The sequence below is a fragment of the Lactuca virosa genome, chromosome 3 (assembly GCF_052849685.1).
Source record: "Lactuca virosa cultivar CGN04683 chromosome 3, Lactuca_virosa_CGN04683_v6, whole genome shotgun sequence".
Lineage (NCBI taxonomy): Eukaryota > Viridiplantae > Streptophyta > Magnoliopsida > Asterales > Asteraceae > Lactuca > Lactuca virosa.
Genome location: NC_136428.1, coordinates 86,856,544 through 86,928,632, shown reverse-complemented (window position 1 = coordinate 86,928,632; position 72,089 = coordinate 86,856,544). Strand labels below are relative to the sequence as shown.

Sequence of the window (72,089 nt, the reverse complement as noted above, 5' to 3'; positions counted from 1 at the left end):
TGATCAGGTGGTATTGATTGGTGCTATTTAATTCTGTTATGGTTCCATGTGAAAACTAGTTTATAATTCATATCTTTAGTTTTCAAAAGCATCAAAGAAGTTTTCTAGCACACTAATCAATTACATTTGGATCTTTCTCGGGACGAGAAAGAGATAAGTTGGGGAGGTTTGATCGGTGTATTTTACATCACGCTTAATATACTATAATTTATGTAAAATAACCGATTTTATCTAAGAATGGTGCTACTTTGACATGTATTTGAATTATGTTTGTAGGTGGTAAATATGATGAAAATGGTACAAAAAGATGCAAAAAGAAGTTCAAAGAATTACACGAAGAGAAATCAAGATTGAAAACAAAAGAATTGAAGATGTTCGGGTTTGGAAAGACGAGAAAACAAAATAAAAAAATGAAAAATTGTATTTTTAAAATAATTATAATTTAATTAAAATGATTTATTTAGGAAATAATAATTTTATTATTTTCTAAATAATTTAATTTAATTAAATGTATTTTTAATAAAATCAAATTAAAAATAATATATAAAAATCATGTTTTTTTTTAATAAAAATAAAAAGAATTTAAATTAATTAATGAGGTTTAATTAAAATAAATTATTGGGAATTAATTATTTAATTTCTAAATAATTTATATTAATTAAATTAATTTAATTTAATTTAAATTGAAAAAAAAAAGAAAAAAAAAATAAATATAAAAGACAAAAATCGGAGCAGAAGCCCAAACCCGGAGCCCAGGTTCAATTGTCGCGATCCGTATCCGGAAAACCCGAACCGAATCCGACCCGTCCGCCCCGCAACCGTTTTCCCTCACAGACAGATCCGAAATTACCGATCCATACCCGGCTCCGACCCGGGTTGGATCCGCGCTTTTATCCGCTTATGACGTCATCCGTGACGTCGTCGCACCCGATCCGCACCGTATCCGATCCGCTCCGACCCGCGATCCCGACTCGTATCGTCTCACAGAAGATCCGCGCTTCGACCCAGCTCCGACCCGGATTCCGACCCGATCTGGATCCGCGAAAAATAGACCTAAACGACGTCGTTTTGATGCCAGCTCCAAGTACTTGTGCCATGTGCTGAACCTACGGGTTTTCCTATCTTTTAAACACTTTCCAACCAATTTTAACCACTTTTTCACCACTTTTCCTATTTTAAACCCAAATTATTCCCAACAAAACCAAATAATTCCATCTTTTTAATACTTTTGAATTCTTTTTCATGAGATTTAGATTGGATCTTAGATCCAATCTAAAAGCTTAATATTCCTAGCTTTATTTCATTCTTTTTGATATTTAATTTTCCAAAAATTCACTATAAATACCACCCCAAAATCACCATTTCAACACACCCTCTTACACTCTAAAAACCCTCTTACACTCTAAAAACCCTCTTACATTCTTACACACCTCATATACCTCTTATACCAACCTACTTTCATACCACCACCTTCTTTAGGAAATTTCTATATTTTTTTGGAAGCATTTTAGTCTTCCAAATTCCTATCTTTTTCAAAGAATTCAAGCCATCAAAGATTCAAGACTTTTCAAGATTCAAGATCAAGACATCAAGAATTCAAGAATACAAATATGAGTTTGTATAAGTCTACAATGCGCGGCTAAATCCTCCCGTGATCGCAACCGGGAGTAGGTTTTAATTCTTACTTATTGTATTATTTTTGGGTGTGAACATTTGAATTTGTTGAATATTATTTGTGGATTTTGTTTATGTTTTTAACATTATAAAATCGTTACACTTATTTTATTCATTTATCAATTAATTATTCCAAGTTTAAAATAATTTTAAGTGATCTCCCCACCGTGCCAAATCATCCAATAGCGGTGTGTAGGACGGAGGGTGCGGTTACACTTATTTTCTATTTTGGACTTAGACTTTAATTAAATCGACTATGAAAAATTAATAACACTCATTTCTAATTCATATAATTATTAATTCTGAAACCGGAAGCGATCATTGTTTTTAATTGAATTAAAATCATATATTTATTTGTTTATCATCATATTTATCTCAAATTAATCATTATTTCTTTATCGTTAAATCAAAATAGTAACTAAACTATTAACCATAAACTCCTCTGGATCCGACCCTTACTTACCACTCGCTAGATTAGTGGAAATAAGGTTTATTTTTGACGCGACAACGACCGCTCGTCAGTGATAAATAAAAGTGTTTATTTATATTCATAGGGTTTGATACCATATTTGATTCATTTATTCTTGTGTTTCACTTTGCATGTTTTGACTTCCAGAATAACTAAGTCGCTCTTCCTGAATGATTAAGTTATTCAAACCATCCACAGTCGGTCATATGTTGGAAGTAGATATGAATCAAGACTGTCATGGGTTGGTTTGTAGAGGTCCAAGTTGGTGGACAAAGTGGTGCTACAACACTCATGAGTGCTCATAAGTTCTGAGTATTGGATTCAACCCGCGCTCATTTGAATCACTTCATGGATTTTATCACGAGTGATCATGAGACGATAATATCTTATATTCTTCAAACCTAGAGATATGAGTTGTTACTATGAGTTGGTTATACATTGATTGCATGAAAACGCATTGGTAACTCGATGTTATAAAGCGTGCCTTTGTGTATGATTCAACAAGTAGTAGAACAAGCCATATGAGTCAAAGTTTATCCATTCCTTTTACCTTCGGGATAAAAGCGATATCTGTGGGCCCCTCGATGATTTAAAGATGATACATGTGAGTGCTTGGCCAAGCCAGGACTGATTTGATTTGTTCAATCAGTCAATCATCATGAATCGGAAATCGGGAAACAACAAATGGACAGAGAGAATGATTGATAATCCATGTCTCAGTCCATATGATATCTAGAATGGAGGAATATATGATCCCTTATCTAATGGACAAGTCATTGACAAAGGTCAGAGTTCATCGAAAAGGTCAGAGTTCGACAGAAGCTTTTGAGAGCTACGATTGCTGATCGGTTCCTGAAGTCATACGCAATAATAGTTTTAGACTTATCCAAGTGGGAGACTGTTGGATTAATGTCTAAGTCCATAACTATAATTGGTAAGACTTGACCCGACCCGGCATGGTCCATTTGGGTTGCATGGCATCATGCATTTGGATAGACTATAATGAGAGAAATAACACTTAAGGTTGGTTAATATATTATAAGTTCTAATATATTAATAAGGTTATTTAATTAGTATTGATCAAGAATTAATTTGGAATTAATTAAGTGATCAAAAGGAGACTAATTAAATATATGGGTTGATTGTGTAAATCATTCATTCTTATATATGTGGGCTTGTGATCCAAGATTCCTTATGTTGGACTAAGTCCATGGGGTGACCCATGGATACTCCATTGAGGTTAAAATCCATGGAGCATAAGGAATGGGTAAAGTTATGAGTTACATGGTGTAACCCTAATAGCCACCATATAAAAGAATCCCATGGCTCAAGAAATCGTGCACTAATGTGTGAGTGTGAGGGCTAGACGATTTCAAGGAGTGTTCAAGTTTCTCTCAAGTTATTCCAAGTGTATTTGGTGTTGTGTGAACCATTTGAGGTGTCACACTTGGGGCACTAGGCACTCAAGCTTCATGGAGACAAGCTACATCAAACAAAGGTATGTATTCTATCCATTTGATTACCCAAGTATCAAGTATTGTATGCTAGATAGGGTAATACCTTGGAAAGTTCATAATTGCATGTATAATAGAGAAAACATAGATCCAAGGTATTTAGGGTTGCATGTACACTTAGGAGTGTTAGAATGCGCAAAACCCATCACACACTATATTGTTCCGTATTTTCACGATTACTTTGATGTTTTATGACATAGATTGTAGCACCCAATTCCTGGTATGTATTTTTATCTAAGTAATCTTGCATTTTGGTCTGGGACTCAGCGAGTTGAGGTCCAACTCGCCGAGTAGGAGCATCTTGGACGCGGGAGTTTAATGAGCTACTCGGCGAGTCGGCGACCGGACTCGGCGAGTAGGTACTGTCCGGACAAAAACCCTAATTTGAGGGTTTGCACCCTATTTAGACGACTCTATTGCGGCCACAACGTCCCCTATGCTCCCAGAAAAGCTCCCTTTGAAACCCTAGCCGTTGTTGAAGCAATCTAAGTCATTTTGGTGGATTTTGGTGTTGGTAGTCTTAAGAAAGAAGGAAAAGAGCTGGAGGAAACAAGAGGAGAACAGAGGGGTTCGAATTTGTGCTTCATTTTCAGTCCTCAGAAGGTATAAAGTTGCTAACTTGCTTGTTCATTTGCTAGAACCCATTTTGTGGAGATTTAGGGCTTTTATAAGCCATTTTAGGTAGCCAACCATGAATGCAAGCATGGTTGGGGACAAGGCTTCAGATCTAGGTCCTTAAAGGGGTCACAAGGCAGAAAGTGAGTGCTTTTACACCCAAGAAAGACTCCATGCAACCCAAGAGCTTGTTTTAGGACCTTTTTGGGCTCAAAATCCCATGCATGCACGTAAAGTTTGTAACTTTACGTGCTAGAACGATTGTAGGAGCCTAGATCTATCTTTTGGTCATGAGTTGTATGCTGGAAATCAGGAAATAAGACTTGGACAAACTCGACTCGGTGAGTCGCTCTCAGGACTCAGCGAGTCCGAGGCGTGACTGCCCTTTTCTGTTAGGGTTCGAAGGAACCCAGCTGAGTGTTAGAAGGGTTTTAGAGGGTCCTAGGGAAGTGACCCAACGTATGGGACTTAGCGGTGAACCTGGAGTTCATAGGACTCGACGAGCTGTTCTTGAGACTCGGCGAGTCCAAGGCAATCTTCAAAGAACTCAACGAGTTGTTCATACAACTCGGCGAGTCGGGACTGGACCTTCTTAGGATGACGGCGAGCTCGACGAGTTGTTCAACAACCCGGCGAGTCGCTGCCTAGCAGTTCATCTGATGAAGGCGAACTCGACGAGTCGTTCATACGGCTCGGCGAGCCGGTTGAAGGACCATTTAGTGTTCATGTAGAAGGAGAACTCGTCGATTCATTGCTAAACTCGACGAGTAGTGACGCGGATCAGGATAAAGGAAGGGATAGGGACTCGACGAGTTGGTGGCCCAACTCGGCGAGTCAGGACAGCTGGAAGAGGACTTTGACCTTGACTTTGACCAGGGGTAAAATAGTCATTTTGCCCAAAGATTAGTTAGTGGTGTCTGATTGAGTGTTTTATGGAAATGAAGTCGGGGAGTTACCGGAATAGGCAGACAGTTGCCGAGCAGCTTTCCAGCAGTCAGTCTTACGAGGTGAGTCTCCTTCCAATAGGAACGGGTCTAAGGCACCAAGGCCGGCCAGTATAGATGATACGTTAGTATTGGAGTGTGGGCAGAGCCCGTATCTCATAATTGAGTTTGATTATGATATATGCTTGTATGATAGAATTGTTTATACTCGTTGTCTGTGTGATACTTGTATGTTATGATTTAGTAGCTGAGTGTGGGCGAGGCCCGTATCTCAGAGATAGTGGGGTGTGGGCGAGGCCCGTATCTCCCAGCTAGCGGAGTGTGGGCGAGGCCCGTATCTCCATGAGTGTGGGTGAGGCCCGTATCTCCTAGCTGTTCATTATATGTGTATGGTATGTGGTATTATGGGGGAACTCACTAAGCTTCGTGCTTACAGTTTTCAGTGTTGTTTCAGGTACCTCTTCAGCGAAGGGGAAGGAGCAGGCACGGTAGTTGCACATCATACACACGCCTCAGTTCCGCATTAGGAGATTTTCCTTGGGATTGTACTCTGACATTATCACGGTTTTATGAGTTTGGTTTTAAGTTATGAGACAATGTTTTATGAGATGTTATGAATTAACAATATTTTCTTACAAAGGTTTCTGTTAAAACTATTATCTAAAAGAAATTTTTAGACGTGAAATTTGGGACGTTACATAGATGATACATTTTGATTTACCATGGTTATTGATGATGTTTGGATAGTAATTTTATTTATTTAAAAATTAAAATGTTTGGCCTATATTTTTGGGACGTTACACTTTATGACTTGGGATATTATGCTGGGCATAGTAGCTGAGTACGTCGGACGTACTCAGCCTGAGTTGACTTGGTTGACTTTTTTACCTTTGACCTTGACTAGGATTTTGACCAAGTTTGACCTAAGGGTATTTTGGGTATTTTGAGTTGAGTTTTGAGAATTGTTCACTATTTGTTGCATATATGACCTGTAGAGTTGGTATTTGGAGCAGCGTGTTGTTAAACTATTTGTCAGTCTGTGAGGTGAGTTTTCCTCACTGTACTTGTGGGTCGAAGACACCAATGCGGGGCCACTAGGTTATGTATCCTAGTATATAGGATGATGTTATGCTATAGTGATCTGTTAGATCTGTATCCTGATATATATGATGTTATTCAGCTGTAGATTTGTTAGATCTGTATCCTGGTATATATGATGTTGCTATGTGGTAATGATCAGTATGTCTGTTTGCCTATTGATTAGTTATATGTTTATTTGTTGCATATGTCGACATAGTATGATTTTGGGTTGAGACTTTAATGCTATGTGCGTGAGTCAACATGCCGGGGGTAATCTAGCCCGATGGCTGTAGACCCGAGGGTATACCAGGCTAATGACTAATTGGACCTATTGTATATTGGCATTCCATTCTGATGACTAAGTGGGCCGAGGCATTCCAGTCTGATGACCAATTGGGCTACATTCTAAAACTAAAGGGTACTTTGACAAAATTGATCGTCCTGGCTTCCCGTTTACTAAAAAGTTGGTTATTGATGTCTTTTTTTTACTCTGTGACTAGTGCTTACAAGCAGTTCAGTACGAACTACTACACGAATGGTTTTGAGTAGAGTATTATGGAGCTTCATGGGATGTTAGAGACAGCTACAGAAAACATTCCAATTACCTACAGGCGTGAAGAAGTAAAGTGGAATGGTGATTCGCTTTGATTGCACATCTGTTATGCTCAACAAAAGAAAAGATCAAATAAAATCTAACAGATGCGAACAAAAGTTGTCTAAGGGTACAACACAACAAGCAGTAGGTCCATAAAAATCTGATTAAAAACACAAAAAAGTAAAAATGAAATTACCTTTCTTTGATGTGGTTGAGCAGTGATGAAGTAGAAAATCGGATACAACGTCTATGTCGTTGGTTCAAACCGAGACAGACACAGAAGGAATTGCTTCTTGCAGGACCAATCGAGTGAGTATTGAATGCCGATTGTTGTGGATTTTTTCATCGATGGCGGTCCTGGTGAGAAACCCTCATCAGCGAAGGTACAATAAAATCAAACTCTAAGCTACTTCAAATCCAAAATTAGGGGTGAGATACCTGGAATTCGCAACTCGGCCTTAAAGCCCCTTTCAAATTCGATGAAACCTACATAAGAATGAAATGAAATTAGACCCAGCCAGCCGATGCAAAACTGGAACGAAGCAGAGTGATGTAAGGGACGATAGGTAGGCGGTGGAGCGGTGGGGGTTATATCAAGTAGATCCTGGCCGGAACATTTTGCCCAAGAAATCCATGATAGAAGGGATGGCGATGAGTTTATACAACCAAATCAATAATCAAGAAATTGTGTAGAACAACAGGAAAAGTAATTGAACAATAACCAATATGATTTGTACCTTTGGAACCGACCCAGGTTGAATTTTGTTAATGACGTTGCAAAGAAGCGATGCAACTACGGGAAGTGAAGGATTCCGCGGATGAAGGAGCGCTTCACGATTGCAGGGATGGTTCGACAGTGATCGAATAAGGCAAGGGAGGTCTGGTACGGGAGGTAACAGAGCAGCCAACAGACGTTAAATTGTGGTTGACTCCTCAGAACGGCTTCAATAGGAGCACTATATCCCACCTACAGAAGCACAACAGTTTTAAAATCCACCAAAGCAAGAGATAATGTTCAATTTAGGGCAAAATAGATGAGCAATAGATATTGGCATACAGAAGGAGGTTATCTAGCGTTGTCTAAGAGGAGGTGAAGCAGCAGAGCGAAGAAGAAAGGAGAGCAGGGTTATCGACTGATATCTAAGAATGGTAGCTTTCAGAATGAGAATAGATCTAATCACATGAGAAAGATAATGAATGATGTCCATGGCGGTGCAACATCTGATTGGGTCGAAGAGGCGGTGGTGGGAAAAGTGGGATAAGAAGGAAGAGAAGAATACGATTTATTGTGGCGTTTGAACGAGAAGAAGAAGTTCGTTGGCAAAAGATAGAAAAAAGTTTCCTGTTCAGCTGTTCCTCACAAATTTAACAATTAATAGTATATATAATAGTTATGAGAATTGAGACCAATATAAAAAAATGAATGGCATTTGACCATTTGCCCGAGGATCTCCGCAAATGCAATTCTCATTTTTTTTTATATTTCGTTGGAAATGTGTCGGAAACTTCCAACGAAATACCGACTATTGTTTTTTTTTAAATCCAACTTTTACTTCTTTTCTCACTAACCTAACCATTTCTGACTTCGACGAAAAAAAAGCGCCCAAATATCTACCGCCTAATTTTCGTGAAATTATTGAAAAATTGAGCCTTTTCTATACGCCTTCTATCTTCTCTCCCTTTTCTCTCCGTCAGACAGAAAATGTAGAGAAAGCCCTAAACCATCGTCTCTGCTTAAGACCACCACCACCGGAGCAAAATCACCGCCGTTCTCTTTCACGTCACACCTGCACTTAGCTTTTTGTCTCTCAAGTTGCTCCTATGCCTCCTCCACCATCGCGATCGTCGTCTCCGATCGCCATTAACTATTACTCATCTCAATCGCTCACACCTCCACGTCATCGCTCACATCTCCGGTGTCGCTCCTATCAGTCGCTCACACCTCCGGCGTCGCTCATATCAATCGCTCACACCTCCGGCGTCGCTTCCCTCTGACGCTCACACCTCCGGTCGATCCTTTCAGTCGATCCTTTCAGGTAATGTAATCAATCACCTGGTTATTTCTTGTAAGTTGTCTGCGATTTCATATTTTTATTTTGATTCTTGTAATTTGTCTGTGAATCAATGATTCATTTGTTTGTGTGATTCCGATTGTGAATCTGTGAGTTCGATACATGTTGTTTTTATGAGTTTGTTACTTTACAGATTTTTTGAGTTTGATACGTTTGTTACAGATTTGTGATTTGGCCCTTAATTGTGTTCCGAAATTAGATTGGGAACTTATTTTGGTGTTTCAATTTGTTCATAGTGTTATCCCAAGTACCCAACTTAGGGTTAAGTGTTGGATTTTAATATTTTGCCTGAATCCCAGGTCATATAGTCACCAAGATTTCCAAAAGACGTTGAACTTATTACTTTTGTCTAATTAAATATGTTAAGTTATTGTTGAATTGGCTGAGCTTCAAGATAAAGAAGTAGTAGATTGTACTAATATATAGGTACTGAGCTTTAAGATAAAGTAGTAGATTGCACTAATATATAGTTACTGAAGGTATGGTTCCCTAGTTCGTACATCGTTGTTTTGGAAAATGTATTAGAATCTTGATGGAAAATACTTATTAATCTATTGTTTTGTTAACATTTCAGAGAGCAAATGATCTTGTTAAAAACAAGATTCACCCCTCATCTGTGATAAGTGGATACAAAGTAAGTGTTGCAATCTTTGCTGAAATTGCAGTCAAGTCTAAAATTTTAATGGTATTAGATTAACTGCAAGATTGAAAATAGGGTCTATGTCTTAGATTCATGTGCAAATCCAATTTTTAATCTAAAACACCTGTGTGTTTATGTGTTTGTGCAGATCTAATGGTGGTGGTCATTTTTCTTCTTCAATTCTAGGCAAGTAATGGGCTATTGAATTTGTTTTTAATAGGTAAATGTATAGGATTTTATTTAGAGTATGTAAATGTATTAGATTTGTATTTTTATAGGTTAATGTATTGGATTTGTATTATTATAAGTATAATGTATTGGTTTTGTATTCTTATAGCTTAATATATTGGATTTGTATTTTGTTAAGTATAATTTATGGTATTTATGTTTTTATAGGTTAATATCTTTGATTTGTTGTATTGGAAAAAAACCTGGATTATTTTAAAAAAGATTTTTTTTTAAAATTAAATTGAAAATTTTCGTTGGAATTTTGTTGGAAATATTCCGTTGGAAATAGATTGGAACATGATATGTTGGTATTCCGTTGGAAATATTGTGTTAGGAAGCCTTGTTGGAATTTTGTTGGAAATTTCTACGAAATATTCCGTCGGAAATTTGTTAGAAATTTCGTTGGAATTTTTTAGGTACCCTATTTCCCACGGCCCTTTTCCCAACAAACCGGTTTTGTCGGAACTTTGTAGGTAAATCTTGTTTCCTACTAAATACCAACACAATTGCTTGTAGGTATTCCTCCATTTTTCTAGTAGTGTTTGTAAATTTGACATCAGTCTAGCTAATCATAAGATTTAACTTTTATCACTTAATAACTCCATCTGATACATTTTCTCCTAATAAGTTTATGCCAATCTCTATATGTTTCTTTCTTTTTTTGGAGACTCAGATTTGGATCCATCTATATTGCACAATTGTTATCGTAACCTATGTATCCCACATGTGTACTTAAATGACAAAGTCATCAAACCCCTACAAACTTTGCACATGCTAGTTGATCTTTTCTAGTATGTCTAATCAAAGCTCCACTAACCGTGGTTTCATGCACACCACACAATCACGATATTAACTTAATTGTAATATATAGGCCCGGAACATAAATTTTGTATGACATACTAGAAACCAAGCACATCAAGTTTTATACATCATACTTTTTGGGTTGTAAATATATAGTAGTAGTTGTTGGAAAACCAATTTCTGTTTTAATCATTTACTATATCAAATAAGATCTCATAACCTTATAGATGAGATCATATAACTAAGGGCTAATGTCATAAAAACCCTCAAGTTTTCAGGGTTTTGTCGGTTTTGCTCAAAATTGAATTTTATGTCCGTTTTTACCCTAACATTTTCGAAAAAATGTTCGGTTTTACCCTTTTACCGGTGATAACAGGTTACCACTATATTAACTTCGCGAAAAACCCTTAAGTTTACAGTTTTTTTACGTTTTTACCCTTAAGTTTATAATTTTTTTTTACACTTTTACCCTATGTATTTTTTTTTCATATTATACATATTCAAGCAGAAAAATCATATGAATATATATATTATGAAAAAAAATATACTTAGGGTAAAAGTGTAAAAAAAATTATAAACTTAAGGCTAAAAACGCAAAAAAATGATAAACTTAAGGGTTTTTTTGCGAATTTAATATACTGGTTACCTGGAAAACCTGTTATCACCGGTAAAAGGGTAAAACCGAACATTTTTTCGAAAATGTTTGGGTAAAAACGGACATAAATTTCAACTTTGGGCAAAACCGACAAAACCCTAAAAACTTGATGGTTTTTATGACATTAACCCTGTAACTAACTATTCAAAATATATGCATAGCATATCAAGTGGTGCTAAATAAACCCTTATCCCACTTGAATCTTAAATGAACCTAATCCCCCACAAACACACATGTTCCATCAATGATGGTTTATTTAAGATGACACTTTGAAACCTGTCTTCGCCCTATCCATCACGATTGTGATATTCTTTGTTTGGTTTTCTGAGCCAATTTATATAATGACAATGATTATGTTATTATTGTGTGTGGAAAGTGAAAATTGTGGCCGATTATTATAGATTTCAAGTAAATACAACAATGATTTTTTCTATGATTTGGTTTGATGATCCATTCATGATTGATATCATTAATTTTATTATAACGGATGATTTGGGATCTTTTGCACCATATCTTTACAAAGAGACGTAACATACTTGAAAAAGAAATAATTACTACAAGAAATCATAACATATTTTCTTAAAGAAAATCATGGTTCATGAAAAATGTGGTCGTACCTCTATATCCATTCTTTTGATGTGCCAAACAACACCGTATAGCGGGAAAAAAAATAACAAAACGATGACCACCTATTTGCTTTTACTGTTTATAGAAAAATAAAGCACTCCATAGAAACAACCGGATTGTCCAGCGATTCACTTGTCTCTAGCTCCGATGGAACACCGACCATCACCACCGTCACATTTCTTTCAATATCATCGGATTTCACTCTTATCTGATCACCGGAGTTTTTTACAGGTGCAGGGCTTCCCTCTCTCATATTCAGACGTAGTCCCCTAATCGCGGGCGACCTTGATCGTTCGCCGGGAAGGCGGAGACCTCGTCGGACAACATCCAATGGTCCAACATACCCGTGGCGGTGGGTTGTCGGCATTGTATTGGACGGGAACCAATTTCTCTTCTTTCGTGGAGGAGCTACTAACCTTCTAGGTGGTGGCCTGATACATCCGTCCTTCTCCTTGGATATCTCGCCGGTGAACTTCTCCGGCCGTTTCCTGGGAACCTTTTTGGGTGGTGGAGACGTAATGATTTTCTGTGTGACTTGCCCATCATCTTCGATTTCAACTACATCCCTTTCAGTATCTGTCATCGCCGCCTTGGACGTGGTGGCAGCAGATAAGCTCTCATTGTAACTACACATCTCCGACATCTCCGACATCTCAGTAACATTTTCTTGATTTTCTAGGTTTGATTTCTTGCCGGCGTCATTTTCATGAAGAATCTGTGTGGTCGTTTGGATGATTGGTATTGATATTGAGATGGGAGTTTCGGAGAGGACTTCTTTGACTGACTCTTTTTCAAATGGTGGCGACGGAGTAGCATGAGTAGCTGGTTCTTCGATTCTACTTTTGGAATCATCCAGACGGCGGTGGGTTGTTTTATTGGTGGTTGCGGGGGTGGTCAAACAACAACCCATTTGGGTCTGTTTTAGCGTGTGTGTGTGTAGCGGAGGGGCTTTTGAGAGGGATAAAAGTTAAAAGCGATGCGTGTAAGAAATATGCCTGCATTGCTTTTGCTTGTTCAACCATGCTTGCTTACCAACAGGATTCGATTACAGAAACAAAATCTCTTTGAAATATGAGAATTTTATGTTATATTTTAGTCCTTTGGTTTGTCAAAGATTGCATAGTATGTCCTATATTTCTTTTGCGTACTTATGATTTTAAGGGGTGTTTGAGATTAAAGCCTAAAATTTCTTTTTTTTAAAGTTTTTTTAGGAAACAAAAGCTAAAAGTTGTTTTTAAAAAGTTTTTGGATAATATTTTTTGACTTTTGAGTGTGATTTAGCTTTAAAAGTCCAAAAATTACAAAAAATCACATTTTCTTAACTTTTGAAAATTCATTCTTTTATTCTTTACAAAAAATTATTTTGAAAAGAACTTTTGCATTTTCCAAACATCTTTACAACTTTTTAGAAAAGTTAAAAGGCAAAAGTGATTTTAAAAGTGATTTTAAAAGTATTCCCAAACACCCTCTAATTTTCTATTTGGTTGGTCTCTATAGTTTGTTTTTAGGAAAAATCCAACAAAGTTTTCAAAACCGTTAAAAAAAACCTCAATTATGTTTTGTATGTTTAAAAAAACTCAACGAATTTATATTTTGTCTAAAAAACTCAACTAACTTACACGTTTGTTCAATTCTCATTAAGGTCAACCGGCTAATGAAAGTCACTGAATGACATGGCTTATGACGTGTAATTAAATATTAGGAAAATGAATTGTAAGACCAATGAAGTTTCGAAACTGTTCAAAAAATATCAATCATGTTTTGTTTGTTAAAAAAAACTCAACGAACTTACGCTTTTGTTAAATTCTCATTATAGGATATTCATTAGGTATACAATTAGTTAGCAAATGACATGTCATTATATTTAATGACATGGAATAAACATATTAGAATTGTCCTTTATATCGATTTAGGGCTTGGAGAACAGAAAAACAAACGGCGTCTGTGTTCGATATTTTTGTAATGGCTACTTCTTCTTCTTCTTCTTCCTCTCAATCGTTTATGTCCAACTCAAGATCCACAAAGAATATATTTGATGATGCAAACTCTTGTAGATATGGACGCCCTTCTCGGATTTGTATACATGATCACAATGATTTTTGTGTTAATTAAAATATTTTTTTTCTAATTTTTATGGTTTATAACAATAAAAATTATAGTTTATGCTTAAGAAGTTAAAATTGATTTCATTATTGATGTTTAATCAACATCAAATTAAGAGGCCATATAGAATTTTAAGAGGCGGAAAATTGGATTAACGGTAGCAAACTAGGCTATTATCAACTTCTCTGTAACATAAGGCATGTGAAATCATTTATTCAAGATAGATGAAGGTGGATTGGTTAGGATGAAACACCATCTCCATATGAATATCCAAAATTCCCATAAAAATAGTTTGAGAACTAGTTATTTTATTTTGTTGTACTAATGTTTAACGAAATGTCACTCCAAGATTGGATCTTGCGGGATTTAAACATAGATCAATTCTATTTAAAAGTGTTTCATACCAAACAATTACAAATATGTCACCTTGATGGTGGTTTTATATCTTTTACTTAATGTAACACTTCGTTTCATAATCTTGAACTTGAACAGTAAATATTTTGCAAAATTTTCATTCCACAAATATTACATATTTAGTATTTTTCTAAACATTTGTTTTTATGTCCTACAAACTACAATAAAATATCTATACGGTTCTTACAAAATTTATGTCTTATGCCTACTATATTTCATAGCGGCCTTATGAGAAATACTATTTATGGTCAAGCCTTGACCACAACTCAAGTACTTCAAAAAATATTCAAAATATGATTCTTCACCTTTTAAAGTACGATAGATGTTTTTGTTTCACTCTTGTCTTTTGCATTTAAAAATAATATCAAATTTAAAAAATACATATGAATTACATTAGATCATATGTAATTTAGCAATGAAACATTAAAAACCAAATTAGCTTATTCATTTATCATTTAACACCAAAACATTGTTATATAAATTATTTCAATTTGGAAGGAAAATAAAATATGATGAATAGAAACATTTAAGATATTTAGCTTAAAAACGATGACATTTAGAATGTTAGAGTCGTAATATTAAAACAACAAAGTGAATAGAAAAGCATATGATTACCTACAAAATATATGTCTTACGCTTCATAGCAGCCTAATGAACAATACTATCTATGGTCAATAGACCTGACAATGGAGCGGGTTTTGACCTTGATCCGCTCCAAACTCGTGCAAAATTAATGGGGTTGGATCATATTTTATGATTTGTTTACCCGTTAACCCTTTTATTAAAAGGGTTGGGTATGGATCACTATCGATCCGATCCGTTTATGACCCGCCCCATCTAAAATTTTCAAATAAATTAATTATTTATAATAAATAATACATTCATCAATCTTCACATATAGGAGTCAAGGAGTTAGACTGTTAGACGTTCTACTTCAACTTCTCAGTTCAGTTCCTAATCCAAATTGTCGATTGCAGTCGACTCCCAATATAATCGACTCTATAATCTTTTGAAATTGATATTCCACAATCAAGACTCAAGAGCAAGAAGAAAAAGGGTTTCAATCAAGATTCAAGAAGAAGAAAAGGCTGCAATCGAGTGATCGACATTCCACAATCATAATACATTGGAAAAGTTATTTATATAACTATAATTGATGTTTGTTTTGGAGTGAAATTTTTTTGGTTTTAGTGATCATGTTATATGTGTTTTAATGAATAATTATAGCCTAAACTTAATATTGTAAATGAGTCGGATAAAAGTGTTGAAATCCGTTGATCCGGTGGATAAGGGTATGAGTTTAATTATTTAAAACCCTATGGGTTACGGGTCGGGTTTGGATCATCATTTGAAAATTGTTAAACGGGTTTGGATCAAGGCCGATCCGCTCCAAACCCGCTCCATTGTCAGGCCTAATGGTCAAGCCCCAGCCACAACTTAAGTACTTCAAAAAATAATAATAATACAAACACATTCCATCATTTATTTAATTTATTTGTTTCTTATTTTATCTAATACTATAAGGTAGTTCCTTTTTTTTCACGGTAGGTCTTAAAAAATTTCCTATATAAATACTAAATAGAATTAAAAATTTAGATAGGTCCCGAAAAACACATTGTTACAAGCTAGCTCCCCATGACAACAACAATGTTAGTTTGAACTAAAACATCAAATTAATCTTATCAAATTTGAACATGCACACATCTTTTGATCGGGCTCAATTCAATTTAAACGGCCCGATAGGTTTAATTGAACTTAGACAATTGATTTCATGTTCCAAACCATGTTCCGATTTCATATTTTCTCAAACTTACTCACCGAGTCATGAAGAAATAAATTTTCCAACTTGCTTTTGTTCGACTCGTTTATTTGGCCGTCAATACCCACTTGCATTAAGAACTTATTTAGTATGCAAAATGCAATTTGGACCAAAATTGAAATCAAGAAATATTCATAAAAATTGGCAACAAAAATGATTATTACTTTCGTAATCGATCAAGTTGTGAATTACAAAACTGCATCCAAATAAACCCCAAAAACTTTTTAAAAAGTTATTGAGCAAGTTTATGGACTGAACTTGCAGTATGAGCAAGTTCAGGGATTTAATTTGTAACTTGTTCAAAATTTGACTACCTATTGATTGAAGATGTTACGAGTCAAACCGAGTGGAGCACCGAAATAGGCAAAGGCCGCTATATTAACCATACGAATGACGCCTTTTCAAGCTCTCTCACCCGCCAAAAACCTTCCCATTTTCTTTCCTATGAATTATCTTCCTACCAAATCAAACAAGCTTCGATCTTATTCAATTACCCATTAATTTTTTCAACTAATTTCAAAACAACATTGCAAGGAATCACAAATTGTTGCATCGTTTTCTGATTTTCATCCAATGGGTAGTCGTAACGATCCCAATGAGGTAATCCAATTTCATTATCTAATTTATTTCTCATATTAACATTTTGTTTTATGATATCCCATAAGGTGAGATTTTTGTTTATTGCATTCATGGGTTTTAGGAGTCTTGTTCTTGATTGCTATGATGCTATGCTATCCATTCGTGATTCGGTTTTGTTATTCTGGTTTTCGGGTATTAAAACTTGAGATAATTAATGGTATAACATAAATAGAATCGTTGCTTTTTGTGTCATTTGTTTCTTTGAATATGCTTTTCTGTTATTACATTGTATTTTCAAAAACCCATGCGAGGTTTCTTATCTTTTTATGTTTGCATACATATCTTGAATATCTATTAATTTATGGAAATCATCAGAATCCTACTGCAACCTCAAATCCAATCTCACTTCCCGCAGAAGGTACAACTGTTGATATCCCTATTAATAACGCCAAGGTAAGATATTTACTCATATGCCCCCACATTGTCCTTTAGGCTTAATTATGGCTTTTTCTCAAATGTTTTCCTTTTATCTTGCATTTAGGATTTGAAAGCTATAGAAAAGGAACTCCAGGATAAAGAAGCTGAACTGAAAAGGAGGGAAGAGGTGCATGTTCTTTAACTTAATTAGGAACTTCAAATCACATATACATATATATATATATATATATATATATATATATATATATATATATATATATATATATACCATTTAGACTTTAGACTTTAGAATATTATTATTTATATTCATTTTCAACTGTGATTATGCCATTGTTTTTTATGAACACATGTTCATATGCAGGAGCTAAAGAAGAGGGAGGAGGCAATTGCAAAATGTAATGCAATTAGTTATTGAATTTTTTTTTTTTTTCTTATGTAATGTGAGAGTGATGCACATAAATCTTGTTAACATTTATCTGTTTTGCAGCTGGAGTTGTTATAGAGGAAAACAATTGGCCACCTTTTTACCCTATAATCCATCATAACATTAAATCTGAAATTCCTATCCATTTACAGAAAGTACAATATGTTGCATTTGGTTCATGGTTAGGTATGTAAATGTAATTATCTTCAAGTTCTACAATATTTTTATTTTAAAAATTCTTTTCTTTAATTTTTTCTTGTTCATTTATACTTTCATCATTTGTAACATTTGTAGGTATCATAGTATGCCTTGTATGGAATCTTATAGCAGTGTCTGTTGCCTGGTACGAAGGAGAAGGTATATACCCTTTCTCTATTAAGTCATTCTTTCTGCATTAAGTCAAAAAGAAACACTTGTGTAACATTAATGAAATAATTATCTTTTTTGTTCTTTTCTTTTTTCTTTTTCTTTTCCTTTTCATGTATATATTAATTAACAGGTGTTACAATCTGGCTATGTGCTGTTATCTACATCATATTAGGAATTCCAGGGTCATACTTTTTATGGTATCGTCCTTTGTATCGAGCCACTAGGTATAACTCCAATCTTACTAGTCAAATTAACACATTTATTCGTGATATAAGTTGTAATATTTTTCTTTATTATTTTCTTTATTCACAGGAGCGATAGCGCTGTAAAGTTTAGCTTCTTTCTCATAACATACAGCGTAAGCTCCATGTCATCTTTATTATTATTATTGTTATTATTTTTGCTTTACTTCTTTGTGACAAAAGTTTGCATGTGAAACATTTCTATTGGTGTAGTTTCACGTCTTCTTTTGTGCTTTTGCTTCACTTGCTCCTCCTATATTCATCCAAGGGAAATCAATCGCGTAAGTTACATTTCGTAATGATTATTTTTATTATTTTTCTTCACATTTTTCTGTAAATGATAAGATATGAGAATTACAGAGGGATTTTGCCAGCTTTTAATCTTCTAGTAGGAAATGCTATGCTTGGGGTACGTAGTAATATTTAAAAGAAAACACTTATTCAACATTATATGTTCATCATCCGGCTTCATTTTCAGGGTATCTACCTCATTGGATTTGGACTTTTTTTCATTGAAACAGCAATCAGCATCTGGGTTATTCAGGTTTGAAATATTGATCTTCATCTTCTGATCAGATTATGATCTTCCCCTTTTTTCTTTAATTTCAATTTTTGTGGTTTGTTATGGATATGTAGCAAGTTTATTCATACTTCCGTGGTAGTGGAAAAGCTGCAGAGATGAAACGTGAAGCTACAAGGTCAACTATGATGGCAGCATTATGACATGCATAATCAAAGACAGTCACTTTTCAAAAACTACACATGTGTATATATAGTTAATTAGATGCTAAGTTAGTTTCATTTTTTAATTTATTTGTTGCAAAGATTTAATATTTTGATGGTAATTTTGGGTCATGTTAGAAATCTTAGAACTTGTATTCTACCACATGTTTATATAGTTAAATGTAGAGCTCTTTGTAATTATTGAAACCCAAGGTAAAGTCTTGTAAAATGTAAAGTTGTCACGAGAAAAAGGAAATAGAGAAACTTAGGTGCAAAAAATGAAAAGTTGTAATAATTCAAGGGTTTTTATGAAATTATTTTAAATAAAACAAATAGCAGTGGAGAAACTGAAGGCTTCTCGTAGAAGAACGAAGGCTGGAACCTGCAAGCCGGAAAAAGCCGCCATAATGCTTCAAACTTGCAGTTACAGAGAAGTAAGCCGGGAGAATTTGCACAGACCATATAATTTACAAGCTGTTTCTTCGCCATGTAAGCTTCAGACCTTTAACCCTTGGTTCAATTTGATTTCTGTTCAAAGGTTTTATGGAAAACCTGATAAATTCCCCAATAGGGTTTATCTGGGTTTCAACTTCAAGCTTCAAATTCGTTCAAAAACCGAGTGTTCAACCACGAGTACTATTAGTACCATCAGAAATACTGTAGGTAATTACAGTTCTAACCATAAGAAGAATAAGAAGAGATATGGAGGTCTATTGCCTTCGATTTTAAAGTCTTTGGATTCGGACTCCGAAGACGATGTTGATAAAACCCTAAATTTATATTACGGGAAACTAAATCCTAAAGAACAGACGGTGATTCTCAAAGAGCAAAGGAGCTGGGAAAGGGTTATTAGAGTTTTCGAGTGGATGAAATCGCAGCCGGAGTATTCACCTAATGTGATTCACTACAACGTTGTTCTTCGTGCCCTAGGTCGTGCCAGGAAATGGGATGAATTAAGACGTTGCTGGATTGACATGGCTAATAAGGGTGTTTTCCCAACTAATAACACATACGGAATGCTCGTTGATGTGTATGGAAAAGCAGGTCTTGTGAAAGAAGCTCTTTTGTGGATTAAACACATGAAGCTTAGAGGTATCTTTCCCGATGAAGTCACCATGAACACAGTGGTTCGAGTATTGAAAGATGGAGGTGAGTATGATCGAGCAGATCGATTTTACAAAGAGTGGTGTGTTGGTATTGTTGAATTAAACGATTTGGAATTTGATTCATGTTCAGAACCCATTAGTTTGACTCAGTTCTTGTTGACCGAGCTTTTTAGAACTGGTGGGAGAAATCATACAAAGAGTATGATTACAGAAAACTCTGTTCAAAAGCCTCGTTTAACAGCCACTTACAACACTTTGATTGATTTATATGGTAAAGCAGGGAGATTAAAAGATGCAGGTGATGTGTTCGCTGAAATGCTTCAGTCAGGAATCGCTATGGATACAATCACCTTCAACACAATGATCTTTACTTGTGGAAGTCATGGGAATTTATCAGAAGCTGAATCTTTGTTGTATAAAATGGAAGAAAGAGGAATATCACCCGATACAAAAACATACAACATCTTTTTATCTCTATATGCTGCCATGGGAGACATAGATGAAGCTCTTGAATGCTACAGAAAGATCCGTGAAGTGGGTCTTTTTCCAGATGTTGTTACTCATAGAGCTGTTCTTCAAATTCTATGTGAAAGAAGAATGATCCATGAAGTCGAAAATGTAATTAAAGATATCGAAAAATCCGGTTTATATATCGATAACCACTCTGTTCCAATTCTCATTAAAATGTATGTGGAAGAAGGGCTAATCAATCGTGCAAAGTTTATATTTGAAAAGTGTTATAAAAAAGGCGGATTATCTTCTAAAACTTATGCTGCAATTATAGACACGTATGCTGAAAAGGGACTTTGGACAGAAGCTGAATATGTTTTTAATTGTGAACGAGATTTAATCGATATAATCGAATATAATGTCATGATTAAAGCATATGGAATCGCGAAATTACACGATCAAGCTTTTTCATTATTTAAAGGGATGAAAAGTCATGGGATTTGGCCCGATGAGTGCACTTACAACTCCTTGATTCAAATGTTCGCCGGGGGCGATTTGGTAAATGAAGCACGCGATCTTTTACACGAAATGCAAGAATCCGGTTTTAAACCCTCGTGTTTGACTTTTTCCGGGATCATTTCAAGTTATTCTCGTTTAACCATGGTTAACGAATTAGACGAGATTTACCACGAAATGGTTAAATCCGGGGTTAAACCGAATGAAATTGTATTCGGTTCTTTAATAAACGGATTTGCAGAAACCGGGAATCTTGAAGACGCGCTTCGGTATTACAAAATCATGCAAGAATCCGGTTTTTCACCAAATCAAGTAATTTTAACTTCTTTAATCAAAGCGTATAGTAAAACCGGAATTGTTGAAGGAGCAAGAACAATTTACAAGAAAATGAAGGAATTACCGGGTGGGCCCGATGTGGTGGCATCCAATAGCATGATCAATCTTTATGCTGATTTTGGCATGGTATCAGAAGCCATTTTGATATTCGATGATTTGAAAAAAACAAATAAAGCAGACGCTGTTTCTTTTTCTACCATGATTTATGTTTACAAAAACATGGGTATGCTTGATGAAGCCATTGAAGTTGTAGAAAAGATGAAAGATTCCGGTTTGTTAACCGATTGTGCTTCGTTCAATAAAGCCATGGCATGTTACGCCACCACTGGCCGCCTCCGTGAGGGCGGTGAAATGTTGCGGGAGATGGTGGTGACACGGAAGCTCCTCCCCACCGCCGGAACTTTTAAGGTGTTGTTCACGGTGTTGAAGAAAGGCGGTATTCCGGCGGAAGGGGTGGAGCAGCTCGAGGCGGCTTACCGGGAAGGGAAGCGGTATTCCGGTGAGGCGGTGGTGGCATTGGTCTTTTTGGTGGTTGGGTTGAGCTCTTTGTCGTTGGAGTTTTTTGAAAGCTTTGAGATGGGATTGGATGTTTTTGTGTATAATGTTGGGATTTATGTTTATGGGGGTTTGGGGAGGGTTGATGAGGCGTTGAAGGTGTTTATGAAGATGCAAGATGAAGGTTTGGGGGCGGATGTTGTTACTTATATATATTTGGTGGGTTGTTATGGGAAAGCGGGGATGGTTGAAGGGGTGAAACGGGTTTATAGTAAGTTAAAATATGGGGAAATTGATCCGAATGAGTCTTTGTTTAAAGCAGTTATTGAAGCTTATAAAGTTGTGAATAGGCATGATCTTGCTGAATTGGTTGACCAGGAGATGAGGTTGACTTTTCAGACTGAATCATTGCCGGATTCTGGCAGTGAAGATGAAGTAGGGGAAGCTTCTGTAAGTTTATCTGTGTGAACAATGGTGTAATAAATGCGAATTTGGTATGTATTCATAAAAACGATATGTATTATGTATATACTTTTTGTTGTGTTATTCAATGTTTAGACCAATTTAGTTGATTAAAAAAATTACAGATAACATAAATATCTTTGAGAGTTTGAATCCTGTGATTATGTGAGCTAACTACACATCTATATCTATCCAACTTTTCCCAAGTGTTTTCTGAATCCCTCTCTCTTTCATAACGCCAATAATCTTATCCGATTCACTCCACCTTCCAATCGCTCTATACACATTACTCAGAAGAACATAACTCAAATGATAATCCGGATCCAACTCCATCATCTTCTTACCCACCCTTTCTGCAACAATAAAATCACTACTTGTACTACAAGCACCAAGAAGTGTTGTCCACAAAGACTTATCATCTTCAAATCTTGACTCCATTATCAAACTTTCTGCTTCTTCAATAAGCCCAGCACGCCCTAACATATCAACCATGCAACTATAATGAGCAACATCGCCTTCAATTCCATACTTTTTCTTCATTATCATAAAATACTCTCTGCCTTCATCAACCAAACCAGCATGACTACAACCAGAAAGAACACCAATGAAACTAATCCCATCTGGTTTCATTCCTTCATTCATCATATCATTAAACATCTGAATAGCATCTAAACCTCTCCCATTTTGAGCAAACCCACTGATTATTGAGTTCCATGTTATTAGATTTCTAACTTCCATTTGTTTAAAGAGTTTATAAGCAAAATCTATGCTTCCACATTTTGCGTAAAGGTCAACTAAAGCTGATTCTATGATAACGTATCGACATCCATGCTTCCTTAAATACTGACAATGAACCTCTTTTCCTTGTCTAACAGATGCCAACCCTGCACATGCGCGAATTAGGGTTCCAAAACTGTAAAGATCGACCTCTTTTATTTCTCTAAAAAGGTTGATAACAGTATCGAAATCACCCTTTTGGCAATACCCATTAAGGAGTGCACACCAGCTTACTGAATTTGGTTTGGACATTCTATCGAACATTTGGCGGGATTCGTTTAAAGAGCCACATTTACCATACATGTCGATTAAACTGCTGTCCACTACCACGTTATCTTGGATTCCAGAAGTGATGAGTTTGGAATGAATTTCTTTACCTTGCTTTAATCTTCCTAAGTTCGCACAAGCTGATAGAATTGTTCCAAATGTGTAGCTGTCTGGCGACATTTTATGCTTCCTTAGTATTGAGAGAAAAAAACCTAATGCTTCTTCGAACAGATCGTTTTTTGTAAAGGCGGAAATTACTGTAGTCCAACAAATGGGATCTGGTTCAAGCAATTCATCGAACAGGTTACGTGCATCATAGGGGGTGTAGTTTCTGCCGTACATGTCGATCAATGAGCTAGCAATTACATGATTGTTATCGAAACCAAGTCGAAAGACAATCGCATGGCATACGCGACCTTGATTTACGTCTCCCAGCTCCGAACACGCCTTGATCACCGAAGACAATGTGAAGCCATTTGGTTCAACACCGAGTCCCAACATTCCTTTAAACAAATCAAGCGAACACCTTGGTTTCCCAACGCGAATAAAACCCGAAATCATGGAAGTCCAAGAGACAACGTCTTTAAAATACAGTCCATCGAAAACCCGTTGAGTTTCGATGAAGTCGGAGCTTAGTTTGAAGTAAAGTGCGAGCAGGCTGTTGCCTACGAATCGGTCGGTTTCGAGTCCAGTCTTGATGACATGCGAGTGCAGTTGGAGGCCATGGTTGAATGACTGGCACTTTGTGCAAGTTTGCAAGAGAGTAGCGTAGAGGATTGGTTTTTGGGTGAAATTTTTGTGGGAAGGAATGGAGTTTAGGAGATGTATGGCGTCGAAAAGTAGGTCGTTTTTGCAGAGAGATTTAATGTCGCGTTCAATGGTCGGTTGGAGCTTGAAAGGTGCGAAAGAACCGTGATGGCGCCGTATTAGGAGATTCATGAAGCTCTGGGATAAACGGAGATCCTGAGGAGAGTGATGATGTTATCAGGGTAAGAGGAGAGAGGAGAGGTGACACTCTATAATTTTTCTCTTTTTAACACCTACACTTAACATTTGGTAAGGAGTGGTAAATTTTTACCACTCTAACTTTTTGTATTTTTTTTATAATTTAATTTAATTACTATATTTTAATAAATATATTTTTTGTATTTACTTTTTGTAATTTAATTTAATTACTTTATTTTAATAAAAAAATATTTTTTATTTAATATTAAATACTATATACAATAACTTAAAACACGATTTAATACTACTTAAGACCTAAAACATGATTTAATATATAAAAAAAACACACACTAAAGCAATGGGTCTTCCTCCGAATACTGGCCTTCCAATTCGTCTTCTGGTGGCATATTTAGATCAAGATTGTCCATCGTCCAAAGATGATCGGTCAAATGGCGGCGAAGATCGGTATGGATTACTACATTCTGAATTATCCTCAATCTTTGCATCCATTCTTGACCACCATATTCTAGTGGCTGTGTCTCCGGGATGACTTCATTCTCGTCGTACACACATATCGCATTTCCTTCATGTTCTACTATCATATTATGCAATATGATACATGTATACATCACATCTGTCATATTAGAAATATCACGAAACATGGATGGTTTTGCAACTATCTGCCAACGCTTTTTTAGTGCTCCAAACGCTCGTTCAATATCTTTTCTTGCTCGGACAATTGATCTCCCATGGGTTTTAAGTAAAGTTCTAATGCACGGTTCTTTTCCTTTCTAGCACGGTTCATTTCTTTTAACTTTCCCACTTCCAAAAAACCCTCAAGCTTATCGTCTAACCCTTTGATTGAGTTTATTATCTCCTCCGCTTCAGTAGACAAACTTTGTGCTCCTTTCAACTTTCTTTTTGCTTTGTCTCGTCCCATAGGACGAGTTGGAACTTCATAAGGACAGTCGTTGTTGAGGTCAATCCCTCCGATACGCGCATCAGAAGATTGACTGTGGCTGGACTCCGAAGTTATGCTTCGTTTGGACATCCCCGCGTAATCAACTGGACTTTTTAGATCTAGCCATTTTTATTGCCCTTCACAACTCCCCAAAACGATTCATTGACAAAAGGTTTTCCGACTTTCGCCTTGTAAATCTTTCGAACCTTAGCCATGACATCCACCTCAGTTGCACCGCTTTGGGGATTTTTCATCGTGTTCATGTATATACCGTTGAACTCCATTGCGGCTCGGTTGGCGTTCCTCCACTTCGAGTAAAGTGAATCGGGGTTGCGGTACTTCTTATTCATGCGGTTGCAAAAGTTAATCCAAACTTTTTGTTTGAAGGTTTTTGAGTCTTGGTCTTTCCCGTGGATCGGGTCCTCCGACACATCTAGCCATGATTGAGCTAGTGCCCTTTCTTCATCATCCGTCCACCCTCTACTTGGAGCCCTTCCTTTTCCTTTTTTTTTGTGTGTGTGGTTCTACTTCGGGCTCTTGAAAGGATTCTTGAACTGGATCTTCAACGGGGACTTCATCAGAAGAATCGGATGACTCGTCGAGTAGGCGACGTGGTTGAGATTGAAAGTTAGTTTGCGGTTGGGGTTGAGAAAAGAATTGAGTTTCTTGAACCGTTTCAAACGGATCAAGATCCATATCCGGCCGAGGTGTTGGTTGAGATTGGTTGTGGTAAAATCCCATTGGTTGAGAAGAGAAAGGATTAAATGGAAACATTTGCGGAGCCATTGTAGGAAAATAGAAGTTAGTGGGAGAGTGAATTGGTTGATCAAATGATGGTCGATAACATGGTGGTGATGGAAGGTTTGGGGATGGAAGGTTTGTTGATTGAGTGTTTGGAGGTGGAAGATGTAGTGATGGAAGGTTTGAAGATTTTTTTTTGTTGGTTCTTGGGGTTTTTTTTGTTTGAGATGAAGACATTTTTTCTTGAATTGAGAGAGTTTGTAAAAATGATATGGTATTTTGTGTGTGTAAATTGGTGAGAGTGTGGTTTAATTTATATTGGTTGAATTGGTAGTTGAATATATATATATATATATATATATATATATATATATATATATATATATATATATATCACAAATAAATTGTTGAGGTTGTTGAGTCCATAAATTGAGATATTTAATTTTCAGCCATATATTACTTTGAAGACCACCGATTACATGTTGCAATCCCAAGAAAAGTGTTTCAACCAATCAAACTTATTTAATTCTTTCTCTTACTTCTCGCTATGAGCTTGGCATTTATCCCTTGGTGACCCCCTTAGCGAGAGCTAAGGGGTGGTATTCTAAACCCATGGCGAGCTAAGCGAGTGGCTTTGGCGAGTGCCACTTCGCTTAGCCTTATAGGAAGGAATAAGACTTTGCAAAATTGCAAATGGAAAATGATTATGTATACAAAAAAAATACCATTAATTCTTTTTTTTACAAGAAATACAATTAATGTGCTTCAAGTATACATTTCACCAATATTGTTCTTACATTGTACACGTCATATTATTGGTAACCGGTTACAACAGGTGATACATTTATTTTTCATATTTAAAAAAATAAAACGTGTAGGTGGAAATTATTAATGAATATGTGACTATTACACCCAATTATGTCTGATTACATGGCTATTACACCCGTCTCCCCTTAAACACTCTCAAAATGCTCATTGAAAATTAGGGTTTCTAAAACATGCAGTCAAAACTTTTCTCATGCAATCGAAGCTTTTCTCTGAGAGATCAATGATGGTTGATCCATCTAACGCAAACGAAGTAACTTCTTTTACAATAGGTGTTCACTACGAGGGAATATTTCCCCCCAAACCCTTGTATACTTCTAGCATATAAAAACTTCAATTCGTGATGTCGATTTTGGTGGAAATGAATTCCATGAGTTCATTTCTGTTCTTGGAAATGTCACTAAGCGGAGGTGTACTGATGTTTACTACTGTCTAGGACATAAGTAACTGAGAGATGGGTTGAGACCACTAACAAATGATGATGATTACACTAGGTTTCTTAATGCTGCAAATGGTAATATGGGGGAGATTAGTGTATACGTTGATCACCACAATGAACCTCTATTTGACTGGATTGACGAACAGAAAGCAGAAGAAGGTATTGATAGTGAAAGCTCTGATGAAGATATAGATTCAGTCATGTCTGATGCTCTATCTGTTCATCTTGAACTCGATGAAGAGGTAGTACAACCGACTCTCACTGGTGATCCTTTTCTCAGCCATATTAGTGTTATCCCTAGAGATGATGTTGTTGATGTGGATGACGATTCAGATAATGGAAACAAACAAGTCCCGATTTTTCATTTTCATGAACCAAATCAAAAGTAGGATACAATGCAACCCATCCTTGGTATGAGGTTTTGTAATCCTTAAGAAATCAAACAACTTGTATCCAATTATACAATATCAAATGGTTATAACCTATGGTATGAAAAAAAATGATAAAACCAGGTTGCTAGTCAGGTGTTGTAAAAATAGTGAAGGAAAGCAGCATGTCCTTTTAGACTATGGGCAACTTGGATGAGTAGTGAAAAATCATTCCAAATTAAGTCCTTAGTTAATGAGCATAATTGTACTAGAACCTCCAAGTCTAGTCAGTTATATTTTTATTTGTTTTCATGTTCAATTACTCTTTCTTTCTTATCTCTTCTTTCTCTTACTCTACAATCTAACTCTTTCTTTCATAGCATATATTACTATTCTTTCTTCTTTCATTCATCTCTTCTACTATTCTCTAATCTTTACTTTCTACTCTTTCTCAACTCATCTATCTCTTTCTCTGTCATTTACTATTTTTCTCATACTCTTTTCTTATCGTTTTCTCATACTCTTATCTTCTCTTTCTTTCTTTCGCATACTCTATCTCTTCTAATCTTTCTCTATTCTTCTCTATACTTTGTCTCTTATCTACTCCGTCTCTTCTCTACCATGTCTCTTTTCTGCTCTATCTTTTCTTTACTCTATCTCTTTTGTGTTCGATATTTTCTTTGCTCTGTTTTTAACTCAAATGTCTCAGCATTTTATTCTCATCTAGACCCAATGGCCACATCTCATACTCTAATATCATATACCTTCTAAGGGAAACCACATATGTAACATCCCAAAATTACCGAGTAAAAATTTCATTTTAAATAAATCAAAACCATTCATTCATTATCCCAAAAGACGATTATAATAAAAGTATTCTCAAAACATCAGAGTAAAATCATAAACAATCAATGCATAATAAATCTCCAGGGGATGCAGTGCATTCAAGTCGGATGCTTCTTTTTTGAAACCAGAAGTACATGAAAACATTTTAAACATAAATCATAAGCACAAAGTTGAGTAAGTTCCCCAAAGTACCACATACCATACATCGGGTGAGAATACTCACACAGAAAAGTAGCATCCTACATAGTATGGTGAGAATACTCACCTCAATCTGATGATGAAAAATCACGCACTCGAGTTGCTACTACAAAGGCTCCTCACACTGAACATATTCAAAACCGACCCTAATTAATAATTAAGGTAATAACCCATTATCAAAGGTCCAATTCAAATTCTCTCTTACTAAGGGTAAAAGATCATTTTACCCTTCCCCTACTAGACCCAACTAAACATGGCCCAAGGCCCAAAATGCACCTCCGGGAGTACGCCATGTGTACTCCATACTTACGCCCAATGTACTAGGTATTCATAGAAAGGGATACGAGGCTAAACCCGTTACGCCATGCGTACCCAGATGTTACGTCGTGCGTAACCCTCTGTTGTCCAAAACATATTTTAAGCACTTAATACCTAAATTCTAGACGTCCAAATCACAGATCCTAATCTTGGGAAGGTCTTAACTGATAAAGTCAACAACTTTAAGCTTTTGCATGGCCTAATGGAGCCCAAAATCAGACCCTAGGTCCATAACTTCACAAAATGACCACCAATTCATGCATGGGTGGGAAATAACCCTCATGTAACGCCTGGTTCCTGGTATGCATTTAACTTTATTATTTTATTCATTTTGGAAGGGCTACTCGACGAGTTAGTGGCCCTAACTCGTCGAGTAGAAGGCAGAATATGCGCGGGTTTTAAGTGAGCTACTCGGCGAGTCGAAGTCCTGACTCGACGAGTAGGACAGACTAGATGAAACCCTAATCTTTAGGGCTTGCACATTATTTAAGCATCATATTTTGCCTCCATCCCAGCCTCCATCACATCCAAACCCTAATCTCGAAACCCTAATCAACCTTGAGTGATCTTAAGCTATTTCTTGCCATTTTGTGATTTAAAGCTAGAAGAAGGAAGCAAAGGCTTGGAGTTGTAGAAGGAAGGTCGAAGATCCAGAGCTAAGGACTCATTTATGTCTTCATAGAGGTATAAAGCTTATACATTGGCTGCTATTCACTTAGATCTCCTTCTTAGCTTGTATGTTGTCATTTTGGGCCATTTCCAAGGTCATTCCGAGATTTGAACTCTTGGGGATGAAAGGACTTCAGATATGGGCACTCTTGAGCTTTAGAAGCTCAAAGTTGCCACCTTTATTCAGCCATGGCCCTATTCTATGACTTAGACCTTCATTTTGGCTTGTATTGGGTGTTTTAGCTTCATAACACCATGCATGCATGTAAAGTTAGCAACTTTACGTGTAATGCTAGTCTAAGGAGTCCAGATCTACAAGTTGGAAGCATTGGAATGGATTAGAATCGACTGAATGGATTGGTCATGTGGAGGACTCGACGAGTTGTTCTTGGACTCGGCGAGTCGGGTCGTGAACCCTAACCCCTTTTCTGGTTATGTGTTATGTGTTATGTGTTCAGGGCTTCGGTCCAATGCCGGGGTAAGCCCGATGTATGTTATATGCTTATGTTATATGTTTATGATACATGTTATGCTCTGTATATATCGGGGTAAGCCCGATGCCAGACGTGGTCTGATACCGAGGTGAGCCCGATGTCGGGCAGGAGTCCGATGTCGGGTTCGTCCCAATGCAGTTGGGCGGTGTCCCAAAGTTTATGTTACATGTTATATGTTATGTGTATGGTATGTGGTAGTTTGGGGAGACTCACTAAGCTTCGTGCTTACAATTTTCAGTTTGGTTTCAGGTACTTCAGCTAGCAAAGGGAAGGGCTCGAGATGATCACATGGCACACACCACAGTTTTCTATCCTGGGAGATTGAATCTGATATTTTTATATGATTTGATATAGTATTCGTTACGGTGTTTTTGAGATTCATGATTTATGGTTTTTCTATATGATGATGGTTGAATTATGGTTTTATTAATGAATTTAAAAAGAAATTTTTGGACCGTATTTTTGGGATGTTTCAATTTGATATCAGAGCCTTGGTTTGAGGGATTCGGGCACACTCTCGGGTGTGTTTGAACTCAAACTAATGAAATGGTATGAAAATTTTCTAAAGAAAATTACTTTTATAAAAGAACTTTGAAAAGAAAAAAGAATTTCGAAAAGAGAAAAGAATTTTGAAAAAAGAAAAGGGTGTGGTGCATGCAATCAGCCGAGCCCAAGTAAGTATTCCCAAATTACCCATACAAGTTTATGTTATGATATGTTATGAGAATTGCATGCTAGTTTAGGACTAAGGAGCTAGGAAGGATGCCTTATGTGCCTGTTATGTGTATCTCGGCTTTATGAACCGTATGCCAGTACAGATTAGTCAATGATGTCCTGAATGTGATATGCTTGATTATGTATACTCGATGCTCGAATGCTTCTTGCTTTGTGCTTTTAGGAGTTCAAGTTATCTCTTACTAACTAGTAAATGAATATGTTAAGTTACATATTGTGAGGATTAAATAATTTCAGAAGGTTAGGTCTAGCTTTGTTGCGCAACTCTTGTTTGAGTCCAACCGTTGTAGGGTAGGATCTCTCATTCGAAGAATTATCCAGTCCTAGTGATATGTAATAGTATTCACGAGCTAGTTAGGAGAGATAGCAGGGACTTCTTATGCAGCTGATAGCGGAAAGTGGGTGGGTGATTACCCTAGGGCAAGCCTAGGATGAGTTTAGCATGAGATCAGTAGTAGTAGTAGTAGAAGGGACTTGGTGGAGTTGAGGCAATTCTTGAGGAAAGTACGGATAGATGTGGAAGGTAGTATGGGCCTGTACTATTGAAAGCAGAGGATTCGTACTCGAATCTAGGGAGGCTGAGATGAATCCAAGAAACTTTTAGTATGTTAGATCCCTCGAGATATGATGAGTATACTAATGTTGTTATGGTGTATTTTCAGTATGGTGACGCTACGCACTAGGCTAGTTGGCACTTCAGGCACTGGTGAGGGATCGGGCTCGGGCTCTAGAGCCGGGCAGATGGATGAGCAGACGAGGGAGTTTATTTCGTCTGAGATCACATACATCATTCTAGATCAGACTCCTGTGATCTTTGGATCGGTCAAGGAGGGTATTTTAGAGCTTCTGGATGAGAAGCTGAGCGCTTTCCGTACAGAGATGGTGGCCATGATGGGGTCGCGCACACTGACTTTCAGGGAGTTTAGGGCTTGTGGAGCTCCCGATTACCATGGGTCTCGGGACCCCATTGTGAGTACCAGATGGTTGGCTGATGTCGCCAACGTTTTCCGCACCAGCAGATGTTCAGAGGGGGACAAGGTTAGACTTGCGTCCTGTCTTCTGAAGGACAGGGCACGTGATTGGTGGGAGGAGGTTGGGAGATCCATTGGGGAGGATTTAGTTTTAGATGCTATGACATGGGGTGACTTCTCGGCCAGGTTCAAGGCCGAGTTTGCACTAGTTATTGAGGTGCATCAGTTAGCACGAGAGTTTCAGGACCTCCAGCAAACTACAGAAACAGTAACGGAGATCACCGCCAAGTTCGGAGAGAGCCCTTCTTGTTCCACAGTATGTGTCAGACGAGGAGATGAAGAAGTCTCGGTATCACGAAATGCTGAGGAGTGATATTAGACAGTTCGTGAGCTGCTCCAGCTGCAAGATGTTGGAGGACATGATTGTTATGGCGAGAGAGAGAGAGAGAGAGAGAGAGAGAGAGAGAGAGAGAGAGAGTTGGATTTAGAGATAGAGAGGAAGAGAAAACCAGAGGGGGGCCAGTCAGGGAGTTCCGGCAAGAAGCCCAAGGTATCAGATTACAGATCTCGGAGCCATCAGAGCCACAACCGTTGTGGCAAATGCGGCAGGATGCATGAGGGAACGTGCAAGGCGGGGAGTTCGGGCTGCTATAAGTGCGGACGAACTGGTCATGTGAGCCGAGATTACACAGCCACTACCACCACCGCGACAGCATCAGATCTAATTTGCTTTCAGTGCAATCAGAGGGAACACAAGCGGTCCCAGTGCCCGAGTTTAGCAGCAGGAGGGAAGGTGGTAGCACCTTCTCCTGCCGTATTGAGGATTAAAGATGGCCGACAGGGCCGGGATAAGGCGCCTACGGTGCGGAGCAGGGCTTTTCAGCTCACTACAGAGGAGGCACGAGCAGCTCCTGATGTGGTGACGGGTATGTATCCTTCTCTTATCTCTTTATTGATATTGTTTGTTACTTATGTTTATGTTTTTTGTTATAGGATCGTTCTTAGTGAACGGTATATCAGCTTTGGTACTGTTTGATTCAGGTGCCATCCGATCTTTTGTGTTGCTCGCGCTTAGCAAGCGATTTAGTAGGGCTATGGGGGAGCTGGATTGCCCACTTGATGTAGAGATAGCAGATGACAGGACCGTCAGGGTTACGAGGGTTCACAGAGGTTGTACACTTCAGTTGTTTGACGAGCAGTTTTCAGTGCATCTAGTTCCTATTCCCCTGCGAGGGAACAAGGTTATAGTTGGTATGGACTGGTTAAGCCCCAATGGGGCAGTCATCGACTGCGAGCAGCAGCTAGTGAGGGTTCGGACTCCTAGTGGGGGAGGGTTAGTGATTCAAGGCGAGAGGCCACAGCGCGGACCGGTTGTTATGAAATCCCTAAATTTCTCGGCCAGAAAAGACCGAGTTAATTTATGCTTTTAAAATAAAATCAGTGTAATCTTTTTAAAAGATATTGCGGAATTTGTCCCCAAAACAAAACATGATAAAAATTTATTAAAACATTTCTTAAAGAAATATATATTTTTATTATATATCAAAACCTCGGGATGTCATTTTCCGATACAGACCAAAAGCATAAACAGTACATTATAAGCCTTACAACAGATATTTACATCTACTGGCCTATAATCCAAAAATCCCTCGTCATCATCCAAACTATGCTCTGGGTCCACTACTTGTAATATAAAAAGCTGAGTGGGTCAGGCTTGGGAGCCTATAGGGTTTTCAACCCACAAATAATAATAAATTTATTAAATTCATCAACCAAAAATAAATTTATTAATTTCATCAACCAAAAATAACCCAGATTACTCATTCCCGTTATCCTCACTTTACGTCCCTAAACACCTATCATAAGGGACCTAGTCTAAGGATTTAATCGGGGTGACAACACTGCTTTAGGGATTCCTCAGCAATTTATGTCAAATAAGGCAACCATGAGGGGGATGGAGTACACCAGCGAACATATAGTTCACCAACACCTACAGGTTGCGAGCCTGCTAGCGTTCCACTGGACTGTCTAGAAAGGTCTGTGGTCGTCATCTATACTCCGCTAGATGACTACAACAACAACAACAACATCGAGATCATTTTAACACACATCAACTATTTCATCAACCCATGTTTTACCCAACATATTTGTAGATGAAAATACATATACAGTTTAAAACTTGTATAAAACATCTATTCAACACTCATTTCAAATAAACAAACAATATAATTACACATAGCACGTATTTTATAGAAAATACTTCATATCTATGTGTAAGATGAAAGTGACTATACACTTAAAATTATATATATATATATATATATATATATATATATATATATATATATATATATGTGTGTGTGTGTGTGTGTGTGTGTGTGTAAAATTATAGAAAATATATGTAAGACGATAATTAGGCAGCACCTCGTCTCTTAAAATGACCGTTTTCGATAAAACCGGGATGTTTTCCTAAAAACCGGACTTCACACGGACAAAGTTTCGGCTCAAAAACTCTTTTTCTCGGGATCTTCGGGCTCTCCAGGACTTGCTTCTGACGCTAAGATGATATAATAGGCTTAGGGGTAATTTTTGCAAAATTGAAGAAAGTTTAGGGTGGGAGAAGGAAAGTTTGTAACCCAAAATCAGCTGGCATCGTCCGCTATTTATAGGGGCTGAATGCTCGAATTACGATGGGCGTAAATTTAGAGTACGTTGGGCGTACTCCCTCTTTACACAGTACGCTGGGCGTACATCAAGTACACTGGGCGTACTAAGAGATCACATCGGACACGTCAAGGCTATGACACGTGTCTCTCATGCGAAGGAGTAGGGATGGATGACGGACTCTGGAACACCTACACGAGTAGGCTGGGCATGTGCTTTCACTATGGCTAGACTTCTCCAAAACCTCGACGTGAAACGACTATCACGATCTGACACAATCGTCAGGGGAACACCATGTGCTTTCACTATCTCTTTCACGTAAACCTTTGCAAGCTTTTCCATAGACCACTTCTCATTGGCTGCTATGAAATGTGCTGTTTTTGTGAATCGATCAACGACCACCCAAATCATGTCGTGGTCGCTTTTTGTTCTGGGCAGTTTAGTTACAAAATCCATAGTGATGTCTTCCCATTTACCCATGGGTACAGGTAAAGGTTCTAAACTCCCATACGGTTTCTGATGTTGTGCCTTAACCCTAGCACATGTCACACACTCGGTCATATACTTAGCAACATCGAGCTTCATCGTCGGCCACCAGTAGTAGGGTTTCAGATCCCTATACATTTTCATGCTGTCGGGATTAATCGAGTACATGGTCTTGTGAGCTTCTTCCATCAGAAGATCTCTTATTCCTCCCGTCTTAGGTACCTGATATGGGCATATTTAGTTATAACATTCATGCATTATCTTAATACTTTAAGTTGATTTTATCTCATTTAATGAACAAAAGATGCTTAATTAGTTTTAAAATTTCATTTTCAGCAATAAAGACATGCTCGGAAGGAAAAGGAAGTGGAATTGGCGATTGGAAGCTTGGATCTTGGATTTTGAGGAAAGAAGGATGTTGCTGGACAGCTTGACCCCTCGTCAATGTTTTGGCCATATCTCATGAACCGTAACTCCGATTAACAATATTCAAAATGTTCTGAAAACTAGACACAATTTTGGATGACTTTCGTGTTTTGAGAAAATTTTGATTCCAAACGGACTCGACGAGTTGGGCCTCAACTTGACGAGTTGGTCAGAATGTTCCCGATTCGAAGATGCCTTGCCGTACACGCTGTATACGCGGATTATCGAAAAAACTCATCGAGTTGGTCTTAAAAACTCGAAGAGTTCGGTTGATTTTTGGTAACTATAAATAGAGAACTTATATGCCCGAAACCCTAACACTTTTTGGAGGCTAGCTGCGATTATTGAAGATCAGAAAGTTTCTTGGAGCTTTAGTTTTCGAGATTTCAACCTAAGAAGCAATTTAGAAGAGGTCAAAGGCAAATAATTATTCTTCTTTTCTTAATCTTTGTTTTGAACCATGTTTGAATCATTAGATTTTGAGTTTAGGTTATTACTTGCTGTAGATATGATCTAAAAGCTTTATACTTCTGTTTGGATGAGATAATCTTATGAACATGGTTTGATTGATTGGTTGGATTAATATTGATTTGGTTATTCATCTTTTTAAGCTTGTTAAAGATACTTATGTATTGATGATAAATATTTTATGTTAATAAGTAAGTTATTGAGTTGCATGAACATCTTCTTGATTGCTTGAATCATATAGTTTTGTGAACACAAGATTGTATGCCTAGGAATAGTGAACATGAAACTAGGGTTAACTAGAAAAATATGTAAATCAATGTGTGAGCATGTGTGATGAACAACCACATATGAGTTGATTGAATTGAACAAATTTGATTAGCTATTATTACAAGTCTTACTTGATACGAACTGAACACTAGGAAACTTGTTAGTTTAATCAACTGGCCACTGTTTGAATTAACTTGCCTACTAAAGGATTGGTAATAGTGAACATGAACCCAATCATATTAGGAATCGGTAAACATTGACATATTAATCCATTGCACTTGCCATGAAATCAACCATAGGAATAAGTGAATCGAATCTGAACAGAAGTCTCTTTTATCATTGAATCTAGTCATCCTTTCTTGTTCTCCTTTAGTTGTTAGTTGTTCTTTGTTTTAAGTGCTTAGTAATTGCTTAAGTTTCTAGTCTTGCAAAACTAGAGAAAACCCATTTCTATTACTTGTTTTATTTAGATAATATTAGCATTTATTTTAATTGTTTACCGTTCCCTGTGTTCGATACCCTACTTACCTGAACTAAACTGCTAATCGATGGGTACACTGCCTTTCATGTGTTTGTCTTTGTGTTTAAGTTAGTAGGATTAAAACTAGTGCATTCCACACACATCAGTACCCAAATCATGTCTTGGAATACCTTCAACCCATGGTTGTTTGTACCGAACACTAACGTTTTGCCCAAACGTTCTTCCTTTCGGTCATTTTTCTCTGAAGCTTCCTCCTGAGCTTTCTTTATACTTTCCACAATTGTTGAGACAACTTCAATTCTCAACGTTCTTACCCTTTTCTTTTCAAGGTTTACCTTCTGACTGAGAGCATCAACAACAACATTTACTTTACCAGGGTGGTAAAGTATCTCACAGTCGTAGTCCTTGAGTAACTCCAGCCAACGTCGTTTCCTCATGTTCAATTCCTTCTGATTAAAGAGATATTAAAGACTCTTATGATCAGTGAAAAGTTTGCATTTAGTGCCATAAAGATAATGCCTCCATATCTTTAAGGCAAATACTACCGCTTCCAACTCCAAATCATGAGTGAGGTAGTTATTTTCATGTTCTTTCAATTGCCTCGATGCATATGCTATTACTTTATCCCTTTGGGTCAGAACACAACCTAACCTAATTCCAGATGCATCGATATAAAACTGCGAAGTCATCAACTCCTTCAGGTAAAGAAAGAATCGGTGCTTCACACAATTTCTTCTTTAACTTCTTAAAAGCTTCCTTATGCTTCTCATTCCAAGTATAAGTAGCTCCTTTGTCGGTCAAAGCTGTCAATGGAGCAGCTATCGAAGAAAAGTCTTGGATAAATCTTCGATAATATCCAACTAATCCTAGAAAGCTTCGGATCTCCGTAGGACTTTTCGGTTATTCCCACTTCATCACAGCTTCAATCTTCGCTGGGTCAACCATTATCCCTTCTTGGTTAACCTCATGACCCAAAAATTGGACTTCTTGAACCCAAAATTCACATTTGGAGAACTTTGCATACAACTTCTCCTTTTTCAGAACTTCTAGTACTTCACGCAGATGCTTGTCATGCCCCTGCTTGCTTTTTGAATAAATCAAAATATCATCTATGAACACTATCACAGATTTATCGAGGAATGGTTTACAAACTCTATTCATCAAATCCATGAATGCTGTTGGAGCATTGGTTAGTCCAAACGACATAACCAAAAACTCATAGTGTCCACATCTTATTCTGAACGCAGTCTTCTCAATATCCTGCTATCTTACCTTTAGCTGATGATATCCTGACCTAAGATTGATCTTCGAGAAATAGCTCGAACCTTGCAACTGATCGAACAAGTCATCAATCCTTGGCAACGGGTACTTGTTCTTTATTGTTGCTTTTTTCAGCTCTCTGTAATCTATGCACATTCTCATGCTCCCATCTTTCTTTTTCACGAATAACACCGAAGTTCCCCAGGGTGATGAACTAGGTCTAATGAATCCATTGTCCAACAACTCCTGAAGTTGCGTCATAAGCTCCTTCATCTCCGTTGGTGCTAATCGATATGGGGCTTTTGCTATTGGTGTTGTTCCTGGTAACAAGTCTATTCTAAACTCCATTTGTCTATCAGGAGGCAATCCAGGAAGATTTTCAGGAAAAACTTCCGGATATTCACACACCATTGGTATACTTTGCACATCATTTTTCTCCTTCTTAGCATCGATCACGAATGCCAAGTATGAGGTGCATCCTTTAGATAAACATTTTCTGGCTTTCATTAGGGAAATGATTCCAGAATTTACTCTGCGCTTATCTCCGTATACCATAAACGACTCTTTTCCAAGCGGGTTTACCCTTACTATCTTTTTCTTGCACATTATTTCGGCATCATTGGTGCTAAGCCAATCCATCCCCAGAACGATGTCGAGACCATTTAACTCGATGGGTAACAGCTTTTCTTGGAATTCGTTTCCGTTCAGATCGATGACGATATTCCTAATACAATCGCTAACAGGTACAAACTTGCCACTAGCAACTTCTACAATAAGGGCATCATCAAGTTTTTCTATAGGCAATGCTAGTCTTTCACCAAATTTATGTGATATAAAGGAGTAATTCGCTCCGGAATCAAACAAATTAACTGGCAGACAATCCATTTACAAGAAAGGTACCTGATGCGACATCCACTGCATCCTTTGCAGCTGCTAGTGTCATCTGGAAAGCTCTGGCTTTTGGCTTTGGTGGGAGATTGGGCTTCGCTGCCTCCTTCTTCTTCGGGCAGTCCCTCAAAATGTGCCCCTCTTCATTACACCCATAACAGACTTTGTTATTGAAGGTGCATTCATTGACATAATGCCCAGGCTTTTCACATTTGTAGCAAGTGACTTACTCGCTACACTTCCCAACATGTTTCTTTTTACATTTATCACACCATTTCGCTTCGGATCCTCCTCCGAATTTCCTCGAACCAGACTTCGAGAACTTATTCTTCTTGTTGGAACCCGAAGTTCCTTCAAACTTTCTTTTTTCGCCAACTTCAACCTTGCTGGCGGCTCTCCCTTTAATCATATCTTCAACAGACTTCGCAGCCCAGATAGCTGCCTCTAAAGTAAGTGCCTGACGCACTGGCACTGCATACTCCCATGGAAGTCCCTTTGCGTATCTGTCTATTTTTTTCAGCTCATCTGGGACAATACGCAAAGCAAACTCCATTTTGTCTGTGAAGTTATTGGTATATTCATCAATGGTCATACTTCCCTTCTTCAGTGTTAGAAATTGGTTTTCTAGCTCAAGCACATTTTGGGCCGAACAGTACTTGCGCTTGAATTGCACCAAGAACTCTGCCCAAGTCAGTTGCGGTGGCTCATTAGGGCTTAGAGTCTTCCCCAGAGTGTTCCACCAGCGAACAACACCACCTCTGAACTGACGCACCGCAAATATGGTTTGTAACTTGCCTTGACAACCACATGTCATGAAGGCTAATTCCATTTCCGAGATCCAATCCATTACTCCGACGGGATCATCTTTTCCAGTAAAAGTTGATGGCTTGCAAGTCATAAAGTCTTTATACTTGCATCCATTTCTCTCCACTCCATCCTCATGGTTATTTCTCCTAACCACAAGCGGTTCAGTTTGACCACCAGATCTACTATAATTTCCTTCCCCATATTGATCGTCATTTAATTCTGGTTGTTCAACAGGAATTGAAGGTTCACTCCTGTTATTCAGCAATATTTGTCTCATTTCCTCGCTTCTTCAACCATCATTTTCTGAATCATGGCTTGTACTCCAGCGATGGTGATGGGTTCTGGTGCAGCCCCTGCTATAGGCACCCGTTCCATCACTTGGGGTTGAGGTTGCTGATTTCTGTTTGCATTTCCATCTCCACTTCGAGTTCTCGCCATTATAATCTATATACCAAATAAGGTGAATTTAAATCTTTATTCACGATAGATAATTAAATTCTCCTTATAACTCTAAAACGTTACATGTTAGTTTTAATATCGTAGTCGTACGCTTAGAATCCTAAACACATAAAGTTTCCAGATCCGGTCGGCAACAGACCATAGATCCGAACAAATAATGGCATATATGGCAAACATATAACATTTAGCACATAAAAACATTTTAGGCATCTTTCCTAAAATATACTAGTGCTCGTGTCTAAAATAGGGTAGACACTCATCTCACGATCATTACTTAGCATTCTAAGTTTAAGTCTAGAAATCCTACAAATTCCTAGTTCGCTTAAACTAATGCTCTGATACCAACTATGACATCCCCAAATTTCTCGGCCAAAAAACACTGATTTAATTGATGATTTTAAAATAAAATCAGAGTAATCTTTTTAAAAGATGTTGCAGAATTTGTCCCCAAAACAAAACATGATAAAAATTTATCAAAATATTTCTTAAAGAAATATGTATTTTCATTATATATCAAAACCTCGGGATGTCATGTTCCGATACAGACCAAAAGCATAAAAAGTACATTATAAGCCTTACAACAGATATTTACATCTACTGGCTTATAATCCAAAAATCTCTCGTCATCATCCAAACTATGCTCTGCGTCCACTACATGTAATATAAAAAGCTGAGTGGGTCACGCTTGGGAGCCTGGTGAGCATATAGGGTTTTCAACCCACAAATAATAATAAATTTATTAAATTCATCAACCAAAAATAAATTTATTAATTTCATCAACCAACAATAACCCTGATTACCCATTCTCATTATCCTCACTTTACGTCCCTAAACACCTATCATAAAGGACCTAGTCTAAGGATTTTCATCGAGGTGACAACACTGCTTTAGGGATTCCTCAGCAATTTATGTCAAATAAGGCAACCATGAGGGGGATGGAGTACACCAGCGAACATATAGTTCACCAACACCTACAGGTTGCGAACCTGCTAGCGTTCCACTGGACTGTCTAGAAAGGTTTGTGGTCGTCATCTATACTCCGCTAGATGACTACAACAACAACAAAAACATCGAGATCATTTTAACACACATCAACTATTTCATCTACCCATATGTTACCCAACATATTTGTAGATGAAAATACATATACAGTTTAAAACTTGTATAAAACATCTATTCAACACTCATTTCAAATAAACAAACAATATAATTAAACATAGGACGTATTTTATAGAAAATACTTCATATATATGTGTAAGATGAAAGTGACTATACACTCACTTGTGAAGACGATAATTAGGCAACACCTCGTCTCTTAAAATGACCGTTTTCGATAAAACCGGGATGTTTTCCCAAAAACCGGACTTCACACGGACAGAGTTTCGGCTCGAAAACTCTTTTTCTCGGGATCTTCGGGCTCTCCGGGACTTGCTTATGATGCGAATATGATATAATAGGCTTAGGGGTAATTTTTGAAATATTGAAGAAAGTTTAGGGTGGGAGAATGAAAGTTTGTAACCCAAAATCGGCTGGCATCGTCCGCTATTTATAGGGGCTGAATGCTCGAATTACGTTGGGCGTAAATTTAGAGTACGTTGGGCGTACTCCCTGTTTACACAGTACGCTGGGCGTACATCGAGTACGTTGGGTGTACTAAGAGATCACATCGGACGCGTCAAGGCTATGACACGTGTCTCTCATGCGAATGAGTAGGGATGGATGACGGACTCCGGAACACCTACACGAGTACGTTGGGCGTACTCCCATTTTCCAAACTTCAAAAATTCGTAACTTTCGCATATGAACTCCGTTTTTGACGTTCTTTATATCCACGCGTAGGTGAGACTATGCTCTACAACTTTCGTTCAGACTCTGTCGGCTATTTTGAATTTATTTTTGAAGTTATATTTTTAACAGGTCAAGACAGGAAATGTCCGTTAAAAATTCATAACTTCTTCATCCGACGTCCGTTTTTGTCTGTCTTTTTACCGTTGCACTACTATTAATGAGATCTTCGATTCTCGTTTAGGTTGTGTTGGCTAAAAATCGTTCGATCTCAAATTCGAACTTCGGGCTGCATACAGCTAAGCTGAAACTTAGAAAAATCATAACTTCCTCATACGAAGTCAGATTTGGGCGTTCTTTTTATGCACGCTCTCGGTTTAACGAATACTATGAATTTCATTTAGATAGCTAAGGCTAAAAAGCACTTTACCGTAAATTCACTTTTTACGTCATACAACGTCGTGTCGGTTCTGTCGCGAAACTTCGACAGGTCATAGCTTTTTCGTTATAACTCGGATTTCGGTATTCTTTATATCTCCGGAATCCTTATTTCAGCCACTACCACTTTTTTCATAGATATCAGGTTTATCTAAATTTTATTTTCGACGTTTATTTTTATTTTAAATTCATTAAATCATAATAATTAAACAATAAGCACATAATACTTAAATAATACCTCTTATTATTTCAAAACAAATTACAAAGGTTGGCCTAGACTATTACATCATCATTAAATGTCTAGCCTAGAAACATGGGCGTTACAGTTGTATGTTCAGCAGCGAGCGCGAGGCGATACCTTCAGCAGGGTTGCGCAGGTTATGTCGCTTATGTGATGGATACCCGGGATAAGGGTAAGGCGAAAGTTGATGATGTACCAGTAGTGCGAGAGTACCCGAACGTATTCCCGGAGGATTTACCTGGGATATCCCCAGAGAGATATGTTCAGTTTAGGATTGACCTAGTCCCTGGTGTGGCTCCGATAGCCAAGTCACCAAATCGGTTGGCTCCTCCCGAGATGCGTGAGTTGTCTACGCAGCTGCAAGAGCTTCTAGACAAGGGTTTTATCAGGTCGAGCAGTTCACCATGGGGAGCCCCGATCCTGTTTGTGAAGAATAAGGACGGGACACACCGCATGTGTATAGACTATCGGGAGCTGAACAAAGTAACGATGAAGAACCGTTACCCACTTCCAAGGATAGATGATTTATTTGATCATCTTCAGGGAGCATGTTGGTTCTCCAAGATTGATCTACGGTCAGGGTATCACCAGATGCGAGTCATGGACGATGATGTGCAGAAGACAACTTTTAGGACTCGCTATGGTCATTATGAGTTTGTGGTGATGCCGTTTGGGCTCACCAATTTTCCATCCGTGTTCATGGACCTCATGAACCGCATGTGCAGATCGATGTTGGATCGGTCTGTAATAGTCTTTATTGATGACATCTTGGTTTACTCCAAGACTCAGGAGCAGCATGAGGAGCACCTGAGGGAGGTGCTGGAGACACTGAGGAGGGATAGACTTTTTGCGAAGTTCTCCAAGTGTGAGTTCTGGTTACGCGAGGTGTAGTTCCTTGGGCATCTCGTCAACCAGAAGGGTATTCTGGTCGATCCGGCCAAGATAGAGGCTGTGATGCAGTGGGAGGTTCCGAGGTCTCCAACTGAGATTTGGAGTTTTCTTGGTCTAGCGGGTTAGACAGGAGATTAATCCAGGATTTCTCCAAGATCGTCCTTCCCTTGACCCGACTGACCAAGAAGTCGGTGACTTTCCGTTGGGGGCCTGAGCAGCAGGAAGCCTTTGAGACTCTCAGACAGTGGTTGTGCGAGGCACCGATTTTGACGCTGCCCGAGGGAGTAGATTACTTCGTGGTGTACTGTGACACGTCGATTACGGGCATAGGTGAAGTTCTGATGCAGAGGGGTCATGTGATAGTCTACGCGTCGAGGCAGCTGAAGCCTCACGAGGCTAACTATCCGATGCATGATTTAGAGCTGGGGATTGTGGTTTTCGCCCTCAAGATTTGGCGGCATTACCTCTACGGGGTCCGTTGTACCATTTACACGGACCACAAGAGTTTGAGGTACCTTATGGATCAACCGAATTTGAACATGAGGCATTTTTTGGTGGTTAGATGTGGTGAAGGATTTGTTGGATTAGATGTCTAAGCCCATAACTATTATTGGTATGAAGTCGACCCGAGAGTAGCATGATTCATTTGGGTTGCATAACACCAGGACAATTTGTTAGGATAGACTCTTGAGAAAAGGTTATATATGATTTATTAATATATTATAAGTTCTAATATATCAATATGAAATCATATGTTTTAATTAGTATTGATCAAGAATTAATTTGGAATTAATTTAGTGATCAATAGAGACTAATTAAATCTATGGGGACTAATTATGGTAATTAGTTATATTTATATGTGTTGGGCTTATGATACATGTTGGACCAATTTTATGTATGGATACATAAAGAGTTGGGCCACATGAACCATGGATCATAAAACCCATGGGTATGGATTTGGGTTAAACCCATGACCCTAGGAATCCACCATATAAATATGTTGCTTCATGACCAAAAACGTGTGCATCTTTTCTTAGAGAAATATGGATGATTTTGGGTGCATGGAATTCTCTCTCAAGATCCACCTTTGTCCTAGGTGAGTTGTGAGACATTTGAGGCATTCATACTTTTGGTACTAAGCTCTTAAGGCCAAATACATCAAGGCTTAATGCTTTAGAAATACCATTACATGTATAATTAGAGAAAATATAGATCCAAGGCATTTAGGGTTGTATGTGCACCATATGATGTTGTAGTATACAAAACCCAACAGTGGTATCAGAGACATGGGTTGTTTTCTATTATATTTGATGTTATTATTGGTTTTCGGAGCAAAAAAATCGATTTTCTAATGTTCTGGACAGTGGACTCGTCGAGTCCAAGAACAAATTCATCCAACTCGCTGAGTTTGTTCTTGCACTCGACGAGTTGGAGCCTCTAACAGCAGATTTTCAAGTTTTTTTTGGCATGTTTTGGATTTGGATCATTACCACAAAATGTTTTTGTTCATAAAATTTGATTTTGGTTCTATGGTAATGTTTATTCTCATCCAAATAAAGGATAATTGTCAAAGTTTCAAGATTTGTATTAGTTTATATGATTAGCTAATTTCTTGAAAATTGTTGATGTAAATTATCTTTGCTTATGAGTTTAATCTTGTTCATAGAAAAATTATTTGATTATTGTGTTAATTGAAATAATTGATCTTAATGTTTTTATGAACTCCATAACTTGTCCTCAAGTTATGGAAAATGAAGAACTTTTCATTTAAAAAGCACATTAAGTCTCATAGGTTATGAAAATGGAAGAGTCTCTATTTTTAATGTCATCATAAAATGTTTTTTTATGTCTTCCATAACTTTTCTTCTAGTTAAAGTCTTCCATAAAAACCATATTAAACTCATAAGTTATGGAAACCAAAAGTTTTTGAATTGTTCAAAACTTGCCCTCAAGTTTTGGAATTTGTAAAGTTACCCCCCCATGTTTACTTTAATTCCAACCTTTAGAATTTTAAAAGTTTAAAATTCAACCCTTATACTATTATAATATTATAGGTTTAATATTTATATATATATATATATATATATATATATATATATATATATATATATATATATATATATATATAAGAGTAAGTCAGTCTTACCGTTAGTAGGCCTCATTCACGAAGCCAGTCTATAAGGGGGGTATAAGGTTACTGCCTATAAAATGTCAGTTTAATGGGTGTCCACTATCACCCACCGCTTCCTTGACTGGTGGAGGGTCGTTAGCCGAACGGGTAGGGTAGGACATTAATTCTCCCTTCATTAAATGTATAATGATAAATATAAAGTAACTAAACTTTATTAAATTTCCAATCTTAGTTACTTTAGGAAAATGTGAATTTGGTGCTAATCCATGAAATTGCACTTTGCACCTTGTTAAGTCGTTAGTGGAGTGTGTGTGGTTAACCGACACACTAATCTGGGACTGACAATGTGTGGCAAAGGGTAGCTTGATGTTAATCATAGATCAATGGAGAGTGTGTGGTTAACCGGCACACTGATTAGATGGTTGTAACATTAACTATACCAAGTTAATTTGCATGGTTATTCACTCCTTGTTTGTGATCCTCGACATCCCAGTCACAAACTTGAAGGGCACAATCAAGATTTAAACATGTCATTGAATAGTTCAATAAATCTCAAAGGATCTAGGAGTTTCAATCCATTTAAGACCTAAAATTCCTTTTCGTTTTACATGGTGGAAATTGGTAAATCGTCATTTACCTACCTTCAAATATTTTGTAGCTTGGATTACGGCATCCCTCTTCCAAGTTATAAAATATTGTGTTGGGTCCTAGCATTAATATTTCATATTGGGTGTTATATTAAGGACTTAAATAAACTAAACTTGAATTTCTCCCTCATAGATGTCTAGTTATGACAACTATGGTCTTCCTTATCCTTTTGGATAAAGCTTTCCTAATGAAGATGATATCCCAAATGGCAATCAAGGTGAAAGATTAATCCATTTTTTGTGCATTAATGGGACTGGAAATAATATTTCACTCCCTCTACCTCCTCCAATTATTCTCCCTAACCCACAAGTTCTAGGTTACTCAAAGCCCTATTGGCAGGAAGGAAAGTCTGTATGTGCTCACGTCTTGGAGATGAAGTCACATATTGACAAGTTGGGAGAGTTGGGTGTCGAAGTCTCAAGGAATTTGGCTGTTGACTGGGTTCTTCAATCACTTTCTAAGTCATATAGCGGGTTCCTTAAGGACTACTATGTGACAGACCACGACATGACCCTTAATGATCTTACCTATTTGCTTGTTGCTTATGAATCAGCAATGATCAGGGCAATGTTAGAGCAAATTTGATTGGAAGATCTACTTCCCAAACTTACATGGACATTGATAATGGAAACATTAAAAGTCCAGAAAAGTCTTCTCTTCCCAATGGAAAGGGATCGGCAAAAGAAGGGGCATTGGTTGCGAAGCTGCCTTACTTACCTGAAAGTTCACTAGGATGGTAAAAGTCAAAAAATTTGACTATGCTTCAGGTAAGTCCACTATCTAACTCTATTAAGTTCCTATTTGGAGATTCTTATTACATGATGTAACTAGGTCGCATTTTGATGTTTTGTAGAATCGAAAAAGGAGAGGAAGCTTAGAGGAAGAATAAGCTAATTCTGATCGTGAAGGGATGGATTTCGATCGCATGATCTGAAGATCAGAATTTTGAGCTACTGCTTAAAGAGTTATGATAGATTGCTTAGGAATACATAATAACATAGTTTTCATTTGTATTTGCATTGTAAGGAAAAGTTTTTCTGCAATTTTATAAATAAAAGGAAATTTTTGAAATTTATTTTATTTTAAGTTTCCTTACAATGGAATTTGTGAAAAATTGTTGTTTATGTGTTTCCATTGATAACAATATTGGAAAATGGATTTGATTCTTTTCGTTGTGGTAGTGTCAAAATTTACCAAATTAGGAAAGATTCTCATCACCCAAGTTTTAGTTGGATAGAAACTTGGAATCATGCAGCTTGTCTTGTATGACGTATGAGGATTTTCATCTTTGGGAAATTAAGACTAATTCCTTGTTCACATGTATATGTGAGTCAAGTGAAGGACTAGGGGATCAGGTACACTGGGTGTGCATTGGTCAGGTCCACCACAGAGAACGATAAGACTATTTCTTATGATTTACTAAAGTTTAGTAAATATGGTTATGCTTACAAGTTTAAGTATGATTCTGAATCATTGGAAAAGTTCAATGTATGGCAGGACGAATGAGAAGAATCAAATTAGGGAGAAATATAAAAGTTTCTCCAATCTGAAAAGATGGGAGAGTACTTCAGTATCATGTTTATGATCATATTAATGATTATGAATAACCATATCACAATTGATCCTCTAAGGACATCTTAGTGCATTTGTTTAACTAAGAAAAGGAATCGTGAATTGTTGAAATGGTTAAATCAAGACAATGAGTCATACTTCGTTCCAAAATTGAGTCTTAGAGTAACACTCCAAGATTGTAACTCGAGTGACATAATCTTAAGAAAGGTTTATAACACTTGTCAAATGTAGAGTAAAATGCTTTCTACTCTTGTACATTTGAAATTGGTGAGTTGTGATGTTTTGGATAAAACAAAGACCAACTAAGGCCAATTGTGTTAAGTGTTTGTCTTGATAAGAATCCGCACTAACTCTTGAATATATTTGCTTTGTCAAGGAATGGTTCTTGACATGAGAATCTTATATATCAAGAGGTCATAGAGAGTCTTAAAGATCTTGAAATTTCCAAGAACTGATCAAGAGTAAAACCTAGTGTTTATCACTCGCACACGACTTGAGGTTTGTAACCTATCGTGTTGACATATTCTTGTTTATGTGCCCATTCCGGTTGAAGTTGACTATGCATGTGAGTTCTATGAGTTCTCAGTTTCTTGCATAACAAATTGGAAGCAATGGTAGGCCCTTGTATTGCCAAGTGGAAAGAAATTAAGATTGAACAAGTTCAGTCCATATGAGTTTGGATATGTCACTAACCTTGTCTTGTGATTATGGTTATGACAAATTCACATGGATAGGAACACATACACCATAAAATCTAAGTGTCATAAGGTTTCTCTTCGATTCATGAAAATGATGGTGAGGAAACGCTTTCACTAAATAGATTTTAAGGAGATAGAAATTGTGATATTTGCATTCTCAAATTCGATTATTATTACGACATCCCTCTTCATAATTTGAATTGTGATAAGGGGAAAAGGTCTAAACATTATGATTACGGTATCCCTCTTCATAATTGTTTAGACACACATGTGATCTATCTAAGGAAAGGTGTATGATTTTGATAAAGTTGTATCAAAGAATTTCGTATCAGAAATCTGAACTTTGGTAAGAAAGTCAATAAAGTATTGATTTCTAGAAGTCCAGTTGATTTCTGGTTACATATCAAAGCTAGTGGGAGCATAAGTGTTATGCTGATAAGAAGATAATTATCATGTTAGTGGGAGCATGATTATTATGTTAAGTGTTGCAAGTTAGCAATGTTAATTATAGAAAACAAAAGTTTCAATTTGCAAAGTTGCAGGGTTTGAAAAGTTGTTTTGCTATAATTAAGGGAGAGGAAATTATACTTCATCCCAATTCTAAAAGCTTAGATTGAGATTTTAATCAAATGTAGTCAAGTATATATATGAATGTTATGTTTGAATGGTTCAACATAAGGAAATTCTATATATGGGAACATTATTTGCGTTCTAAAATTCGATTATGATTACGGCATCCCTTTTCATAATCTGAATTATGAGAACATGGCAAATAGAAATAGAAATATTATAGCAAAAGACTGGTCTAGTATCGTGTCATTATGTGAGACATCATGAATCGTGTCCCATATGCTTCGGATATAGGATCGATTACATGTGCTGTAATATTCATCTGTTCTAAATTTTCCAAATGCCTAGGGAATTAAGAGGGAAAAGGACTAGAACTGGATATGACTAAAAAATGATTAAGCAATTGTCGAGGACAATCTGAGGTCAACAAGATTGGTTGCTCATGGACAGTTGGAAGTACAGTATAAATTTTTTGGAAGGACCATATTGACATATTCTGAAAAGAGGCAACTCTTGTTCAGAAGTGATAGTCAAAATGAGAATATGGAAATGTTTCCATAGGTGGAAGTTATTAGTTAAATCTGTGTAAGATTTGAAAACTTAATGCAAGAAGGATATTCAAAGGAATATACTTTGAATGTGAGACTTCATTTCCATGGAATTGCTCTCCATTGGAATACTTTGTAATGTCTGTTGCCAAGTCTTTGTGACTTTTGTGCATAGTCATTACAAGAGGATCATTGCATATAAGTTTAGAATCTAACAGATTATAGTAAATGACAAGAATTTGGTGTTCTTACATTTAGGATAAGGATTTAGAATTGTGAAATGAGCATCATTGAAATGTTTTCAATTGATCTATTCCACAAAGAAAGGACCATAGGTAAACATAGTGTACATGCTTGTAGCATGGGACAACTATTGTTTTAGTTCAAGTATTAAGTTGATTATTTGAAACATTATACAATGAATAATGAGTAATCAATATGACTCAAAAGTTTTGGGACCATATAGGATTAGTATTATTCTTGTGTTTCACTTTGCATGTTTTGACTTCCCGAATAACTAGGTTATTCAAACCGTCCACGGTCGATCATACTTTGGAAGTAGGTATTGAGGCAAGATTGTCATGAATGGGTCTGTAGTATGTCTAGGTGTTTTAGACATAGCTGCAGGATTCTTGAGTGCTCCTGGAATAAGATTCGAGTATTGGATTAAACCCATGCTCATTTGAATCACTTCATGGATTTTATCATGAGTGATCATGAGACGGTAATATCTTATATTCTTCAAACTGAGTGATATGAGTTGCAGTCTACAAGTCGGTTGCACATTGATAATGTGAAAATGCACCAGTAACTTGGTGTTATAAAACGCATTGTTGTGTGTGATTTGATGAGTAAATAGAGCAAGCATATGAGTCGAAGTTTATTCATTCCTTTTACCCTTGGAGGGATAAAAGCGATATATGTGGGCCCCTCGATGATTTAGTGATGACCACTCTAAGTGCTCGGCCGGCCCTGGACTAATTTGATTTGTTTAATTAGTCGGTCGTCATAAATCAGAAATCGGGAAACAACAAATGGACAGAGAGAATGATTATAATCCATGTCTCAGTCCATATGATATCTAGAATGGAGGAATATATGATCCCTTACCTAATGGACACATCATTGACTAGGTCAGAGTTCGACAGCGGCTTTTAAGAGCTACGACTGCTAGTCGGGATTTTGGAGTCGTATTTGCAATAATAGTTTTAGACTTATCCAAGTGGGAGATTGTTGGATTAGATGTCTAATGTGACATCCCCTAATTTCTCGGCCAGAAAAGACCGATTTAATTTATGCTTTTTAAAATAAAATCAGAGAAATCTTTTCAAAAGATGTTGCGGAATTGGTCCCCAAACAACATATGATAAAAGTTTATCAAAACCCTTCTTTAAAAAGGTATATATTTCCCATATATATATATCAAAACTCGGGATGTCATGTTCCGATACAGATCAAAAGCATAAACAAGACATTATAAGCCTTTCAACATTTATTTACAACTACTGGCCTATAATCAAAAATCTCTCATCGTCCTCCGACTATGCTCGGGGTCCACTACCTGTAATCATAAAAAGCTGAGTGGGTCAGGCTTGGGAGCCTAGTGAGCATATAGGGTTTTCAACCCACAATAATAATAACATATTAAGTTCACCAATCAACAATAACCCTGATTACCCATTCCCGTTGTCCTCACTTTACGTCCCTAAACACCTAACACAAGGGACTTAGCCTAAGGAATATCATCCGGTTGGACACTACTGCTAAGGGGACTCCTCAGCCATACATGTCCTAAAGGCAACCATGAGGGGGATTGGAGTACACCAATAAACATTTAGTTCATCAACACCTACAAGTTGCGAACTTGCTAGTGTACCACTGGACTGTCTAGAAAGGTCCGTGATCGTCATCTATACTCCGCTAGACGACTACAACGATAACACCAACAACAACACCGACACCGAGGCCTCTCATCATTTTTAAAACCCACCGACTATTTTGTCTACCCATGTTTTACCCAACATATTTGTAGATAAAATACATATACAGTTTAAAACTTGTATAAAACATCAATTCAACAGTCACCTCAAATAAACAATTAACATATTTACACATAACACGTATTTTAAGGTAAATACTTCATATCTATGTGTAAATTGAAAGTAACTACACACTCACATGATTTGATGATAAGCGGGCAGCAATTCGTTTCCTAAAACGTTCGTTTCTAATAAAACCGGGAGTTTTATTGAGAAACCGGGCTCTGCAAAAGTCGGGCTTCGAAACCGAAAAGATAAATTTTCCGGGCTTCACGAGCACTTCGTGGCGTATTCCGAGGCTTATAATTGATACCGGGGCTTCGGGGGATGATAATATGAAAGAAATATGGAGAAAGGGGCTAAAAATGACAAGTTTTCAAAATACCCCCGGGAGACCTCGCACCCATGTATTTATAGGGCCGAGCCTCCTGATCCAATGGCTGAGAAGTGGCCACGCTCCACGGATCCGACGGCTCGCAGAGGAGGCTCGCACGAGGGCTGCACGTGGGCCGCACCTGCGAAGGCTCGCTGGCAGTCTCCTATTGGACCGAGGTCTACTGGTCCGAAGCCTAGGCATCGTGGCAGTCAACGAGGGTTCGGTCTCGTGCTAAGAGGGTACGTGTCGCATGGCTACTGGACCGCTTCGGATAAGGCCATGTGCTCGGATGACTCAGCAGCTTCGCCACGTGGCTTCGCATGAGTCACAGATTTCGGACACGTGTCACATGTGAGGCGAGGGTGACGTGGCAACTCGTGACTATGCGAATTTTCTCGGTTTTTGTGCAAAAACTTCTAAAGTCCATAACTTTCGCATACGAGCTCCGTTTTTGACGTTCTTTATATGAACGCGTAGGTAAAATTACGCTCTACAACTTCCGCTTAGACTTCGTCGGCTAATTTTGAATTTAATTTTTATATTATTATTTTTAACAGACCTGGACAGGAAATCCGTTAAAAATTCATAACTTCTTCATCCGACGTCCGTTTTCATCAGACTTTTTACCGTTGTGCTACTATTTACGAGACCTTCGATTCTCGTTTAGGTCGTGTCGGCTAAAAATCACTCGATCTAAAATTCGAGTTTTTAGCTGTTTACTGCTAAGCTGAAACTTCGAAAAATCATAACTTCGCCATACGAAGTCAGATTTGGGTGTTCTTTTTATACCTACTCTCGGTTTAACGAACACTACGAGTTTCATTTAGATCACTGAGGCTAAAAAGTAGTTTATCAAAAACTCACTTTTTACTACATTCGGCACCGTGCCGGTTTATCGTGAAACTTCGACAGGTCATAACTTCTTCGTTATAACTCGGATTTCAGCATTCTTTATATATCCGTAATCCTTGTCACGCCCACTATAAGTTTCTTAATAGATATCGGCTTTATCTAAAATTTAATTTTTTGACGCTCATTTTTATTCTTATTTAATTAACTCCTATTAATTAAGCATAAAACATATAAAACACATAAAATTCACATAATTCCTTTTTCATTTCTTCAAAATGAGTTACAAAGGTTAACCTAGACTATCACCTTAATATTAATGCCTAGGCTAGAAACACGAGTGTTACAATTCTCTCCCCCTTAGGATGATTCCGTCCCCGGAATCACACATCACCAAACAACTGCGGGTAGCGACTCATCATGTCACTCTCCGTTTTCCAGGTGAGATTTGGTCCATTCGTATGTTTCCAGCGCACAAGCACTAAATCAACCATCTTGCATCGCAACTTCATAGTCTTATGGTCAACTATTGCCTCAGGTTCTTCAATCAACCTTTTGTTTTCATCCACCTTTAACTCAGAAATCGGAATTATGTCAGGCACATCTCCCGTGAACTTCCTCAAATAACACACATGAAATGTGTTATGAATACCCTCCAGTTCTTCCGGTAATTCTAGCTTGTAAGCTTGATTCCCTATCCTCTGAAGAACTTTAAATGGTCCAATAAACCTTGGACTCAACTTTCCCCTTTTTCCAAATCTTATAAGTCCCTTCCACGGCGAGACTTTAAGTAAAACCGAATCTCCAACTTCGAAGGATATCGGTTGTCTTTTCTTGTCAGCATAGCTCTTTTGTCGATCTTGAGCAGCTAACATCCTCTCCCTTATCACTTTCAACTTTTCAACAGTTTGATGGACTATTTCAGGTCCCATAAACTGCTTTTCCCCAGCTTCCAGCCAACATGATGGCATTCGACACTTTTCCCCATACAAAGCGTGATAAGGTGCCATCTTAATGCTTGAGTGGAAACTATTATTATAGGAAAATTCTACTAGAGGTAAGTGTTCATCCCAGTTACCTTGGAATTCTAGGGTACATGCTCTCAGCATATCCTCCAATGTTTGAATCGTTTGTTCGCTCTGACCATCGGTTTGTGGATGGTAAGCTGTACTCAAACACAACTTGGTACCCAATTCCTCTTGTAGACTCCTCCAAAACCTTGAGGTAAAACGGCTGTCACGATCGGATACAATTGTTAACAGAACACCGTGTAGCCTCACAATTTCCTTCACATAAAAATTCGCAAGTTTATCCATATACCATTTCTCGTTAGCGGCTATGAAATGCGCACTCTTAGTGAAGCGATCAACAACCACCCAAATCATGTCGTGACCGTTCCTTGTTCTGGGCAGTTTAGTCACAAAATCCATGGTAATGTCCTCCCATTTACCCATGGGTACTGGTAAAGGTTCTAAACTCCCATACGGTTTCTGATGTTGTGCCTTAACCCTAGCACAAGTTACACACTCAGCCACATACTTAGCAACATTGAGCTTCATCGTCGGCCACCAGTAATAGGGTTTTAGGTCCCTATACATTTTCGTACTACCGGGATGAATCGAGTACATGGTTTTGTGAGCTTCTTCCATCAGAAGACCTCTTACTCCTCCCGTCTTAGGTACCCAAATCCTATCTTTAAATTCCTTCAATCCTTGACCGTTTGTATCAAACACCAACGTTTTACCCAAACGTTCCTCCTTCCGGTCATTTTTCTCCAAAGCTTCCTCCTGAGCTTTCTTTATACTTTCCACAATTGTAGAGACAACTTCAATCTTCAGCGCTCTTGGCCTTCTCTTTTCAAGATTTACCTTCCGACTGAGAGCATCAGCAACAACATTTGCTTTACCAGGGTGGTAAAGTATCTCACAGTCGTAGTCCTTGAGTAGTTCCAGCCAGCGTCGCTGCCTCATGTTCAATTCCTTCTGATTAAAGAGATATTGAAGACTCTTATGATCAGTGAAAAGTTTACACTTAGTACCATAAAGATAATGCCTCCATATCTTTAAGGCGAATACTACCGCTGCCAACTCCAGATCATGAGTTGGGTAGTTCTTTTCATGCTCTTTCAACTACCTCGATGCATACGCTATCACTTTATCCCTTTGGGTTAGAACACATCCTAACCCAACTCCAGAGGCATCACTATAGACTGCAAAGTCATCAGCTCCTTCAGGTAACGAAAGAATCGGTGCTTCACACAATCTCTTCTTTAACTTCTCAAAGGCTTCCTTATGCTTCTCATTCCAAGCATAAGTAGCTCCTTTGTGGGTCAAAGCTGTTAATGGAGTAGCGATCGAAGAAAAGCCTTGGATAAATCGGCGATAATATCCGGCTAATCCTAAAAAGCTTCGAATCTCCGTGGGACTTTTTGGTTGTTCCCACTTCATCACAGCTTCAATCTTTGCTGGGTCGACCATTATTCCATCTTGGTTAACCACATGACCCAAAAATTGGACTTCTTGAATCCAAAATTCACATTTGGAGAACTTTGCGTACAGTTTCTCCTTTTTCAGAACTTCTAGCACTTCACGCAGATGCTTCTCATGCTCCTGCTTGCTTTTTGAATAGATCAAGATATCGTCTATGAATACTATCACGGATTTATCAAGGTATGGTTTACAAACCCTGTTGATCAAATCCATGAAAGCTGCTGGGGCATTGGTTAATCCGAACGACATAACCAAAAATTCATAAGGTCCATATCTTATTCTGAACGCGGTCTTCTCGATATCTTGCTCCCTCACCTTTAGTTGATGGTACCCCGACCTAAGATCGATCTTCGAAAAATAGCTCGATCCTTGCAACTGATCGAACAAGTCATCGATCCTCGGCAACGGGTACTTGTTCTTTATCGTCGCTTTATTCAGCTCTCTGTAATCGATGCACATTCTCATGCTCCCGTCTTTCTTCTTTACAAATAATACAGGGGCTCCCCAGGGTGATGAACTAGGTCGAATGAAACCTTTGTCCAATAACTCCTGAAGTTGTGTCATAAGTTCTTTCATTTCGGTTGGTGCTAATCGATATGGTGCTTTGGCTATTGGCGTCGTTCTTGGTAACAAGTCGATACGGAATTCTACTTGTCGATCAGGGGGCAATCCGGGAAGATCTTCGGGAAAGACTTCCGGATAATCACACACCACTGGAATATTCTGCACCTCCTTCTTTTCCTTCTGAGCATCGATCACGAATGCTAGATATGATGTACACCCCTTGACCAAACACTTTCTGGCTTTCATTAAGGAAATGATTCCAGAATTTACTCTGCGTTTGTCTCCATACACCATAAACGACTCTTTCCCTGGCGGGTTTACTTTAACTATCTTCTTCCTACACATTATTTCGGCATCATTGGCACTAAGCCAATCCATTCCTAAAACTACGTCGAATCCATTTAACTCGATAGGCAATAATTCCTCGTGGAACTTATTCCCATCCAAGTCAATGATGATGTTATTCATACGATGGCTAACAGGTACAAACTTGCCACTAGCAATTTCGACTAATAAAGCATTAACTAGTCTATCAACGGGCAAAGCTAGTTTTCTACCAAATTCATGCGATATAAAGGAGTAATTTGCTCCAGAATCAAACAAAATTTGGGCAGGCGATTCGTTTACGAGAAAGGTACCTGAAGCGACATCCACTTCTTCTTTCGCAGCTTCGAGTGTCATCTGAAAGGCTCTCGCCTTTGGCTTTGGTGGCAGATTGGGTTTCGCTGCGTCCTTCTTCTTCCGGCAATCCCTCAAAATATGCCCTTCTTCATGGCACCCATGACAGACGTTATTAGTGAAGGTGCAATTATTGGCATAATGCCCTGGCTTTCCACACTTGTAACAAGTGATTTCCATGCTGCACTTCCCAACATGTTTCTTCTTGCACCTGTCACACCATTTGGCTTCGGCTCCTCCTCCGAATTTTCTCGAACCAGACTTCGAGAATTTGTTCTTTTTATTGGAACCTGACGTTCCTTCAAACTTTCTCTTTTCGCCAACTTCAACCTTGCTGGCGGTTCTCCCCTTGATCATATCTTCAACAGACTTGGCAGCCCAGATAGCTGCCTCCAAAGTAAGTGCCTGATGTACTGGCACCGCATACTCCCATGGAAGTACCTTTGCGTACCTGTCAATTTTCGCCAGCTCATGTGGGACAATACGCAAAGCAAACTCCATTTTGTCTGTGAAGTTATTCGTATACTCGTCAACGGTCATACTCTCCTTCTTCAACGTTAGAAATTGGTTTTCTAACTCAAGTACGTTTTGGGCCGAGCAGAACTTGCGCTTAAAGTGCACCAAGAACTCTGCCCAAGTCATTTGCAATGGCTCATTAGGGCTTAGGGTTTTCCCCAATGTGTTCCACCAACGAGCAGCACTACCCTTGAACTGACGTACTGCAAAGGTAGTTTGTAACTTGCCTTGGCAATCACAAGTTATGAAAGCCAACTCCATTTCCGAGATCCAGTCCATAACTCCGACAGGATCTTATTTTCCAGTGAAGGTCGATGGCTTGCAAGTCATAAAGTCCTTATACTTGCACCCATTTCTCTCCACTCTACCCTCGTGGTTATTCCTCCCAACCACAAGCGGTTCACTATGACCAACCGATCTGCTGTTGTTCCCTTCTTCAGATCGATCGTCATTTAGTTCACGTTGTTCAACAGGAACTGAAGGTTCATACCTGTTGTTCAACAACATTTGCCTCAACTCCTCCCTCTGATCAGCCAACATGGTCTGAATCATAATTCGTACTCCAGCCATAGTGATGGGTTCTGGTGCAGCTCCTACTATAGGCACCTGTTCCACCACTTGGGGTTGAGGTTGTTGGTTTGCATTCCCCGCTCCACTTCGAGTTCTTGCCATTACAATCTATATACCGAATAAGGCGAATTTAGGTATTTATCCTTGTTAGACATGTCAATTCCCTTATCACTCCGAAATGTTTACATGCTAGTTCTAATCTCGTAGTCATACGCTTAGAATCCTACACACATAAGGTTTCCAGATCCGGTCGGCAACAGACCATAGATCCGAACGAATAATGGCATATATGGCAACATATAGCATTTAACACATAAAGGCATTTTAGGCACCTTTCCTAAAATAAACTAGTGCTCATGTCTAATATATGGTAGACACTCACCTCACAATCATCACTTAGCATTCTAAGTTTAAGTCTAGAAATCGTAGGATATTTCTTAGTTCGCTTAAACTAATGCTCTGATACCAACTGTGACATCCCCTAATTTCTCGGCCAGAAAAGACCGATTTAATTTATGCTTTTTAAAATAAAATCAGAGAAATCTTTTCAAAAGATGTTGCGGAATTGGTCCCCAAACAACATATGATAAAAGTTTATCAAAACCCTTCTTTAAAAAGGTATATATTTCCCATATATATATCAAAACTCGGGATGTCATGTTCCGATACAGATCAAAAGAATAAACAAGACATTATAAGCCTTTCAACATTTATTTACAACTACTGGCCTATAATCAAAAATCTCTCATCGTCCTCCGACTATGCTCGGGGTCCACTACCTGTAATCATAAAAAGCTGAGTGGGTCAGGCTTGGGAGCCTGGTGAGCATATAGGGTTTTCAACCCACAATAATAATAACATATTAAGTTCACCAATCAACAATAACCCTGATTACCCATTCCCGTTGTCCTCACTTTACGTCCCTAAACACCTAACACAAGGGACTTAGCCTAAGGAATATCATCCGGTTGGACACTACTGCTAAGGGGACTCCTCAGCCATACATGTCCTAAAGGCAACCATGAGGGGGATTGGAGTACACCAATGAACATTTAGTTCATCAACACCTACAAGTTGCGAACTTGCTAGTGTACCACTGGACTGTCTAGAAAGGTCTGTGATCGTCATCTAGACTCCGCTAGACGACTACAACGATAACAACAACAACAACACCGACACCGAGGCCTCTCATCATTTTTAACACCCACCGACTATTTTGTCTACCCATGTTTTACCCAACATATTTGTAGATAAAATACATATACAGTTTAAAACTTGTATAAAACATCAATTCAACAGTCACCTCAAATAAACAATTAACATATTTACACATAACACGTATTTTAAGGTAAATACTTCATATCTATGTGTAAATTGAAAGTAACTACACACTCACATGATTTGATGATAATCGGGCAGCAATTCGTTTCCTAAAATGTTCATTTCTAATAAAACCGGGAGTTTTATTGAGAAACCGGGCTCTGCAAAAGTCGGGCTTCGAAACTGAAAAGATAAATTTTCCGGGCTTCACGGGCACTTCGTGGCGTATTCCTAGGCTTATAATTGATACCGGGGCTTCGGGGGATGATAATATGAAAGAAATATGGAGAAAGGGGCTAAAAATGACAAGTTTTCAAAATACCCCCGGGAGGCCTCGCACCCATGTATTTATAGGGCCGAGCCTCCTGATCCAATGGCTGAGAAGTGGCCACGCTCCGCGGATCCGACGGCTCGCAGAGGAGGCTCGCACGAGGGCTGCACGTGGGTCGCACCTGCGAAGGATCGCTGGCAGTCTCCTATTGGACCGAGGTCTACTAGTCCGAATCCTAGGCACCGTGGCAGTGAGCGAGGGTTCGGTCTCGTGCTAAGAGGGTACGTGTCGCATGGCTACTGGACCGCTTCGGATAAGGCCATGTGCTCGGATGACTCAGCAGCTTCACCACGTGGCTTCGCATGAGTCACAGATTGCGGACACGTGTCACATGCGAGGCGAGGGTGACGTGGCAACTCGTGACTATGCGAATTTTCTCGGTTTTTGTGCAAAAACCTCTAAAATCCATAACTTTCGCATACGAGCTCCGTTTTTGACGTTCTTTATATGCACGCGTAGGTAAAATTACGCTCTACAACTTCCGTTTAGACTTCGTCGGCTAATTTTGACTTTAATTTTTATATTATTATTTTTAACAGACCGGGACAGGAAATCCGTTAAAAATTCATAACTTCTTCATCCGACGTCCGTTTTCGTCAGACTTTTTACCGTTGTGCTACTATTTACGAGACCTTCGATTCTCGTTTAGGTCGTGTCGGCTAAAAATCACTCGATCTAAAATTCGAGTTTTTAGCTGTTTACTGCTAAGTTGAAACTTCGAAAAATCATAACTTCGCCATACGAAGTCAGATTTGGGTGTTCTTTTTATACCTACTCTCGGTTTAACGAACACTACGAGTTTCATTTAGATCACTGAGGCTAAAAAGTAGTTTATCAAAAACTCACTTTTTACTACATTCGGCACCGTGCCGGTTTATCGTGAAACTTCGACAGGTCATAACTTCTTCGTTATAACTCGGATTTCGACATTCTTTATATATCCTTAATCCTTGTCACGCCCACTATAAGTTTCGTAATAGATATCGGCTTTATCTAAAATTTAATTTTTTGACGCTCATTTTTATTCTTCTTTAATTAACTCCTATTAATTAAGCATAAAACATATAAAACACATAAAATTCACATAATTCCTTTTTCATTTCTTCAAAATGAGTTACAAAGGTTAACCTAGACTATCACCTTAATATTAATGCCTAGGCTAGAAACACGAGTGTTACATCTAAGCCCATAACTATTATTGGTATGTATTCGAGCCGAGAGTAGCATGGTCCATTTGGGCTTAATGCTTTGGAAATACCATTACATGTATAATTGCATTCGAGTTATAGGCTTAATGCTTTGGAAATACCATTACATGTATAATTAGAGAAAACATAGATCCAAGGCATTTAGGGTTGTATGTGCACCATAGGATGTTGTAGTATACAAAACCCAACAGGATTATGACTGTGAGATCCTATATCACCCGGGCAAGGCCAATATGGTGGCCGATGCCCTGATCCGCAAGGTAGCAGCGGCTCCGATTAGAGACATATGTCTGAGGGATGACAGTGATTACTCCACTGTTGGAGCAGATTAGAGAGGCGTAAGTGGAGGGTCTGAAGGAAAAGCACCAGAAGTGCGAGAGGATTATGGGTCGGGTGGCCTCATTTGATTATGACAGCCGAGGGTTGTTGGCCCTGCAAGGGAGGGTCTGGGTTCCGTACTGGGGCGGAGTACCGCAGGTTCTGATGGATGAGGCCTATAAGTCAAGGTTCTCCATCCACCCCGGGGTGATGAAGATGTACACAGATCTTCGCCCTGATTATTGGTGGCCCTGCCTGAAGTGGGACGTAGCGTGGTATGTGGAGAGGTGCTTGACCTGCAGGAATGTCAAGGCTGAGCACCAGAGACCACACGACAAGATGCAGCCGCTAGACATTCCTGTGTGGAAATGGGAGGATATCACCATGGATTTCATTACCAAGCTTCCCAGGACCGCACGTGGAGTAGATTCGATATGGGTTATCGTGGATCGGTTGACCAAGAGTGCTCATTTTATCCCGGTCCAGGAGAGCATATCGGCCGAGAAGTTGGCCGAGATTTAAGTGCTTGAGATAGTGGCACAGCATGGGGTGCCTGTCTCGGTGGTGTCAGACCGAGATGTCCGTTTCACTTCCAGATTTTAGAAGCGGTTTCACGACGAAATGGGTACTCGTCCCCACTTCAACACCGCTTTCCACCGCCATACAGACGGACAGAGCGAGAGGACGATTCAGACTCTTGAGGACATGCTTCACACATGTGTTTTGGATTTCGGTGGCAGTTGGGATACGTATCTTCCGTTAGCGAAATTTTCGTATAACAACAGTTACCACGCCAGTATTGACCGACCTCCCTTCGAGATGCTCTACGGGAGGAAGTGTAGGACCCCAATCTGTTGGGGTGAGGTCGGTTAGAGAGTTATGGGGAGTACTAAAGTAGTACTGAAGACTATTGAGCGGATCCAGCAGGTCCGGAGCAGGCTCCAGACTGCTTAGAGTCGACAGAAGAGCTACGCCGACAAGAGGCGTTCGGATTTAGTGTTCCAGGTGGGCGACATGTTCCTCCTGAAAGTGTCATCCTGGAAGGGTGTCATTCGGTTTTGGAAATGGGGAAAGTTGGGCCCCAGGTACATTGGTCCGTTTAGGGTTTTGGCCCGGGTGGTTCGGGTTGCTTACTGATTAGATCTTCCAGTAGAGCTCAGCCAGATCCACAACACTTTCCATGTTTCTCAGCTACGGAAGTGCTTAGTGGATGAGTCAGCAGTTGTACCCCTTGAGGATATTCAGGTTGACGACAGCCTGAACTACATTGAGCGACCTGTAGCTATCCTTGACAGGAATTCGAAGGACTTGAGGAACAAGAGAATGGAGTTGGTAAAGGTGTAATGGCAGCACCGCAAGGGTTTGGAGTGGACTTGGGAGCCCGAAGAGGAGATGAGGGAGCACTACCCAGAGTTGTTTTCAGATGCAGCAGACTTCGAGGACGAAGTCTAAGATAAGTGGGGGAGAATTGTAATGCCTGGTTCCAGGTATGCATTTAAATTTATTATTTTATTCATTTTGGAAGGGCTAATCGACGAGTTGGTGGCCCTAACTCGTCGAGTAGAAGGCAGAATGTGCGCGGGTTTTAAGTGAGCTACTCGGCGAGTCGAAGTCCTAACTCGACGAGTAGGACAAGCTGGATGAAACCCTAATCTTTAGGGTTTGCACCCTATTTAAGCATCATATCTGGCCTCCATCCCAGCCTCCGCCACCTCCAAACCCTAATCTCGAAACCCTAATCAACCTTGAGTGATTTTAAGCTATTTTTGCCATTTTTGTGATTTAAAGCTAGAAGAAGGAAGCAAAGGCTTGGAGTTGCAGAAGGAAGGTCAAAGATCTAGAGCTAAGGACTCATTTCTGTCTTCATAGAGGTATAAAGCTTATACTGTAATGCCCGTGTTTCTAGGCTAGGCATTAATATTGACGTAATAGTCTAGGTTAACCTTTGTGACTCATTTTGAAGAAATGAAAAGGAATTATGTGAATATTATGTGTTTTATGTGTTTTATGCTTAATTACTAGGAGTTAATTAATTAAGAATAAAAATGAGCGTCGAAAATAAATTTTAGATAAAGCCGATATCTATTAAGAAAGTTGTAGTGGCCGTGACAAGGATTACGGATATATAAAGAATGCCGAAATCCGAGTTATAACGAAGAAGTTATGACCTGTCGAAGTTTCACGACAAAACTGGCTCGGTGCTGAATGTCGTAAAAAGTGAGTTTTTGATAAACAACTTTTTAGCCTTAGTGATCCAAACGAAACTCGTATTGCTCGTTGAACCGAGAGTATGTATAAAAAGAACGCCCAAATCTGACTTCGTATGAGGAAGTTATGATTTTTCGAAGTTTCGGCTTAGCACTAAACAGCTAAAAACTCGAATTTTAGATCGAGTGATTTTTAGCCGACACAACCTAAACGAGAATCGAAGGTCTCGTAAATAGTAGCACAACGGTAAAAAGTCTGACGAAAACTGACGTCGGATGAAGAAGTTATGAATTTTTAACGGATTTCCTGTCCCTGTCTGTTAAAAATAATAATATAAAAATTAAATTCAAAGTTAGCCGACGAAGTCTAAACGAAAGTTGTAGAGCGTAATTTTACCTACGCGTGCATATAAAGAACGTCAAAAACGGAGCTCGTATGCGAAAGTTATGGATTTTAGAAGTTTTGGCGCGAAAACCGAGAAATTTCGCATAGGTGGCTTCGGCCACGTCACCTTCGCTGAAAGAGTGCCACGTGTCCGAAATTGGTGAGTCATGCGAGCCACGTGTCACCTTCCCTCGCATGAACAGTAGCCGCGTGTCGGATTGTGATACGACCGAAGGGAGGCCCAACCGAAGCATGTCGCGTGTCCGATGCTGCTGAGTCATCCGATGCCAGCTGTCCGACCCGTGTCGCACCCCCTCGCACCGAAGGCTCGGTCCAATCAGAAGCCTCCAGCGAGGCCCTCGCACGCGCAGCCCATGTGCGAGCACCTGCGCACCTTCGCCTGCAGACCCCACCTTCCCTAGCCGACTTCGGACCCTATAAATAGAAGGGGTATGCGAGCCTTCTCGGGTAGTTTTGGAGTTTTGCCATTTTTAGCCCCTTTTTCCATATTTTCTTCATCTTAACATTCCCCGAAGCCCCGATATCGATTATTACCCCCGGAATACGCCACGAAGTGCCCGAGAAACCCGGAAAATTTATCTTTTCGGTTTTGAAGCCCGACCCTCGCAGAGCCCGGTTTCTCAATAAAACTCTCGGTTTTATTAGAAACGATCGTTTTAGAAAACGAATTGCTGCCCGATTTTCATTAAATCAAGTGAGTGTGTAGTTACTTTCACCTTACACATAGATATGAAGTATTTTACATAAAATACGTGTTGTGTGAATATATATTGTTTGTTTATTTGATATGGGCGTTGAAGGAATGATTTATACAGGTTTTTAAATAATTTAAATTGTATATGTATTTTTATCTACGAAAAATGTTGGGTAAAACATGGGTAGATGAAATAGTGGGTGTGATGAAAGGTGAGTTGGATAAAGGAGATGATCAGTAATATTGATCATGAGTTGAGGATGAGTGGTGAAATTTGAGAGAATCACTTACCCAAAATGTTGGCCCCCGTCATTCAGCAGAGTATGGATGACAACCATGGACTATTCTAGACAGTCTGTGGAACACTAGCAGGCCCGCAACATGTAGGTGTAATGAACTATATGTTCATTTGCTGTACTCTAAAAACCCATTGACATGTATTGCAGGGGGGGAATACCTGTAAATAATAATGTCGATAAATGAGAGCTATGAACTTAGCATATATTGAATAAACCTTGGCAGCTATGGACTTAGTGCCCGTTGTATAAACCCCGGTGACGAGGTGACTTTGTGTCTATTCCTTAGGATGAATCCTTAGGAAGGAGTGATAGTTGATTCTTAGGGTAAACCCTTAAGAAATAATTAAGATAATGGGGTTGGGGTAATTCGGTTGATTGATTGATGTTTAAGCATATTAAATTATGTATTGTGGGTTGAAAACCCTATATGCTCACCAGGCTTCCAAGCCTGACCCACTCAGCTTTTTATATTACAGGTAGTGGACCCCGAGCATAGTCGGATGATGATGATGAGTGATTTTTCGATTATAGGTCAGTAGTTATAAATAACTGTTGTAAGGCTTATAATGTCTTGTTTATGCTTTTGATCTGTATCGGAACATGACATCCTGAGGTTTTGTTATAAAAGGAAATTTTATATTTCTTAAAGAAAGGTTTTGACAAACTGTTATCATGTTTTGTTTTGGGAACAAATTCCGCAACATCTTTTAAAAAGATTTCTCTGATTTTATTTTAAAAAGCATAAATTAAATCGGTCTTTTCTGGCCGAGAAATTAGGGGATGTCACATATACCTTTGCTGCTATTCACTTAGATCTCCTTCTTAGCTTTTATGTTGTCATTTTGGGCCATTTCCAAGGTCATTCCAAGATTTGAACTCTTGGGGATGAAAGGACTTCAGATTTGGGCACTCTTGAGCTTTAGAGGCTCAAAGTTGCCACCTTTATTCAACCATGGCCCTATTCTATGACTTAGACCTTCATTTTGGCTTGTATTGGGTGTTTTAGCTTCATAACACCATGCATGCATGTAAAGTCAGCAACTTTATGTGTAATGCTAGTCTAAGGAGTCCAGATCTACAAGTTGGAAGCATTGGAATGGATTAGAATCGACTGAATGGATTGATCATATCGAGGACTCGACGAGTTGTTCTTGGATTCAGCGAGTCGAGTCGTGAACCCTAACCCTTTTTCTGGTTGTGAGTGAATCCATTGAGTTTAGGATATGACTCAGTGAGTTGGACAAGATTAGGACCCAGAAGCTGAAGAACTCGACGAGTCCAAGGAGGGACTTGGCGAGTTAAAGTCGATATGTCCCGATGTTATGACAGGAAGAACTCGACGAGTCGGGGTAGGGACTCGACAAGTTGACTTAGTTGACCACGGGTTTGAGTAGTACATGAACTCGCCGAGTTGGGAGATGACTCGACGAGTTGGGGTTGACTGAGAGTTGACCTTGACTTTGATTTTGACCAGGATGTTGACTTTGAGCAGGGGTAAAATGGTCATTTTACCTTGAGAAGGATTATCATATTTTGACTACGTATTATTGTGATATTCATAGCCGGGGAGTCGTTGGATCAGCTATCAGATATTCCTCACCGCAAGTTTTTGCAGACAGCTTTGTGAGGTGAGTTCTCTTCTAGTAGGAACGGGTCTAAGGCCACAATGTCGGCCTATTTAGTTGTTAGTGGTTTCGGACTACGGTCCGATGCCGGGGCGGTCCCGAGAAGAGTATATGTATGTTTGATGTCTTTGTGATTCATGCATGTTATGTATTACGTGTTCCGGGGCAAGCCCGATGTCGGGGTAAGCCCGATGTATGTTAGCGTATCTATTATGTGTTATGTGTTCTGGGGTAAGCCCGATGCATGTTAGCTTATATGTTATGTGTTATGTGTTCCGGGCTTCGGTCCAATGTCGGGGTAACCCGATGTATGTTATATGCTTATGTTATATGTTTGTGATATATGTTATGCTCTGTATATGTCGGCGTAAGCTCGATGCTGGGGCAAGCCCGATGTTGGGGTGAGCCCATTGCCAGACGTGGTCTGATGCCAGGGTGAGCCCGATGCTGGGTAAGCCGATGTCGGGTTCGTCCCGATGCAGCTGGGCGGTGTCCCAAAGTTTATGTTACATGTTATATGTTATGTGTATGGTATGTGGTAGTTGGGGGAGACTCACTAAGCTTCGTGCATACAGTTTTCAGTTTGGTTTCAGGTACTTCAGCTAGCAAAGGGAAGGGCTCGGGATGATCGCATGGAACCCACCACAGTTTTCTAGCCTGGGAGATTGACTATAATATTTTTATATGATTTGATACAGTATTCATTACGGTGTTTTTAAGATACACGATTTATGGTTTTTTCTATATGATGATGGTTGAATTATGATTTTATTAATGAATTTAAAAAGAAACTTTTGGACTGTATTTGTGGGATGTTTCACCTCAAGCATGCAAATTACTAAGCTAACATATTGAAGGGTTTTGAGCATTTCTAACACCCCTAAGTGTACATGCAACCCTAGAAAACCTTGGATCTATGTTTGTCTAAAATACATGCAAAATACTTTTTCCAAGGTTCATAAACCTATCTAGCATGCATGGGGAACTTTAATCATAAAAGATGGCTAGAATTACATACCTTGTAGTTGTTATGATTCCTTGAAAAACCTTGAGAGCCTAGCACCCCAAGTGTGATGCCTCAAATGTTTCACACAACACCAAATGCCTTGGAATAAACTTTGAGAATGTATAACACTTGTAAAAATCGGTTTGCCCTCTCTTGTTCTTAGTGTACCCGATTTTGGTGAGTATCATGTTCATTATATAGTGTGTCACATCTAGTGTTACACCATGTAAACCCTAATGTGACATGACTCTTCATTTCCATGACCCATGGGTTTGTAACTCCCATGGAGCCTCCATGGAGCATCCAATGGGTTTAACCCAACTTGATAATCCATGGAGCCTTTTAGCCCACTATATAAGTTATGGATGATTTACATAATCAACCCATATATTTAATTAGTCTCTTTTTGATCACTTAATTAATCCTAAATTAATTCTTGATCAATACTAATTTAAATAATACTATTAATATATTAGAACTTATAATATATTCATAAACCACAAGTGTTATTTCTCTAATTTAGTCTATACAAATGCATGATGCCATGCAACCCAAATGGACCATGCCGGGTCGGGTCAAGTACATACCAGAAATAGTTATGGACTTAGACACTGTTGGGTCAAAAATATGGTTTATACTTTACTTTTCTAGCAAATTGTATTTTTATGTAATATTTTATGTGTTTACGGCTAGGTAGGTGTTTACGGCCGTAAACGGGTTTACGACCGTAAACCCGATCACGACCGTGAACTGTGTTCGGCCCATGTTCCCTATAAATATAGGTGTAAGGGGTGAGGAGTAGAGTGATGAACACTAGAGGAGCTTAAGTGTGTGCATTTGAAGGTGTTCTAGAGAGAGAAACTAGAGAAAAGAGAGTGTATGTGAGTATGTGTGAATCTCATGTAAATGATCATCATTCTATTCATTAATACATTAAGATTCACATTATTCTTCTTCTCCTTCTCTTCTATTTGATCTGACATCATCCGTTTGATTGGGATTCCGCACCATCAAATGGATCTGATTGATACACAAGCAGATTAGGGACTTACAAGTGGTATCAGAGCTTGGATTGTATCACTCATCTTTGTCAGATCTGGAGCCGATTTGATCTTATTTTGGAAAGATTCTTACGTTTTTGGATAGATCTCTGAAAATTAGGGGGGGGGGAGTTGTTCTTCGCGTTTTTCATAAAAACGAGTTTTTGATCGAGTTTTGGAGCAAAAATGGTGAAAAACGTCGTTTTTTTCGCGATCTGAAGCTGTGTTTACGGTCTTTGAAGGGTTTACGGTCCGGAGTTTACGGCCGTAAACGTGTTTACGGTCGCCGGAGTTTACGGTCGTAAACGTGTTTACAGTCCGGAGTTTACGGCCGTAAACGTGTTTACGGTCGCCGGAGTTTACGGCCGGCGGTTTACGGTCGCAGGAGTTTGCGACCTCGGGTCGGAATTCGGCTCGGTGAACGGCTTGAAGGACGGCTCGGTCAACAGCAGTTTCCGGTTCGCACGCCTTCTCGGTCAGCAGCATCCTCGCACCAGGTTCTCGCCTTCGCACTTCGGACTAGCGCCCTCGCATCGCAGCAGTTGCCTCGCCTTCGCACTTAAAAAAATTGAAACGAAGTTTTGGGGGTGCTGGGATTCGAAAACTGGTGCTTCAGTTCAACATCCCAGCGTCTTACCATTTGCTCTAGGCTGCATCTTGTTCCATTACTCCCGGATTTTATTCATAAAGACTCTATTTCCCACCTACTTTCGCATTTTTGTCAATTTCAGCCCAAAATTGATTTTCTTTTAATTTTAAATTCCTTTTTCAACCAAAAATTTTAGTTTTTAAATTTTGAATTTTATTTTTGATTTTTTACTTATAATTTTGACTTTGACTTTTAAAGTTTGACCTTTGACTATAAACTTTGACTTTCTCGTTTGACTTTTAAATTTTCAAATTTAGCTTTTCGGTTTGACTTTTAAGTTTGACTTTTGAGTTTGACTTTTCAAATTTGACTTTTGAGGTTGACTTTTGAGTTTTTAGTCAAAGGGCATATTTAAAAAAAAAAACAATGAGTTCTTCAAACGTTCCAGTCAATAAAGTTTCATGTACTCCATCTTGTGAAACTACGATTAAATTTCTTCGGGAACAAATTGATTTATTAAAAAGGGAAGTTGAGGACCTGAGATATGAAGGATATCAACTTAGAAAAGGACAGAAACCCCTAAAGGCCCAGTTAGAAACAAAAATTAAGGACTTTAAAAGAATTCAGACAGAATACAGTGAAAAATGTGAGCTTTATGATTATGTTAAAAGACAAAATGATGAGCTAATTACCGAGCTTGATACATTAAAAGGACAATTTGAAACAGCAAATTTTGATTTTAGAAAATTTGATGGATCAAGCGAGGTAGTTGCCAACATGATTGATCACTGCATGCAGTTCAAACGAAACCAACAAAAGGGTTTAGGATACGATAGTGTACCTCCTCCTTATAATCATACATATCAGTATCAACCCCTATCCAAAGATGAGATTGCCATCGAACCATTCATGGTTTATGGAAAGCCATCTGGTTTCGTTTCAGGAGGATTTATTAATGTTGAAAGTAATGACGTTTCTATTTCCCCTGCAGATCAATCCTTAGATCAGTCAAAGCACAAAGTTGAAGGATCTGTTTCTGATAATAAAACTGAGCCTGAACCTGATGTTTCTGTTTCCAATGAACAACCTTCTGTTTCTGATATCAAAGTTGATGATACATCTTATGATGCTTTTGATGCTTTTGCATCGGATCATGCTGAGTTAAATTTTTTTGACATATTTGATTATTTGTTTGAAAATACTGATGTTCCTGTTTCTAGCACATCTACTTCATGTGCAGGTAAAGTAGCAAAGGATGAGAACAAGGAGGACACAACTGAATAAACCAACATCTCCTTGAGCTCTGAATCTGTTGCTTCGAACTCAGCTGCTTCTGATCAACCTGCTGTTGAGAAATACAGGCCACCAATTCCAGTGAAACAGAGTGCCTGTTGTAATTGTGCTTGTGGGAACAATAAGAGACAAGGAAAGGATACGCCACCAGGGGCAGGAAGAAACAACTCCTACGTGAAGAAGCAGACTTGCTTTCACTGTGGAACACCTGGACACATTGCCAGACATTGTCCAAATCGCGCATACGTTCCCTACTATGCACCAGGGTGGCATAACGCGCCAAGAGGGAGATACTCCAAAAGAAACCCCTCAAGGTCACGATCAGACATTGGCGACTGGAACGCGCAGAAGGCCAAGAATCAAACCCACAAGGCCAAGAATCCGAATCCCAAGGGCAAGAAGGGAATGTCGGCCAAGAAGCCAAATCCAAGAGATGCTCCCGTGAAGCCAAAATCAAAGTCATCTCAACGGCCGACATCAAGTTCAAAAATCAAGTACCGAGCCACCCATCAGATCGAAAAAGAAATGGGTTAAACCCAACTACAAATGGGTTCCAAAGGCTCACTCTCCCAAATCAACTAATGACTCTAATATTTCTTCATCTTCTGTTTGTGATAAACAGGATATGTCATGGGAGAGAGTACCGTGCAAGGATGACAAAGGTCGACCCAGTTTCAAAATGGACTGGGTTCCAAAGACCAACTGATCCCGCTCTGTGTCGGAGCAGCTATGGAGGCATATCATCAGACTTCGGTTTGTTGGTAGTGGCTGTTCCTGGCACATGATAGGAGACATCTCTCACCTGTACAACACTCAGAACATTGTTTGGGAGTATGTGTCCTTTTCGGGAAAGGAAGAAATGAAGAGATCACAAACGGGGTTAATGCTTAATGACATGAAGAATTTTCGGATCTGTTCTGAGATTACGCGTGCTGTTCTCAGACCTTCTGGATGCAAATTCAATCGGTGACTTACAGTTTGAGTTTTCCTCTCTATACTCATGAGTTTTTCTTAAGTTGATTCGCTTTAAAGACTAATTTTTGTTTTAGGATAGTTTAAATTTGTGCATTTACTTTCGTTTCTCTCCTATGCACAAATTTAGGGGAGAAATAAAAACAAAACAAAATTTTAAAAATTTTAAAAAAATCCAAAAACATTAGAAAATCAAAAAATCAAAAAAAATATGTTGGTTATGGAATGTGCTTGAGGGAGATGTTTTGGGAAGTGATATAATCATGTGATAACAGGCAATCTAAATCTGTGTAAGGGAGTGAATCTGAATTGTCTAGGCTCTGTGTTCGATGCGCTGGTAGGCACGAGAGATTAAAATGGACTTGACTAGGCATTAATGAACTTAAGGAATTCATAGACTTGACAAATTTTGACCTAGTTAAATCCGTTTAGCCTGACAATACGACGCTTGGATAGGTTGAGCAGGGAGATATATATGGGAATCTACTGGTCATATTAAAAGAACTTGTATCTGGAACCGTGGATTAACTTTTCCTCGATGTGCGGATTCTGTCCTTAATCCCGGTATTGATGGGGTGACTAGTGAATTCTGATAAATTAGGTCTGTAGAAAATTATTTTCTCTCTATCTGTCTGTTAGTCATATGTTGCTTCCTTTGCGTGATCGAGAGATCCGACCTGGACTGTAACATATGCAACTCTATTTCTCTGCATCCTTTATCTATGCAATTCTTTCTATCTGTTAGCCATATACTGTCTCCTTTACGTGACTCACAATCCGACCTGGTACACAGTATATGCATCATTCTTTTTCTCAATCCCTCTAAAACTTTAGTTAGTCATATGTTTCACCCTCCGCGTGATTGGAAGAGATCCGACCTGGGTGTATAGCATATGCATTCTAAATCTATCTTCTCTCTTAATGATTGTTTGCTCACCCGATGTAAGGAGTATTCTGGAAGTTCTTGATTACTGGAGCATATCAGGAAGCGGGAACCATGTTCTAGTACAATTAAAATTGAACACTTA

General features: G+C 38.5%; 3 protein-coding genes across 4 annotated transcripts; 2 read left to right on the top strand and 1 right to left on the bottom strand.

The window, feature by feature from the left end:
• The first annotated feature begins 16,694 nt into the window (after positions 1–16,694).
• On the top strand, positions 16,695–19,207 carry LOC145166137 (secretory carrier-associated membrane protein 1-like). Its single transcript, XM_079085071.1, has 12 exons — positions 16,695–16,850; positions 17,205–17,282; positions 17,371–17,433; positions 17,629–17,662; positions 17,755–17,877; positions 17,986–18,048; positions 18,191–18,284; positions 18,373–18,418; positions 18,516–18,583; positions 18,663–18,711; positions 18,781–18,846; positions 18,939–19,207. The coding sequence occupies exons 1-12, from the start codon at positions 16,824–16,826 to the stop codon at positions 19,023–19,025; spliced, it is 798 nt and encodes a 265-aa protein (XP_078941197.1). The 5' UTR covers positions 16,695–16,823; the 3' UTR covers positions 19,026–19,207.
• A 133-nt stretch (positions 19,208–19,340) lies between these two features.
• LOC145166135 (Pentatricopeptide repeat (PPR) superfamily protein) lies at positions 19,341–22,474 on the top strand. 2 transcript variants are annotated; one of them, XM_079085069.1, is made up of 2 exons: positions 19,400–19,514; positions 19,597–22,474. In XM_079085069.1, coding segments are annotated over exons 1-2 (2,802 nt in total). In that variant the 5' UTR covers positions 19,400–19,512; the 3' UTR covers positions 22,397–22,474. The 2 variants fall into 2 exon arrangements, with proteins under 2 accessions (XP_078941194.1, XP_078941195.1); XM_079085068.1 differs by having other exon boundaries at positions 19,341–22,474.
• Positions 22,435–24,445, bottom strand: LOC145166136 (Pentatricopeptide repeat (PPR-like) superfamily protein). Its single transcript, XM_079085070.1, has one exon. The coding sequence runs from the start codon at positions 24,371–24,373 to the stop codon at positions 22,565–22,567; it is 1,809 nt and encodes a 602-aa protein (XP_078941196.1). The 5' UTR covers positions 24,374–24,445; the 3' UTR covers positions 22,435–22,564.
• Between the last annotated feature and the right edge of the window lie 47,644 nt (positions 24,446–72,089).

What these genes read in the sequence shown, in the direction of transcription:
- LOC145166136 (XM_079085070.1), bottom strand. Translation starts at nt 24,373, where the DNA reads ATGAATCTCCTAATACGGCGCCATCACGGTTCTTTCGCACCTTTCAAG.
- LOC145166135 (XM_079085068.1), top strand. Translation starts at nt 19,433, where the DNA reads ATGCTTCAAACTTGCAGTTACAGAGAAGTAAGCCGGGAGAATTTGCAC.
- LOC145166137 (XM_079085071.1), top strand. Translation starts at nt 16,824, where the DNA reads ATGGGTAGTCGTAACGATCCCAATGAG. An exon ending in TCCCTATTAATAACGCCAAG is followed by an intron (nt 17,283 to 17,370) that starts GTAAGATATTTA and finishes TCTTGCATTTAG; the next exon opens with GATTTGAAAGCTATAGAAAA. An exon ending in TGCCTGGTACGAAGGAGAAG is followed by an intron (nt 18,049 to 18,190) that starts GTATATACCCTT and finishes ATTAATTAACAG; the next exon opens with GTGTTACAATCTGGCTATGT.